Source organism: Glycine max, chromosome 2, assembly GCF_000004515.6.
Source record: "Glycine max cultivar Williams 82 chromosome 2, Glycine_max_v4.0, whole genome shotgun sequence".
Taxonomy (NCBI): Eukaryota; Viridiplantae; Streptophyta; class Magnoliopsida; order Fabales; family Fabaceae; genus Glycine; species Glycine max.
Window position 1 is genome coordinate 5201386 of NC_016089.4, and position 72089 is coordinate 5273474.

The following is a 72089-nucleotide window of genomic DNA, read 5'->3' on the forward strand; positions in this document are numbered from 1 at the left end:
ATTCAATTTGAATCGAGTAGAATAATTTATTAACGCACTTAAAATCTCTCCTTTACAATATTCATCGCAACTGCATATACAATGCACTAGTTATATTGCAATAGTCTCGTATCACATTACTATTTTTAAGTATAATATATTAAAAGTTAAAATTACATAGTTATTGGCAAACTTAGCAAAAGGAAATTAAACACGCGAAATCAACAATAAAGCTCATTAACTAACAACTGATTACTAAGCTTATGTATTTCTGTAGGGTGGCAAAGGAGAACCACAAAGACAATCATCTCCAACAAAAGCATTTGCCGGAAACTTATTCGTTGGAATAGATGGTTATAACTAACATTCAACTTCTCAGGCCTAACAACATTGTTCTAACAACATTGTTCGGAACCTTCCCAAACACCCAATGGAATTGCTTTGTGCACTCACTAAATTACTTGTGCACGATTTCACAATCCGTGTGGACCCGTACAGATTGTTCTACAATTTTTTTAAAAAAATATGTTTTACAAATTAATTTAAAATTAATAATCCATGTATAATTTAAATTTGTGACTTTCAGATTATTAACATAAAATTTTAACTAATAGGTCAATTATATTATAAAATAATTCATATCATTATATATAATACTGAAACTTTTAATTTATATTTAAGGCATATCTAAATTTACATCATAAATTTTGTCACAATTGCCCAAACCTTAACTTCCCCAAATCAAACTTTAATTTGTTCCCGGAAGCCCAACACCCCACCAAGCCAATCGCACTCCCTGAAAGATCTCTAAAATCAGAGAACTGAGTCCTTAGGAAACTTGACACCTTAGGAAGAGGCTTTGGACCCGGTTGCTGTTATAGTGACAGTTCGTACCCGATATCCAATCCTTCAACAAAAAACTTGGAAATTGAATTTTTTATGAAACTTGGGAATGTTAGAGAATAGGGTGAGTGGGAAATGGAAATATAGTGATGCTGCATAGATAAAAGGTTTGTGAAAGTTTGGTGCATTAGATGGCAGATCCGGTGACCAAGTTTGCCTAGACATAAATTGCATTGGACCCCTTTAGGATAACTAGAGAATGAAATTTTTTGTTTGTTTGTGTGTATAAGAAATTTAATATGTCTACGTCTTTTAAATATACAATCAATCAACTAAACTTTAAGATAACATCAATGAAATAATTTGAATGCGTGTAAGTATTGGATTCTGCTGAAATAGTATTGGACATTTTGATACACTATGGTCAATATTTAGTCATTAAAGCACTTTAAATAACGTTTTGAATAGTAGAAAAAAATATTATCTAAAGCGAATAAGGGACAAAAAGTGAAATAAACATATTTTTATAAGGACAAAACTCAATCTATGTTTTTCTTTGATTTTCAACATCACGCATGATTTTAACACCACGTCCATTTGGTGTTGTCCTTGTTCACTGTTAGTTAATGTAGTGTATGGAGAGTGAAACTAGGGACAAAAGTATTCTTTAAATTGCATCTCCATGATCAAGCTTTAAAGAGTCTTTTTGCTTCTTTTTGCTTTTACTTTTGTGAATGAGTATTTCATCCAATGCAAAAGATATTTGAAATAACGGGATCTTAACAAGTTCATATCACCAAGATTATGGGTGAATCAATATAAATTGTGTGTGCTTTATCCATCTTTATTGCTTCTAATTTGTTTCTAATTTGTTGCTTATTTACTTTATATTTTGGAAAACATATTTTACAAAGGCATATCATTGATATAATTCATAAGTAGTTTTCTCAAAACGATTTTCAAATATCAAAAGCAACATATAGTTTTCTAAAGACGAGACAAAACCAGAATCTACATTAGCTAGAATCAAATATTTTCAAGTACCTTATGAAGTAGTATTTTATAAGAAAATTTGAAGTACTTTATCAGGTAATTATTTTCATTCAAAGTACTATCGAAGAATAAGCCTTGCTCCTAACAAAACTTTTAAAATTCAAGCTGAAAGGTAAATCAGAAACTTTTGAAGTTGCATACTCTTTTGTAGAAAAAATCATAATCAATCAAGTATCGCTATTTAAGCCCTCTTGTAATGACCTTTTGGTCCACGTCATTGTCATTTGAGGGGTCCTCCTCTTGTGTCCTCATTCTCTACAACAGCAGTCACTAGCCTCGATCAAACATGCGACCAAGAAAAAGGAAATTAGACATGGTAGCAATATCAAAATAAATAAAAATATTCATAATGATAAATAATTAATAAGAAATTTTATATTAATCATAAAAATTTGATCACTAAAAAAATATATTTCTTGTAATGATAATACTTTGTGGCGATCAACATGTTATTGGTTCAAGTAGGTTTAGGCTAAAATCCTTTAAGCAAAATCCTGGATTTGAGTTTCATGAATGAAAAAAAAAATGATTTGAAAGAAAGATTCTACTAAGGATTTGTTTGGTACACATGAAAGAGAATGATAAAGAAACGGAAAGGAGGTGGATGGAAAGTGGAAATGAAATAATTAAGAATGTGAGTTGTTTGGTTGAGAAAAAATGCAAGGAAAGTTTTTAAAAAATCGACGGGACTCACAACAAAAATTTTCAACAAAAACAAGCAAAGAGATGCATAGAAATTAATTTCTAGAGTGCAACATAATTGATTATTTTGTGCAATGTAATTGATATGTTGCTCAAAGAACAATTTTGTTCTAAAGCATGCCTTCATAATCCATTATAGGACCTCCCATAATCGATTATGGAGGCTCCTCCTTCACCATTTTTTTTTCATTTGTTTTATCTATTTTGCTTCACACCCCTCCCTTGTGTTGTTATATAATATAACATTTGGTCCTATATACAAGAAACAAATACCTAATTTATCAAGACTAATAAAAGTGGTTAAATTGGTTATTTTTAATTGATAATGTCATATTTTTTTGTTTCAAAACTATCCATGACATTAAATGATCTAAGTGATGATTATAATTAAAAAGATAATTTTTCTAATGATGAATATATCTTCTTTTTTTGTTAATAACTCAATAAATGCATATATTTTCATTTAATTATAGTTAACTCAATTATTAAAAAATTCAATTGATACCCCCAACTATTAATAAGTTCTATCAAATCCTCTAATTGTTTTAAAACAAACACTTTAGAATTAGAACTTCATACATTTTATCTATTGAGTCTTTGCAAAGACATTTGAGAAATAAATAGGTAAGATAAATTTGTCATCGTGAGACATGAAGGACAAATATTCTAAATAGGTCCTAACATTCTTATCCCATTGAATTTCCTATTATATCTTTTGTCTCTTATTAATATCTATTATTTTAGTTAGTGTTTCTTTTAGCTCATTTTTTCCTCCTATAAATTGAAAATCATCCAACGCAAGTATAAAATAAAGTCCCTCTGGAAATCGACACTAGAATCTTTTGAGTATTACTACTTGGACATTTTGATACATTTATCAAACGGTCAACATTTAGTCATTAAAGCACTTTGAATAATGCTTTGAATAGTGGAAAAAAAACATTATCTAAATCGAATAAGGACAAAAAATAAAACACATATTTTTGTAAAGACTAAAAACAAGAAAACAGTAAATTGAAAGGAATAAAAGCATGAAAACACTAAATTAGAAGAACTAAAAAACATTAAATTAGTTTTAATTTTATACGATAGAAACCACAAATACCATTCATGAAAAGATAATTCTACTTCAGATCATTTTGCAACAAAATTTTCACACTTAGTTAAAATACTTCTAGTAATGATAAAGACCGAAAATATTTTTTCACATAAGGCAATGCTACTCAATCATTGTGGGCGTTCTCACATAACACAACGGCTTATAGTGATATTTATTTTTACTTAAAAGTCCTATAAAAATCACAGTTTTAGTGTGGAGGTGGTGCTCCATGTTGGACCCACGACAACGACCGGAAAGAACGTGAATAAATAAGCTCAAATGGGGAAATGGGGAACGTGAAATGGTTCGACTCAGCTTACAATGGAAGGAAAACCGTGAGGACAAACCACATTGCAACTTTACTTTTGGAGAAGAAATCGGGTTGAATGAGAGAGAAGCTACGGAATTTCAATAATATTGTAATCACTTTAAAGAGAAGCACTTTATTAACTTTGTACATCCTCACAATCTACACCATTAAATTTTTGATGGTGTTGGTGATTTGTTTCACTACGGCGAAAAGTGTGAAAACTGAGAAGTGTTTCCGGTGGCTCGTGGCTGTTAGGGTGTGAACTTGCGAACAGAGAAGGGAAGAGGAGTTTGTTTAGTAAGGATTATCGTTGGTGGCATTATTGGAGCTGGTAGGTAGGTGGGGCTAGGGTAAATAAATGAGAGAAACGAGGTTAAATAAATAAATAAATAAAAGGAAGAAAAAACTCTGGAGGTTGACCGGTGGATATTAGAGTAGAAGAAGAAGAAGAAGAATCCCAAAAAGAGAAACCAACTCAAACTTGTTTTATCCATGGGTTGATCATCCCAAAAAAGTTTGCTTTGTTTGGGTAAATGACCCTTAACCCTGTTTGTGAATAATAATAGAGTTAGGAGGTTCCGATGACGGTCGATTTGGACAACGCTTCCACCGCTTCAGGTGAAGCAGCCAGTGTCTCTTCCTCCGGCAATCAGACAAAACCCGCCGCTCCAAAGAAAAAACGAAACCTCCCGGGCATGCCAGGTAGTTGTAGTAAAAGTAAAACAAACTAACAAACACGCACCAATTTCAATTAAATCTCTTCTTTATTCCTTTTTTCTTATCAGATCCGGAGGCAGAGGTGATCGCTCTCTCGCCCAAGACTCTCTTAGCGACGAACCGTTTCGTGTGCGAGATATGCAACAAAGGATTCCAGAGAGACCAGAATCTGCAGCTCCACCGCCGGGGTCACAACCTGCCGTGGAAGCTGCGGCAGAGGTCTAGCAAGGAGGTCAGAAAGAGAGTGTACGTGTGCCCCGAGCCCACGTGCGTGCACCACGACCCTTCCAGAGCGTTGGGGGACTTGACGGGGATTAAGAAGCACTTCTGCAGAAAGCACGGCGAGAAGAAGTGGAAATGCGATAAGTGCTCCAAGAAGTACGCGGTTCAGTCCGATTGGAAGGCGCACTCTAAAGTCTGCGGCACAAGAGAGTATAAGTGCGACTGCGGAACCGTTTTCTCCAGGTTCGTTTCCCTTTCTCTCTCTTGCTTGATTGTCTAATTTCTTTTGTTTTGTTTCGCTCCACTCTAAAAAAAGCCTTTGCTTGGTTGTTGGGATTTGAAGGAGGGATAGCTTCATCACGCATAGGGCGTTTTGCGATGCTTTGGCGGAGGAGAACGCCAGATCTCACACTGTTGTAAAAGATATTTCGGAGAATGATTCCAAGGTTTTAATCGGTGATTCGCCACCCCCGCAGCCTGTTGCAGCCACGGTGGCTGCTACTACTGCTGCTGCTACCACCACCACCACCACTACTACTATTACTTCTACTACGCAGGCAAATAGTGTTATGTCCTCTTGTTTGCAGACGCATAACCTAGGTTAGGTTGGATAATTAATACCTTAATTAGGAAATCATGTGATTTATTTTCTTGTCGCCTGTGATGTGGTTAAAAGTAGACAACAACATGAAAGTTTTGTTTTTTTTGTTTGTTTATGTGACTTTGGAGGCTAGTAGTTTTTTTGTCCGGTATTGTTTTTTGGTGGGACTTGAGAGTGATCTGAGATTCCAGGGGCTAATTAAGTAATGGCAATATCCAACTTAAAAGGCTATCTGAATTATGCAATTGATGACAAGTGAGGTTCAAAGATTCAAAGCTAAAAAGAGGGAAAAGATTTGTTTGTTTTATTGGGGGTGGGGGGAAAGGAAAGAGGAAAAACTATTATTTTGTTGTTTTCTTTTGAGCTTTTAACTTAAAGAGAAAGTCACCAACTTTCCGACTCCGAGTCTGTGTTTTCAAGTGGCTGCTTTTGATCTTCTTTCTTTCTCCTATTTAATTAACAATAGTAGTTCATTATAATAATGTTGTTGCCTTTTCTTGATTTTTGTTTGTGGTGTTCCAGATTTGCCAGAAAACAATCCCCCACAAGTCATTGAGGAGCCACAGGCTGCTACTGCTACTGCTATAAGTGGGAGCTGTGGCAGCAGCAGCTCCTGCTCAACTAGCAATGGTGGTGCTACTTGTAATAGTAACAGTAGTAGTAGTGTGTTTGCGAGTTTGTTTGCTTCTTCAACAGCATCTGTGACCCTACAATCTCAAACACCAGCATTCAGTGACTTGATTAGAGCCATGGGGCCTCCGGAACACCCTGCGGATCAAATCTCGGGTCCTTCATCCGAGGCGATCTCTCTTTGCCTCTCCACCACTAGTGCCTCACCAATCTTCGCAACAGGTGGCCGGCAGTATGCGTCGTCTTCACCGCACCCGGCCATGTCAGCCACTGCATTGCTGCAGAAGGCAGCACAAATGGGTGCTGCTGCCACAAACGCCTCCCTTCTTCGCGGGCTTGGCATTGTGTCATCGTCACCTTTAGATTCCACCTCGTCGGGACAGCAAAATGTCCTGCAATGGGGCCACCAACAGCAGTTGGAACCCGAGAGTGGCTCGGTCGCTGCAGCAGGGCTAGGACTTGGTCTTCCATGTGAAGATGGTGGTTCTGGACTAAAGGAATTGATGATGGGAACTTCCTCAATGTTTGGTCCTAAACACACCACTCTTGATTTTCTAGGATTGGGGATGGCTGCCGGTGGCACTGCTGGTGGAGGCTTATCTGCACTTATCACATCTATTGGGGGTGGTTTGGATGTAACTGCAGCCTTTGGCAATGGAGATTTTTCTGGCAAAGATATTGGAAGTAGCTCTTGATATGATATCTTTTGGTAGTAAGCAAGAACTGCACTTATCAGGGCAAAAGTATATGATGGGGGCCTTTCTGGATTGTGTTGCCCCCTTTAATTGCCAGGGAAAGAAACTGTGATTTACTGTGTTAGAAAACGGAAGGTGGTACAAGTTACAATACGCTTGCTCTGGATGAAGGGTAGTTGTTGAATTAAGGTTGTTTGCAACAAAAGGGTTTGAACTTTGGTATGGTTGTCGTAGGTTTTGGCGACAGTGACACGTTTGAAGATAGTATCATCTTGTTTCGGCTCCTTTGGTCTCCACAGTTTTGATTAAATTTAAATTACGGCATTGGATGCTTTGGTTCGTAGTTGTTGGCATAATTCAGGAAACTTTGATGAGGTAGTAGTTTTCTTCAATTGTCGATTTATTGTAACAAGGTAGTTTTCCGCGTATGCCCCATTGTTTTGTACCAGTGAATGGTTGATTGAATTCTTCTAGCAAGTAGTGTTTTTATGTAAATGTCATAAAGTATTGTAGTATTCCTTTGTAGATAAAAATCCTCTTCTAAGAAGCTTTATTTAATTGCCAAGTATAGCATTATGATAGTTGGAGTATCATATTTTTAGAAAGCATTTACTATTGAATGAAAGTTTTATCGAACATTAGGAGGAGGGTACATGTTTTTTTGGCAGTATGAGGAGGATGCATTGCTCACATTAAACTATACTGACACGTTTTTATAATTTTACGAATTAAGTTAGTGTATTACTTTATTTTAATATAATGCTATCAATTTATTTCTCATTTAGTGTTTCTTAGTAGTAATTTTATAGGTTAGTTTATTGCTAATCAATTCCTTAGATGTTTGGGTTCAGCATTAAATGCACTTTGTTGAATGTTTCTAATTAAATCTTACTTAGTAAATGTTTTTTTAAATAATAATCTTTCTGTTTTTGAAAGGTTTTTTTTTTAATAAAATCTTATAATCATTAACTCGAGTTATTATTTTTAAGCTATTTTTTTTTATCTCTGTTTGGCATTTAGAATTGAAATTATAGTTCATAATTGTGAATTCAACGATGACAAAATTATAATTAATTTAGAAAAATAATATAGAGATCTTGTCTTTTGGTTATATAGAGAAATAAAGTATGTACTTATAATTCTAAATTAGTTTGATGTATCAAAATAATTCTATATTAGTTTTCAATTTTAGTTTAACACTTCAAGTTAATGATGTTAGAAGTAGTGTTAGGTTAAATTTTGATAAAAAATTATTCAAAGGCATTAATAATGAATTATAATTAGAAAAGACATATTGTTTCAATATTTCTGATTTTCATATTTTTATGTTGTCTATGGTTATTTAATTGAGATTCAAACGCTTTTCTTCATGGATTCAAGGCGTTCCATGCAATTTGTTAAGCAAAATGTTGAATGCATTGAGTTAATAGAAGAAATTGTCAAACAATTGCATCCCTTAAACTAAACTATTTTTGGTTGGAATTGAAACAACTTAACCACGTATATTAGTACTCAAATATTATTATACACAACAAGTTTAATGTCATTCTTCTAACATTAAATTTGTTGCACTACAATAGCAACAGATGTTCTGCTTTAAGGTGATATGTAGTTAAGTTGCTTCAAATCCAACTAAAAATAACTTCTCATATGAGAGTTTAAGGCATGCAAAAGTTTGACAATTGCCGTTGAATCAATAACATAGATCATGAATTAGAAAAATTGAAGAGAGATAGAGAGAAGTCAAACTTTAATTATCAAGAATTCGAAAAATTGAAGAGAGATATAGAGACTATAATTTTTCTCTTCAATTATTCTAATTCCTGTCAAGATCCTCCAGAAATTGTCAAACTTTTGCATGCCTTAAGCTCTTATCTGAGAAGTTATTTTTGGTTGGCCACTCTCATCCATTGTTGGGAATTAAAACTCATTGCGCTTTGCTGCAACCAAGCGTTGGCCCATGTCGTCCATTGTTGCAACCAACTGAAAACTAGACATGTTCTTCTTTAATAGAGGATGAAGGCAGGTGCGATGCGGTGCGAGGTGCCGTGCAATGCAAAAACACACCTGAGCGTTCTACTTGCAAGTGAGAGTTCTGAGTGGACTTCCTTCCTTTGCACGCTTAAAACTATTGAGTTCCCTTCCAATTAAAAACTCATGTATACAAAGTTAACCGTGTTTAACAATTTTAACGATAGAGACTTATTGGGAATTAAAAGGGAAACTACAGGGACTTAAAAAACCACTTATTAACTATAGGGAATAAATTGGATGAGTTTGGAAATTGTAGGAACTAAATGGGTAATTAAACTTTAATAAAATCTTATAATCATTAACTCGAGTTATTATTTTTAAGTTATTTTTTTTTATCTCTGTTTGGCATTTAGAATTGAAATTACAGTTCATAATTGTGAATTCAACATTGACAAAATTATAATTAATTTAGAAAAATAATATAGAGATCTTGTCTTTTGGTTGTATAGAGAAATAAAGTATGTACTTATAATTCTAAATTAGTTTGATGTATCAAAATAATTCTATATTAGTTTTCAATTTTAGTTTAACACTTCAAGTTAATGATGTTAGAAGTAATGTTAGGTTAAATTTTAATAAAAAGTTATTCAAAGGCATTAATAATGAACTATAATTAGAAAAGACATACCGTTTCAATACTTCTTATTTTTATGTCATATCAAGTTGTCTATGGTTATCTAATTTAGATTTAAACGCTTTTCTTCATGGATTTAAGGCGTTCCATGCAATTGCTTATGCAAAATGTTGAATGCATTGAGTTAATAGAAGAAATTGTCAAACAAATTGCATGCCTTAAGCTAAACTATTTTTGGTTGGAATTGAAACAACTTAACCACCTATATTGCTTCAAGACAAAAGAATACTCAAATATTATTATACACAACAAGTTTAATGTCATTCTTCTAACATTAAATTTGTTGCACTGCAATAGCAATAGATGAGTATTGTTCTGTTTTAAGGTGATATATGTAGTTATGTTGCTTCAAATCCAACCAAAAATAACTTCTCAAATGAGAGCTTAAGGCATGCAAAAGTTTGACAATTTGTTTTATGAACCCCTTGCATTCAACATCTTGCTCATGCAATAAAACACACCTTAAAGCCATATAGAAAAATGCTTGAATCTCAATTGGATAACCATAAACAGCTTGATATTTTAAATATTGAACTGAATGTGTTTTCACTGATGGAAACACAAAATTGGATCGTTGTTGATTTATAAATAGGATTGAACTCTTCACAATTTTATTTAGGTAAGAAACTGGTGAAACCTAGACCTAAAACAATAATCTTTTCATACAACGAGTGGCTCATATATTCTCTAAGTAATGTAAAACAATAAATAAATTCAACAACAAGTGGACATCTAATCATAACTAACTTTCTCTTCAAAACTATCCAAATAGCTTGTCAGATGGTAGCACCACGCTCCCTCTGAACCCTAGTGAATAATTCATATACAAATTCAATGAAGAAATCCATATCCTTCATATCCATTGGTTATTTGGTACGAATCTTTTCTGTGAAAACTAACATATTTAATAAAGTATATCAATTACTTTATTGCATAACCATATATACACACATGCAAGGACAAGAAAATAGATCTAAAAGGAAAAAGTTATAACAATGACAAATAAATTACGTATATATCATTTGTGCATATCAAGAGGAAAAGAAAGTGATAAAGAAAGAATAAAAGAAAATGAAAAAGCTAAAGAAAGAAAATTATTAATTATGTGATTGATGGTTCATGGCGTTAAAGGTTCTTACTGATTTAACAGTGTCGATGTAGGATTTTAAGGCTGATTCTGGAGACCAAATGAGCTTCATGGTGTTAAAGGTTCTTAATTTCTCATTGCGTTTAATAGTCTTCACTTTCAGTTTTTGGAAGAAGGATGCATATTCCCGGAAAACGAATTTAAATTACATAGATTCCTGATTATCTAGAAAGATTAATTCTTGATTGTAGAACACAAATACACATAGTTAGAGTATGTAACACACACAATGTAAATTTTTCCTCACCTGGGATTATACACATAAATTTTCCCACCCTTACTAAATGTCCTTGAGAAATTAAAAGATTACAACGTGTGTAGTGTATACCTGAGAAAAGTTTACGTGATATCCTCAACTCAACTGGCTCCTCTTCCTACGTACGCATTTGATACTTCTAAGTCTCCCATGGTCATATATAAAAAGAAACAAATATAGCTTGAGAACTAATACAATATATAAAGCTAAGATAGTCCTATAATTTATTATGATATATATAAAAGCAGCATATATAATTTATTAATCTTCAAACTTAAGAACCTTATAAACAAAATAAATTACTCTCGAAACCAAGGTGCTATTCTCCTGATTCTTGATTCAACGGCTAGGACTCTCAGAAGCACTTGATGCTACATGTTGTACCACTCCTCTCTGTTAGCATTAATTAGCAATATCCTCAAAAGTCCTAGACTTGGTTAAGAAATTCATGATCATTAATAATAAAAGTTAGATTCAAGTCATTTACCTGATTCTTGATCTATGCGCTTAAGAACATGTGAAGCAGTTGAGATGTTGCACCACTCCTTCTCTCTGTGTAAGCAATATCCAGAGTTCAAACCATTCCTACAAGAAATAAGAACATTGATTAAACCATAGTAATGAAGCCGCGACACCGCCGTCTCCACCTCCTCTGCTGCCACCACCCTTTTGGCGTCAACACCTCCATCTATCATCTCGGATTATACACACGTACATCTCACTTCAGACAAAAATTAATCAAGTTAAACAATAGAGCAAAAGAGAAAAACTCTAATACCATGAAAATTATTAATTAAAATGTATACCAATTGTTTCTTTGGGCTTAATGTACACCTACAGCTTTAAAAGCTTACATGGACAACGTCATATCAGTAATTAAACACCCTAATTAACATCAAGAACCATACAAAGAAGAAAAGAAAGATGGTTCCTTGAGAAGTTAAATGTTCTTACTGATTTCACTGTTGACGGTGTCCATCTAGGCTTTTCAAAGTTGTTTCTTGATGGTGTATGTGTCCTCTTTCTCTCGATTTGTGACTCTAGCTATCTTCAGTTGCTGGGTCGTGATATGGATATCATGTAAGGGTTATTGAGGGAGCAATTGAGGTACATATATATTAACATTTCACGGTAAAAAAAGAAAAAAGAAGAGATCCTTACGAAGGAGAGAGGGAGAGACAGAGTATTAATATCTAATGAAATTTGCTGAAGCTAATCAACGCAATATAAGAAAAGATCAACTAAAAATAGAAAAAAAGACACAGCCTAGGGTTCTTATGACTTCAAAAACCCTGGACAATTCTTAGGACTTAGTTTTCAAGCATCATGTCATCCTTGCCAAGTCCCTCCAGAAACATGATACATCATGGTAAAAATCTGTCTTCTCATCTATCTCACTTTAATTTTATTCCATTTTTCTCTCTATCTCTCTTCAATTTTTCTAATTCTTGATCTATGTTATTGATTCAACGGCTGGACCCTCAGAATCAGTTAATGTTTCTTGCTTCACCTCACTCACACCCCTCTCAAGAATAGTTTCTCTGCCTTGCATGCCAAGACTAACCCTCTTGGACTCACCTTGGCCACCCTCAGAACCCCAGCAATTCATCACCATAAAATCCAATACAATGATCGAGGCCGTGATACGTACCTTGTAACCGCACCCAACGACCATGAATCGATTATCAACTTTTCCTTTCACACCATGCAGCCGTGAGGAAATTCTTCTGTCCCTCACACTGCATGCATAACAAACAAACCCAAATTAATCATATCAAAATTCAACCCAGAGATCCATTTCCTACTAGTACAGTTTTTTTCTCTAAATTAATTGATAAATTTTGAAAGAAAGAAGTATTTTAATTACAAAGATTCTTGATCTATGAAAGAAAGATTCTTGATCTTAGCATATAACTAATGATGGGTAATTAGTGTAACACACACGTTGGTTTTTTTTTTCACACAATTTAATTAGAAAAGTTTTATCATGTGTACCTGCATGAATCCACGTCCACGACGTTCTTTTGCCTAACCATGGAAAATAAGAATATTGAACTATGCGTGATTGCAATCTTTGTCAAAATCAGTAGAAAAGAAAATAATTAGGTGATCTCCTCCATTCTCTAGGGCGTCCTACTCAGTTGACACTTCTTGAGGAATGCAAGTCTCTCGCCGTCGATACATCAAAAGATTCAAAGAGAATGGGTTGCCCGGACTCCTTGAATTGATGAAGATACAAAAGATAGCTTTAGCAACACACGTTCTTTTCTGCTTCTCTTTTCAATTAATAATAATCAGAAAATATAGAAAGTAGTTTTGAGACACATTCTTCATTTTATAACTAACTCTAGTACTCTGCCCCGTAATACGTCAAAGTGCACCGTTATATATTGCTCCCTTGATTAATTATTCACCCTTTCACGATATCCAAATTAAGACCTACCTAAACAACAGAGAAAGAAACAAAGTCACAAACCACAAGCTCGTTTGATCTCAATAAAATTTCTTGAAAGTCTACATCGACACTTAAATCACTAAGAACCTTTAACTTCAAAAAAAAAAAAAAAATCGGTTCTGATTGAATCAGATTGTAATCAAACCTAAATCGAATTGATTTTTTTTCGAACTAGTTCAACAAAAAATAAGTGTATTATCTTATAAAACCAATTTTGTTAATCAAATTGTTTCTATAAAACCAGTTCGGTTCATCGAATTGGTTCTCATTTAAATATTATTTTTTATTTAAAAAAAATAATTCAAAAACTAATTCAAAACTGTTTTGGTTCTTGCAGGAATCCACTTAAAATGGGTTAAAAATTAATTCAGTTCAGAACTAGTTTTTTAAAATCACTTCGATTTTAAATCAATTTGACTATTTAAATATAAAATCAAACCTGTTAAAGCAGTTCGAAATCAATTCGGTTAAGTTACGGTTCTGGTTTTTTATCGAGGTAGTTTATACATACCCCTACACGGACCTTGTAACTGTGTTGCGAGTTGCACCCAACCAGCATATGAATCGACTACCAAGTTTTCCTTCCACACCATGCAGTCGTGAGGAAATTCTTGTGCCCCTCATTCCTTAAGTTTCTCATACTTCATGCATAGCAAACAAACCCAAATTAATCATATCGAAATTCAAACTAGAGATCCATTTGCTACTAGTACAATTTTTTCTGAGTTAATTGATAAATTTTTAAAGAAAGAAACATTCATATAATCTTGGAACATATTTTAGTTACAAAAGATTCTAGATCTATGAAAGAAAGATTCTTGATCTTAGCATATAACTAATGATGCATAATTAGTGTAACACACACATTGTTTTTTCACACAATTTAATTAGAAAAGTTTTATCATGTGTCCCTGTTGGACCTAGATATGCATGAATCCATGTACACGACGTTCATTTGCCTAACCAAGGAAAATAAGAGTATTGAAATGTAGGTAACAAAAAAAAGAATATTAAACTAAAAGTTATTTAAAAGAAAACGTATTTATTGAACCGTTAAATAAACTTATTCAGATAATAAAAAGAAACTAAAAATCATCTGAAGTGACTTGTCGAGTATAATCAACTAATTAAACACACGCCTAGTGTTCTTATGACTTCAAAATAAACATTTTCTTTAAATATTTGGTGTTGCATTTTTTTTTTAATTTTGAATAACTGCCTTGCATACTCTGAGAAGTCATGGCACATTAATCCTTGGTTATATTTTCATGTTTAATTAGCACAAATTCTATTTAAGATAGTTTTGGTGAGAAAGTTAATTATGATAAAGATGCCAACATCTTGTTGCATTCATTTATTGTTTTATATTTGCTTAGATAACATAATAAGACATCGGAAAAGATTATTATTTTAATTTTAGGTTTCTCCGGTTTCATAGATTATTATTTTGAAAGTTCAATCCAATTTATAAATCAAGAAAAATCCAATTTTGTGATTCCAGAAACATATTGTTTCAATACTTCTTATTTTCATATTTTTATGTCATATCAAGTTGTCTATGGTTATATAATTGAGATTCAAACACTTTTTTTCATGGATTTAAGGCGTTCAATGCAATTGCTTCAGCAAAATGTTGAATGTATTGAGTTAATAGAAGAAATTGTCAAACAATTGCATGCTCTAAGCTAAACTATTTTTGGTTGGATTTGAAACAACTTAATCACGTATATTGCTTCAAGACAGAAGAGTACTCAAATATTATACACAATAAGTTTAATGTCATTCTTCTAACATTAAATTTGTTGCACTGCAATAGCAATAGATGAGTATTGTTCTGTTTTAAGGTGATATATGTAGTTAAGTTGCTTCAAATCCAACCAAAAATAACTTCTCAGATGAGAGCTTAAGGCATGCAAAAGTTTGACAATTTCTGGAGGGACTTGGCAGGGATTAGAATAATTGAAGAGAAAAATTAGAAAAATTATAGTCTCTATATCTCTCTTCAATTTTTCGAATTCTTGATAATTAAAGTTTGACTTCTCTCTATCTCTCTTCAATTTTTCTAATTCATGATCTATGTTATTGATTCAACGGCAATTGTCAAACTTTTGCATGCCTTAACTCTCATATGAGAAGTTATTTTTAGTTGGATTTGAAGCAACTTAACTACATATCACCTTAAAGCAGAACATCTGTTGCTATTGTAGTGCAACAAATTTAATGTTAGAAGAATGACATTAAACTTGTTGTGTATAATAATATTTGAGTACTAATATACGTGGTTAAGTTGTTTCAATTCCAACCAAAAATAGTTTAGTTTAAGGGATGCAATTGTTTGACAATTTCTTCTATTAACTCAATGCATTCAACATTTTGCTTAACAAATTGCATGGAACGCCTTGAATCCATGAAAAAAAGCGTTTGAATCTCAATTAAATAACCATAGACAACATAAAAATATGAAAATCAGAAATATTGAAACAATATGTCTTTTCTAATTATAATTCATTATTAATGCCTTTGAATAATTTTTTATCAAAATTTAACCTAACACTACTTCTAACATCATTAACTTGAAGTGTTAAACTAAAATTGAAAACTAATATAGAATTATTTTGATACATCAAACTAATTTAGAATTATAAGTACATACTTTATTTCTCTATATAACCAAAAGACAAGATCTCTATATTATTTTTCTAAATTAATTATAATTTTGTCATCGTTGAATTCACAATTATGAACTATAATTTCAATTCTAAATGCCAAACAGAGATAAAAAAAAATAGCTTAAAAATAATAACTCGAGTTAATGATTATAAGATTTTATTAAAAAAAAAACCTTTCAAAAACAGAAAGATTATTATTTAAAAAAACATTTACTAAGTAAGATTTAATTAGAAACATTCAACAAAGTGCATTTAATGCTGAACCCAAACATCTAAGGAATTGATTAGCAATAAACTAACCTATAAAATTACTACTAAGAAACACTAAATGAGAAATAAATTGATAGCATTATATTAAAATAAAGTAATACACTAACTTAATTCGTAAAATTATAAAAACGTGTCAGTATAGTTTAATGTGAGCAATGCATCCTCCTCATACTGCCAAAAAAACATGTACCCTCCTCCTAATGTTCGATAAAACTTTCATTCAATAGTAAATGCTTTCTAAAAATATGATACTCCAACTATCATAATGCTATACTTGGCAATTAAATAAAGCTTCTTAGAAGAGGATTTTTATCTACAAAGGAATACTACAATACTTTATGACATTTACATAAAAACACTACTTGCTAGAAGAATTCAATCAACCATTCACTGGTACAAAACAATGGGGCATACGCGGAAAACTACCTTGTTACAATAAATCGACAATTGAAGAAAACTACTACCTCATCAAAGTTTCCTGAATTATGCCAACAACTACGAACCAAAGCATCCAATGCCGTAATTTAAATTTAATCAAAACTGTGGAGACCAAAGGAGCCGAAACAAGATGATACTATCTTCAAACGTGTCACTGTCGCCAAAACCTACGACAACCATACCAAAGTTCAAACCCTTTTGTTGCAAACAACCTTAATTCAACAACTACCCTTCATCCAGAGCAAGCGTATTGTAACTTGTACCACCTTCCGTTTTCTAACACAGTAAATCACAGTTTCTTTCCCTGGCAATTAAAGGGGGCAACACAATCCAGAAAGGCCCCCATCATATACTTTTGCCCTGATAAGTGCAGTTCTTGCTTACTACCAAAAGATATCATATCAAGAGCTACTTCCAATATCTTTGCCAGAAAAATCTCCATTGCCAAAGGCTGCAGTTACATCCAAACCACCCCCAATAGATGTGATAAGTGCAGATAAGCCTCCACCAGCAGTGCCACCGGCAGCCATCCCCAATCCTAGAAAATCAAGAGTGGTGTGTTTAGGACCAAACATTGAGGAAGTTCCCATCATCAATTCCTTTAGTCCAGAACCACCATCTTCACATGGAAGACCAAGTCCTAGCCCTGCTGCAGCGACCGAGCCACTCTCGGGTTCCAACTGCTGTTGGTGGCCCCATTGCAGGACATTTTGCTGTCCCGACGAGGTGGAATCTAAAGGTGACGATGACACAATGCCAAGCCCGCGAAGAAGGGAGGCGTTTGTGGCAGCAGCACCCATTTGTGCTGCCTTCTGCAGCAATGCAGTGGCTGACATGGCCGGGTGCGGTGAAGACGACGCATACTGCCGGCCACCTGTTGCGAAGATTGGTGAGGCACTAGTGGTGGAGAGGCAAAGAGAGATCGCCTCGGATGAAGGACCCGAGATTTGATCCGCAGGGTGTTCCGGAGGCCCCATGGCTCTAATCAAGTCACTGAATGCTGGTGTTTGAGATTGTAGGGTCACAGATGCTGTTGAAGAAGCAAACAAACTCGCAAACACACTACTACTACTGTTACTATTACAAGTAGCACCACCATTGCTAGTTGAGCAGGAGCTGCTGCTGCCACAGCTCCCACTTATAGCAGTAGCAGTAGCAGCCTGTGGCTCCTCAATGACTTGTGGGGGATTGTTTTCTGGCAAATCTGGAACACCACAAACAAAAATCAAGAAAAGGCAACAACATTATTATAATGAACTACTATTGTTAATTAAATAGGAGAAAGAAAGAAGATCAAAAGCAGCCACTTGAAAACACAGACTCGGAGTCGGAAAGTTGGTGACTTTCTCTTTAAGTTAAAAGCTCAAAAGAAAACAACAAAATAATAGTTTTTCCTCTTTCCTTTCCCCCCACCCCCAATAAAACAAACAAATCTTTTCCCTCTTTTTAGCTTTGAATCTTTGAACCTCACTTGTCATCAATTGCATAATTCAGATAGCCTTTTAAGTTGGATATTGCCATTACTTAATTAGCCCCTGGAATCTCAGATCACTCTCAAGTCCCACCAAAAAACAATACCGGACAAAAAAACTACTAGCCTCCAAAGTCACATAAACAAACAAAAAAAACAAAACTTTCATGTTGTTGTCTACTTTTAACCACATCACAGGCGACAAGAAAATAAATCACATGATTTCCTAATTAAGGTATTAATTATCCAACCTAACCTAGGTTATGCGTCTGCAAACAAGAGGACATAACACTATTTGCCTGCGTAGTAGAAGTAATAGTAGTAGTGGTGGTGGTGGTGGTAGCAGCAGCAGTAGTAGCAGCCACCGTGGCTGCAACAGGCTGCGGGGGTGGCGAATCACCGATTAAAACCTTGGAATCATTCTCCGAAATATCTTTTACAACAGTGTGAGATCTGGCGTTCTCCTCCGCCAAAGCATCGCAAAACGCCCTATGCGTGATGAAGCTATCCCTCCTTCAAATCCCAACAACCAAGCAAAGGCTTTTTTTAGAGTGGAGCGAAACAAAACAAAAGAAATTAGACAATCAAGCAAGAGAGAGAAAGGGAAACGAACCTGGAGAAAACGGTTCCGCAGTCGCACTTATACTCTCTTGTGCCGCAGACTTTAGAGTGCGCCTTCCAATCGGACTGAACCGCGTACTTCTTGGAGCACTTATCGCATTTCCACTTCTTCTCGCCGTGCTTTCTGCAGAAGTGCTTCTTAATCCCCGTCAAGTCCCCCAACGCTCTGGAAGGGTCGTGGTGCACGCACGTGGGCTCGGGGCACACGTACACTCTCTTTCTGACCTCCTTGCTAGACCTCTGCCGCAGCTTCCACGGCAGGTTGTGACCCCGGCGGTGGAGCTGCAGATTCTGGTCTCTCTGGAATCCTTTGTTGCATATCTCGCACACGAAACGGTTCGTCGCTAAGAGAGTCTTGGGCGAGAGAGCGATCACCTCTGCCTCCGGATCTGATAAGAAAAAAGGAATAAAGAAGAGATTTAATTGAAATTGGTGCGTGTTTGTTAGTTTGTTTTACTTTTACTACAACTACCTGGCATGCCCGGGAGGTTTCGTTTTTTCTTTGGAGCGGCGGGTTTTGTCTGATTGCCGGAGGAAGAGACACTGGCTGCTTCACCTGAAGCGGTGGAAGCGTTGTCCAAATCGACCGTCATCGGAACCTCCTAACTCTATTATTATTCACAAACAGGGTTAAGGGTCATTTACCCAAACAAAGCAAACTTTTTTGGGATGATCAACCCATGGATAAAACAAGTTTGAGTTGGTTTCTCTTTTTGGGATTCTTCTTCTTCTTCTTCTACTCTAATATCCACCGGTCAACCTCCAGAGTTTTTTCTTCCTTTTATTTATTTATTTATTTAACCTCGTTTCTCTCATTTATTTACCCTAGCCCCACCTACCTACCAGCTCCAATAATGCCACCAACGATAATCCTTACTAAACAAACTCCTCTTCCCTTCTCTGTTCGCAAGTTCACACCCTAACAGCCACGAGCCACCGGAAACACTTCTCAGTTTTCACACTTTTCGCCGTAGTGAAACAAATCACCAACACCATCAAAAATTTAATGGTGTAGATTGTGAGGATGTACAAAGTTAATAAAGTGCTTCTCTTTAAAGTGATTACAATATTATTGAAATTCCGTAGCTTCTCTCTCATTCAACCCGATTTCTTCTCCAAAAGTAAAGTTGCAATGTGGTTTGTCCTCACGGTTTTCCTTCCATTGTAAGCTGAGTCGAACCATTTCACGTTCCCCATTTCCCCATTTGAGCTTATTTATTCACGTTCTTTCCGGTCGTTGTCGTGGGTCCAACATGGAGCACCACCTCCACACTAAAACTGTGATTTTTATAGGATTTTTAAGTAAAAATAAATATCACTATAAGCCGTTGTGTTATGTGAGAACGCCCACAATGATTGAGTAGCATTGCCTTATGTGAAAAAATATTTTCGGTCTTTATCATTACTAGAAGTATTTTAACTAAGTGTGAAAATTTTGTTGCAAAATGATCTGAAGTAGAATTATCTTTTCATGAATGGTATTTGTGGTTTCTATCGTATAAAATTAAAACTAATTTAATGTTTTTTAGTTCTTCTAATTTAGTGTTTTCATGCTTTTATTCCTTTCAATTTACTGTTTTCTTGTTTTTAGTCTTTACAAAAATATGTGTTTTATTTTTTGTCCTTATTCGATTTAGATAATGTTTTTTTTTTCCACTATTCAAAGCATTATTCAAAGTGCTTTAATGACTAAATCAAAATGTCCAAGTAGTAATACTCAAAAGGTTCTAGTGTCGATTTCCAGAGGGACTTTATTTTATACTTGCGTTGGATTATTTTCAATTTATAGGAGGAAAAAATGAGCTAAAAGAAACACTAACTAAAATAATAGATATTAATAAGAGACAAAAGATATAATAGGAAATTCAATGGGATAAAAATGATTTTCATGTCTGACTTCCTTTTTCTTGGTCGCATGTTTGATCGGGGCTAGTGACGGCTGTTGTAGAGGATGAAGACTCAAGAGGAGGACCCCTCAAATGACAATGACGTGGACCAAAAGGTCATTACAAGAGGGCTTAAATAGCGATACTTGATTGATTATGATTTTTTCTACAAAAGAGTATGCAACTTCAAAAGTTTCTGATTTACCTTTCAGCTTGAATTTTAAAAGTTTTGTTAGGAGCAAGGCTTATTCTTCGATAGTACTTTGAATGAAAATAATTACCTGATAAAGTACTTCAAATTTTCTTATAAAATACTACTTCATAAGGTACTTGAAAATATTTGATTCTAGCTAATGTAGATTCTGGTTTTGTCTCGTCTTTAGAAAACTATGTGTTGCTTTTGATATTTGAAAATCGTTTTGAGAAAACTACTTATGAATTATATCAATGATATGCCTTTGTAAAATATGTTTTCCAAAATATAAAGTAAATAAGCAACAAATTAGAAGCAATAAAGATGGATAAAGCACACACAATTTATATTGGTTCACCTGGTGATATGAACTTGTTAAGATCCAGTTATTTCAAATATCTTTTGCATTGGATGAAATACTCATTGACAAAAGTAAAAGCAAAAAGACTCTTCAAAGCTTGATCATGGAGGTGCAATCTAAAGAATACTTTTGTCCCTAGTTTCACTCTCCATACACTACATTAACTAACAGTGAACAAGGATGACACCAAATGGACGTGGTGTTCAAATCATGCGTGATGTTGAAAATCAAAGAAAAACATAGGTTGAGTTTTGTCGTAAATCTATCCGAGAACCTCTTTGTCTGGGCTTTAGGCGAGATTCATCGTCATTGGAATACTCTGCTATATAGTCTTCATTATTAGACATTTTTATTGCATAATGGTAAACACAAATACAAAGATGGCGGCGTTGGCGACAACGAGGGAGCATAATGACAAAGGAGGTAAGATCTATGACAGATGGGTTAGATCCATCAAAGTGTCATTCTGCACAGATTATGATGAGGCTGCCAAAGCTCCTTTTCATCCTAAAATTTAGTGTTATTTTGGTTTCGTGCTTGTAATTTTTTGTTTTGCTTTAATCGTTAGAAAATGTATTTATTTAATTTTTTTTATTGTTTCAATTGTTTTATAAGGATAAAAATAAAAAAAAACATTAAATAATATGTAGGTGAAAGATGTATATAAGTCTTTAATTAATTTAATTTTACTGCAAGTTCATTCAATTTTTATCCAACTTTACTCTTCCCAAATCACTAGGCGGAACTTACAATATTAATACAGCCATAAACAAATAATAATAATTGAATTGAATAAAACAGAGATAGTGCATGTAATGTATCTCCCTCCCTAGTTTGATGAGGCTCTAGTGGAACAGAACAGAACAGAGACAAGAACAACAACCGCCCAAGATTCCATTTCCTCTATACTCGCTCGGTGCTTCTGCTTCTGACCCCTCTCTCGGATCTCAGATTCATTCATTCATTCATTCCACTACCTCAATGGCTGCTCCCGCTTCCAACGCCGTGCTTCTCGGGGACGTTCACTTCGACGACGTCTCCACCAAGCCTTGCGGCGTTCACTTCCGCGAAAGAACGCGCAGAGTGGCGCTACGAGCCAACGTGAATCTCCGAAAGCCGAAACCGTTGAACGGTGGTATTCTGAATTTCGGGTGTTCCACGTCGGATGCAAGTTGGAGGAGTTGGAATCCGAGTTCGCTCTACAAGAATTCGTCCTTCTTTGCTCGCTGCTCCGCCGAGACAACGCCGCATGTTCAGCACCTCGCAACCTCCACCTTCTCGATTGACCAGTACGTGTCATATGTTGTGTCTTTATGTTTTTTTCCTCTGAAATTACCTTCTAGTCCCTAACTTTGTTAAAATGTGTTTGATTTTGGGACAAAATTGGTCTTAGCCACTGACTCACTGTACTTAGAGCGTGTTTGGCACCGCTTTATGAGCTGTTTTTCATGTTAACGTAAGAAAATAAATTAAAATGTGATAGCTAGTCTCTCAGTAGCTTTGAACTTGATGTGCCTCTAGTGGTGGAGAATGAGGAACCAAACACACACTTAAAAGATTAGAATTATAGTCCATATACTTAAAATGGATGAATTTGGTTCTCGTATTTTGATAGTTGGTGAATTTCGTGCTTCTTTATTGTTTTACTCTTTTGATTTATCTTTCCCATAATTACAAGGTTGTTTCCCATAATATGTTGAACAATGTTGTTTTTCAGGACTAATTTTGGTGGCGAGAGGTTGAAGCTGTTTTCCGGGTCATGTTACCTTCCACATCCGGATAAGGAGGACACCGGTGGAGAGGATGCACATTTTATTTGCACAGATGAACAAGCAATTGGTGTTGCAGATGGTGTAGGTGGCTGGGCAGATGTTGGTGTTAATGCTGGACTGTTTGCTCAAGAACTCATGTCCCATTCGGTTAGAGCAATTCAAGAAGAACCCAAAGATTCTATTAATCCGGCAAGGGTTTTAGAGAAGGCTCACTCATGTACAAAGGCCAAGGGTTCATCAACAGCTTGTATCATTGCCCTTACTAATATGGTATACGTATAATATTATTTTTACACTCAAAATAGTTTTCTTCTTTTTCTGTAGGACTGCACTAGATGTGGAGGAGGGGGGGCTTTTATTGCATTTTTAATGCTATATATTAAATTTGCGTATCTTGCTCTCTTGAGTATAAAAGAAGACTAAATCAAATGATTAGTTTACTTACTATGTGTTTGGTTTCTTGGTCCAGGGACTACATGCCATTAATTTGGGTGACAGTGGGTTCATCGTGGTTAGAGATGGATGCACCATTTTCAGGTCCCCAGTTCAACAGCATGACTTCAATTTTACGTATCAACTGGAGAGCGGCAATGGAGGTGATCTACCTAGCTCTGGTGAGGTAAGTTCTCACATAAAATTGCTCACAGGATTTACTTCTAAGGATATTTTATTAGCAATATGGCAATCTCAATATTAAGGCTCTACTTTGTTGAGACAGTACATTTTTACCTGTTTTTGATGGCATGCATGCCAGGGACTTCTTGTTCTTGTTGAGACAGTATACTGATAGTACTGTGAAGCAACTGAAAAAAATAGATTGACATTTGGAATTTGTTTTTTAACCTATTTTGTGATTGATTTTGTGAAACTTGGGGCGTGATTGGTAAAGGTGATAAAAAAAGACAGAAGGTTTTAATTTTAGTTGGAAAAAAAGGACAGGGAGAGGGGAGTGAAAATGGGGAGGTTTTAATTTTGCCTTGTTGGTACATTGTAGAGGGTAAAAGGTGTATCTCATTTTCAATATTCCTTTAATTTTTGTATATTAAACACATGCAAGATGATTTGCAGATCAAATTTTTATTTTCTCCAGTTTCGTCTCTTCCCCTTTAGCGTATACGAATCTAATACTATGGAATTATCCAGCAGTGTATTATTTGTTTTTCGGTCTTGCCACAGTCATCATCCTAGAATTATTCCCTAGGAAGCCACATAGCAGATGAAGTTTGTGTGTTTCTAAACAAGTTCATACATATTTCTTGAAAATAAACAGACTAACACATGTGTCACAATCACATATTCAGGTCTTTACAATACCTGTTGCCCCGGGAGATGTTGTCGTTGTTGGAACAGATGGATTGTTTGACAATCTGTACAATGAAGAGGTTGCTGAAATTGTTTTAGATGCAGTTAGAGCCGGACTAGAACCCCTAGTAACTGCTCAGAGGATAGCAGTACTGGCTCGTCAGCGAGCACTGGACAGGAATAGGCAGACACCATTTTCTACTGCTGCTCAAGAGGCTGGGTTCCGTTACTATGGTGGCAAGCTTGATGACATAACAGTTGTTGTGTCATACATAACCGGTTCAACACGTGTGAGTTTTTTGCCATCTTAGCTTTGCTACATTTTGTATATTCATATTTGTCTACGGGGGCTGGGTTGCTAGCCTTGTCTGTCATTTTTTACCTGAATGCATACTGCTTCAAAATTTTATCTCAAACTTGAGGTGCTTACTTCCTATAGTGATATATTATATACAAAATCCAGGGCCACAATGCCTTCATCTTCTTCTCACTTTGCATTTTATACACCAGCAATTATTTTGGTTATCTGTAATTCTTTTTCATGGATATGAAGAACTCTAGTATAATGACCATTGATCATCAAAGTCAACTATCCCCTTACAAACAAAAGCTGCAAAACCAAATTCGATTATTTCTTGTGGGACATATGATTTTATTTACAGGCTATCCCTTTGGCTGAGCTAGGATCTTTAAAAAAGATAGGGGTAAATGGGTCGTGCCATTTATTTTTGGGTAAATAACAGAAATCACCCTTGGGTATGGCTAATTGAAATGTGTGACTTACACAAAAATTGCACTCCACCCTACTGAATGGATGTCATTAATTATGCTGTTGGTTAACTCACCACAGTTAGCCATGGTTGAGTTACACACCTACACTCACAAGCATGAGCATGCTTATGCCACTATGTGAGGCTGCAGAAAGGGAATAATAATAAATATAATTATAAATTCAATAAGGTGATTTAAATTGGATATGAAAATGGTAGATATTTATTTTTGAAGAAAGTTTATGGCCGCATATTTTAAATGGAACTATTGAAACATGGAATTAGATAAATGGCATATATGATAATAATAATAATAATAATAATAAACAAATATAATGTTTCAAGTAAATGTAAAAAAATAAAATTACAACTATCTATGAAGTATATGAACTATCAGTGTGACAGTGTCAAGTCACTAGTCTACAGAACATGGACTTGACTCATTTAAATAATAGTCTGTCTACTTTTAAGCTTTAGCTTGTTTGTTTAGCTAAATAAACAAGCTTGATCAAGTATTTGTTGAGTTGGACTTGAATAATTCACGAATGACTTAGTTCATTTACACTCAGTTGGATAGTGGTTCTGGGGCATGATGTGGGTTTGTGCTGTGGCTGATAATGGCTTGATGGTTTTGTTCCACGTGTGATGCGGTTTAGGTGTTGTGCAATTGTTCAAGTTGGTCCATGTCTAGGATGGTTGGAGTCAGGCTAGTGTGTTCGTGGAATGGGATTTCAGTCAATGAGGGCTTTGGAATGGTGACAATGGTGTAATGGAGGTTGGTTACTGAGGGTCGTCTTTTTGTTGAGGTTGATGACGTTCTTTTCTGATTAACTTTATTGCAAATGGTGTTGTTTCCTGGAAATAGGTGGTTTGAGTTTGGTGAGGTGAATGGTGGCTCACAATGGAGAGACTTGGCAGTGTGCAAAGAGATGCAATTGTCTATATTTTAGTTTAGTTTCTGCTGTTTGAGGTTTAGGTTTTTAAAGGTTCTGATTTCTGATTTTGGATGGGACAACATAAGATGGTGTGAGTTGAACAGGGAGGATGGGATTGTGAATTTTTCATGGGTTTTGATATGTAGCTTCTATCTGTGGAGCTTGCTTGCGATGCTGTTTGTGTTCAGTCAGAGGTTTAATTGCTGGTGCAATATGTAGATGGAGTTTCGGTGAGTATGCTGGCTCTGTTTTAGTATACTTTGTGTGTTTATGGCTGAGGGGTTGTGTTCATTTTCTGGTTCTGTTTCAGTGAGGTCTCAAAATCAGGGGATTGTAGTGTATGTTGAGAAGCTCTCATCTCAGCAGGGGGAGTGCAAGTTTTGGGTGAGAATGGAATAATGCGTTAATTAGCCAAACTTGTAGTTCTAGGATAGTTTGTATTATTTATCCTTTGTCTATTTATTAACAAACTAACTAGACAAAAGGAATGCATTAAAGGAAGCTGCTGAATGCTGATGTTGCTGGTTCAATGCAAAACTGTTGCTTTTATTACTTCTATTTTCCTCTCTGATATCGTGGTTGAGGCAGATCATGTTTCCTCCAAACTCGAAGTCCGCATCTCTGTATAGCAGTGCGTGTACAACCTATATCATTTGGATTGGTGGACTCAAGGCTATGGATGGGAGGTCAAAGGGAGACTTTATTTTTGTGTGTTGGGGGGGGCGGCGAAGATTAGTGTTTTTTTTTTATTCTTAGAAGATAGTAATCAGTGTATTTAAGTAAAATGAATCTTAATAATATTTTTTTTACCATAAATCTTAATCATATTAAACAAGATTGATTCCTATCATATTACACAATAATAGTTTTTCTAAAGTGAAAAGTTATATGTTAGATTGAAAAAATTCAAAAAAATATAACAATAATAGAGATTATATTTAAGAAAACTCACTGAAAAGTTAGTTGAAAGCATTTAAGATAACTTAGGTTATGTTCGACAAAACTAACTAGAAGTTAAATAGTTAGCTGAAAACTAAAAAATTGGTGGGTAATTGGTAATTGGAAGTTAAACAACTAATTTATTAAATTATAAGTTTTTAGTAAAATTAGTTGTTAAAATAGCAAAAAAATATAAAATGACATAAAAATAATAAAATCATGATTTATTTAAAAAGATAATAAAAAATTTAATAAATATATTAAAGATAAAAAATTAGAAATTAACATTTTAAAAAATGTTACTTCAAGTGATGTTTCATACAACTCTAAAAGTTAATAAAAATAATTTGTTTATCTAGTAAAATAACGTGTAATACTTTAATTAAATTAATTAATCATATCTGAGTATAAAAACACTTCAAGGATTTGTTAGAATCTTCTTTTTAACGTAACGGGGTGCATGGGGTTTGTGTGGTATGTCATTGAGTGTGAATGAGTACGAGAGCAGAGGCAATGTGAGATGAATATGCTAATATCATAACTAGAGTTCTGTAAAAACTCTTTGTTGCTTCAAGCGTGTCTGGCTATTTAGGTATTGCCTTAACCTTTTTGTTTTTTTTTTTTATGTTTTTACAAAAAAATTTAAAATATAAATAATATTTAAGTGAAAGGAAACACAAAGTAAACCAAAAACTTTTTTATGCTTCCCAATTTCTTCAAACTCATAAGCTAAATATTTAGATTGGACATTTAAAAGTGCATCTTTCGTGCTAGGTGGAAGAGGGCATAAATTAAAGTTTTTGTTTAGTCATTGCCATCTATCAAACATGTCTTTCTGTTTTTTTTGTCCTATCCTCAAACTTATTGTGGGATACAACCCATGGACCCATCTTACAACACATTTTAAAACCACCAGACTGATGGGCATCTTATATCAAAGGCCCAAGTTTCAAACTTTAAGCTCGCACTTTCACTTTTAATTTGTTGTCTCTAAATTACACTATTTTTTTTAACTGTGACATAATCAAATTATAATTTTATTTTTTATTTTGAAGGAATATGGCATACATCATGAATAATTTTTTTTATTTGGATATGTATTATTATTATGGCCTACAAAAATGTTTAATAGATACTTATAGGAAATAAGGTTTTCGGGCCTACAAAAAATAAATTTATCGAATCATATAATCAATCAACTTTACTAAGTAAATGCTAACCACATCTTTCTATTTTTAATACCAATACTTGCAATTGTTTCAAGTCAACCAAAAAGGGTTACCTGGGTTGATAATTAAATCACGTTATTAAGTAGTGGGCAAATTTTTTGGATCCTCCCAAGAAAATAATTGTAACAAGTATCTAGTAAGGAAAATGCTAATAGGGACGAATTCGTTCATGTACGAAATATTTATCACACAGCACCATCCCTTAATTTTCATCAAAGATTGAACCTTTTGTTTTTAATTTAGAATTCTGCCAAAAACATATAAACACATGCATTCGTAGTCTTTTGTGCAAATGGTATTCATACCATGTAGCACTGCTCATCTCGTTACTGCATTAATGTTGGACTAATTTCTCATCAAACACACACTCCTTTCTTTTTTTACAGTAAACACATACTCCCTCTAAATGCGAATATAAGCAAAAACGAATCATATGTTTCTTAATTTTAAATATAATTAAATTTTAACTGATTTTATCTTATTTAATTATACTATATCTTAAATACCTTTCACTTAATTGATATTGTGTTTCCAATAACACTTTTCTATTCTTAATATATCAAGTTTTAATCAATGACAATTTAAGAAAAAAATATTTTTTTAACTGAGATTGATATAATTAAATGATGTTTAACTATATTTATTAATAAATTTAAAATTAGTTTTTTTTCTTATATTCGAAACTAGAAGGTGTAAGAAATTTACAATAAATATTGACACAGGTCTTGCTCACTAGTGTTTAAGTGTACAAATTAAGGGACCAATAAATATATATTTTATTAAAATTCCTATCAATATTACATTAAAAAAATAGTATTTTAATTTTTTAATCATGACACGGGTTAGTATTTGTTTAATTATTATTAGTAAAGATAGATCATAGTTGACTCGAACGAAATTGAAGGGTTAAATTACAATAACTAAAAATTGAAGTTTATACAAATTCTTTGTAGTTCATGAATCATGATGTTTTATAATGAAAATATAATCTGCATATTAATTTTACACGTATATATATATATATATTCTAAAAAATTGCATGTATTTTAGAATTTTTTATTTAAGTTCCGTACTAAATTCAAGTATAAGAAATGTACCAAAAAATCAAATATAAGGAATTGCACATATGCATCAAGATTGACTACTAGTTACTTAAACGGCTTTGTTTGTTCAGCTCAGGCTTTTGTACTAAAATAGTGTAATTTTTTTCGCAAATTATAAAAATGAGTAAATTTAAAAAAAAATTATAAAAATAAATAAATAAATTATATTTCAAAAGACGATTTCACTTTTTCAATTTTTTAAAATTGTGACAGTGAAAAACCTATCACAAAATGAATATTTGTCTGTTTCTTATGTAGCAAAGTAATTTGTGACTGTTTTAGAAGCAATGATGATTTTTGAATTCCCACAATTTTTTTATTGAAAAAACAAAAACTGCAAAAGTGAAACCATTTTTGGAAGTCTGGTTTCTTTATGTTAAAATTGTTTTTCAAAAAATGTTTACTCATTTCCATAATTTTCTTAAAATCTATCCATTTTGCTAATTTATGGGAAAAATTACATCATTTTTGTACAAAAGTCTTGTTCAGCTTATTTACGAAAATTCATAAAGGAAAATGATGGAGGAATCCAATATGTGGACGAAATTTCGCGGAACACAAGAAAAGGAGCACACTATATGCTTTCCTTATTACTCACATTTTCGGAATAATCAAAGTGCTGACATTATTTTTTTTACAGAAAGACATTATCTATTATTAAATAACCAATTTAATAAAATATAAAATAATTAATTAATTTAATATGGTTTAAATATATTCTTAAAATAAGTCTATCAAAATCGATTTGGATGATTCATAATTCAATATGACTAATATATTTTAAAAAACAATGTTATTTAAGATGAATAAAATTGCATATGAAATTTGGGAAAAAAAAATTATACACCATCAATATATTCTATATATCAGCAAATTGTATAATTTCATTTACAATGTCTTTTCCAAATATGATGAAAATAAATATTTATGTTAACTATTAATAGTAGAGATAAAATACAAATTTTATAAGAAAAAAAAAAAGACAGAAAAGAAAATCATCATCCACGCATGGCTGTCTAATCTCCGATCAAACACATCTATTTTTGATACGGACGACAAAAATTCCTTTTTGAAGTGAACCATTCGAGTTGATAACGTCATCAATCCATTGAAGTGGCAGAAAATAGTATAAGTACCACAAATCTTTCTGACCACAAAGTTGTGTCATAACATCTCACGTCAACTAGTTTCAAGTTAAAGAAGAAGATTACGTACATAAAAATGGGAAGGAATAAAATTCGGGAAATTAATAAACAGTTGTGGTAACCAGTAAAAATAGTACACTAAATTACCAACATATCTTAAGATATGATTGAGATAATCACACTCTTTAAATATATGTTGTTAAAAATTCAATTTTTATATCTATATGTGCATTGAAGAATATTTATTCGAAAAATGTCAACTCAAACAAATATTTGTTTTAACTACTGGATGGATAATTACATGAAATATTTAGTTGGTTGTCCATAGTACTTGTATTCGATTCCAATAAAATTAATTCAAACACATAAATCGATTAGTATGAAATTATTTTAGTTTAATTAATAATGATTTTAAGTTTGAGTTTGTATTAAATATCTAGAAAAAAAATTATCACTTAGTGATCCTAATTGACTAAAAAACTTTAGGATCGAATGTTTTAAGTTTAGTATAATATGATAAAATGTATTTCTCAAAATGACAACATGTCCTTAAGGATCCTCCCCTATGGAAGTGGCATTATAGCATAGAGAAAGATAGAAGATCCTCCACTATTATTCCCACAAATGAAAAATCACATCCTCCAATTCCTCAACACCCTTTAGCCTTTTTCTTTCTCTTTCTTTGGGAAGTGGGTGAATGGAGACCTCTTTATATGACCCATGATAGAAACCAGAATCTCTTACTCTTACACTCCCATCTCTCTCATCTTTTGTACTCTTCAAGCTTCCCTCTGGTTTTCCCTAACGCGTCACTCCCGTGTCCTTCATCCCTTCCTTGGAACCTTAGTGGTTAAGTATATTTAGCCGAGGATATATGATACTTGAATTAATAATTGTTCCGTATATTTTATGTTACTATTTTATGCATGCATGCGTTTTGGGAACCAGTTATTAAACAATGAATTTCATCAGCTTTACACCACCTTTAAAAATTTCATAATTCTAATGATTAGCTTTGATTTCAATCAATTGTGAATCACGCAATCGGTACTGAGCTATTCCTTTTTTTTTTGGAAATTGAAGTTGTTTCCTTTTCTTGTTATTTTATCTATTAGTACACTTTTGATATGTTTGGAAGGATTTATTTAAATTTATAAAAATAATTTATACTGAAAAAAATAAAAATAATTTATAATTTTTTTACTTTATTTTAATAAATTTTATCATAGACATTACATTTTTTTTATAAACTCTTCATTTTATTGTATTTTAATAAATTTTACTGTCGACTTTATGAATAAACTCTCAACATTTAATAAAAAAATTATAAATACTTAATTAATTTTATATATTGTAACTGTTTTTTTTTTTTTAAAGTTTGATATCACATGGATAATAAAATTGTTCTACCTTAATTAAATTTCTCATGTTCAAGTTTTGGACATTTGTGTGTGGTTACTATTCTCATCCGTTGATCATTAATTTTATTACACACGTTCCAACACATGTGAAGCATTCTTAATTTGATTCTTATATAGAGATCAAATTAAGAATGCATAAGGAAGTTAACATGCAGTGACATGAAACCAAATTTGGGTTGTTAAAACAAATTGAACTGAACTAGTGTCAAACTGATCGAACAGCTCCCAAACCTAACTTATAGAACCAAATTCAATTGTATTATGAGAAAGATGTAAGAAAAATATGTTTATTGAGAACAATTCAAATAATTTGGAGTATTCCAAAACAGTTTGGTTTAGTTCAATTAACCCGAACTGTTATGCAATGTAGTTCAATTCGTCTCAACTATTGTGCAATTCAGTTCGTCCCAATTAATTTTACAGTTCAATTCAGTTTTATAATAGTTCAATTTAATTCTTCTATTTTGCCCACCCTTAAACCAAACTCGTAACATTAAACATGTAAGAATGCGTAAAGAAGTAACAGTAACAGAACCAAACTTGTAACTTTTAACCGTAAAATGAGTGATGCTAGCCAGAGAAATATAATTTTGAAATGTTTATTAGCAAAAACTTTTTCAAAACAATGAATGAAATTGTTTTCTTTGGCTGCTATCGAATATACAAGATCGAATGACATATATATATATATATATATATATATTTTTTTTCTTTTATAAAAATAATTCGGCTAACTACCATTGAACCCCCCCCCCCCCCCCCCAAAAAAAAAAAAAAAAAACTAGTGGCATTGGGATGATTCGAGCTATTAACCGTTTAGACCATATGCAATTTACTTAAACATTAAAATATGTGATTAAAATATTCGAATAGACTGATAAATAACATAATTCTGAAAGGCTTATTATCAAACGCGTTTATCTAAGTAAATGACAAGTGTGCTACACGACTACATCTACATGAATAAAAAAGTATGCATACATCGTGTTACGTTTCGAATAGCAAATTGGCATAAAGATACTTTATTTTTTAGGTGGCCTAACTTTCTGTTAAAGTGGTCATTCCATTAACAATCTTAGCCGAAAAAAAAAAGTCCAACATTATTAACAATAATGGAGGTGGTAGATAAAGATATGTGCGGTGTGTCTTGAGTATGTAAATGAAGGGACGTATTTCTATCTTAGAAAATATTGATGCTCTATCTGTCACGTAACATATAATATATATGTTCATACTTACGAATATATTCCTTTTGAGAAATTATTTTTTATAATAAAAAAACTGTAGAAATTTTGTACAACCATAAGAATTAATCAATATAATGAAAAATAGAAACAAATATTGAAATATATTATGTAAATAATAAATAATATGACTTCCTTTATACTCACACGAAGTTATAAATTAAAAAATTATAAATATTTTTTTTCTTTCATCTCATTTTCACTTCACTTTATATCTTTTTTATTTTTTATTATATCACTTGTTATATTTATCAATTTCCTTTTTTTTTCTTATCTCTTTTTACTTGATTTAACTAAGTTTTGAAGGGTGTTTATGATTCATTTTGTTCCATCAACTCTGCCTGGTACGAAAGAACTTTGGATGGATTTGAATTTAAGAAATTACACCTAATGTATTTTGAAGACGAATTTAAGTTATCCTTTGAGTCGTTTCAATCAATGTGATATATGATTTTAAAAAGGATAATTTTTAAACAATTACATAACTTTTTAACTTAATAAATTATTATTATTACTATAGATATTATCATTTATCTTAAAATAAATACTGTACAATATTATAATCGATATAAAAAAATCATCACTTTTTAGAATGTCCATATAATCCATTTAAAAAGTTATTTTTAATCGTTTTAAATTTTTTTATGCAGTAGTGTAATCATATACTTCTTTAATTCTATATATAATTTAATTATATATAGTGCTATGATTAATCTATCAACAAATCGTGTTGAATCAATCTCATCAAATACTCTGAGGTTGAGCTTGAGTTTACAAATTTGATCCTATGATTTTTTTAAAAATAAAATAAAATAAAATAAAGTAAATCCATCTTAACTCGTTCCATGAAAAAACCTTAATTTTGAGTAAACATTTATTATCGGTCTTATAAATTTTAATCAACGGCCCCACGCGTTCGTTTGTTTAACAATAGCGGCATTCATGCTCGTAGAAATATACCACAGGTGGGCCCACGAGGAGTTACCTGTCCCCAAATGCATCATCATAGCACGTCACTTGCTGGGCTCACCTATGAGAAAAAAAATATTAATTACAGCCATCCAATAACATTGTAAAAATATGAATAAAAACCAAATTATTATATTTTACTATTTTTTAGGAAAAAAATTATATATTCATAGTGTAATAAAGTTTTATAGTCATTTATTATCATATGATAAATTTATTAACTTTTAATATAAGTTATAATAATTTTTGTATTTTTTAAGAAAATAAAATTAAATATTTATAAAAGAATATGTTGTAATATATAATTATATAAATGAACTCACTAAACAATATATATCATATATTAAAAACTTATCGTTGAATTAGTATCTATTGAAAAAAAAAGTTTATCTAATAAAAATTGTATAATTTGCATAAAGATTTAGATTAATAATATAATATATAATACTAAAAAATAATTTAATTAATATACGATTTAATATGAGTATAAAATATTAATATACAATGCATCGTATTATTAATATGGGTTTAACATATTTATATTAATAATTTATTTTTTATTGAGAAAAAATATATTAACACTAATAATTCTTACACTTGACATTTTTTATTCGTTAAATATTTTTAAGTAAAATTTAAAATCCTTCCTTCGTTTATTATTTACAATTAACAATAGTGCCACTCGTAATTAAATTTTGCAGGTAATTTGTGCTATATTATATAATATTATAAATATGCGTGTTAAATTAGTTACATTTGTTTTTAATAAAATAAAATCAAAATGATATTTATGTTAATTAATATATAATATATCTAATCAATATAAGTACACTTTGACTTTTTTTTTCCTTATGACATACCAGGACACAAGAAAAATATATAAATATTAGGTTTTTGTAATTAATTAAAAAAAATACTAAAGTAGTCTTCTTTTTATCAAAAGTGAGTGTAATATTTGCATCTTGTAAGTTTGTAGTACTATTTGCATCATTTTAGTGAAAAATCTCACTTGTTCCATTCTATATTTTAAAACTTTGTTTGTCGCAAGTCTTTTAGTTTCTTTTATTGTAGAATTTGCAGAATACATAAATTCTCTAAGACTCCAAAACATTTGAAGTAGATCAATTACATGTTTATGTTATTTAGAAGTAATGACGGTAAAAATGTTTGATAGTGAGGTTAGCCATTTGTATATCATCGGCTAATAACTAATGCAATTCAACCTAAATGAATTTTAGCTTGATTCGGTGTTAAAAAAGATCGATGAGTAAAATAGTCATTTTATGACAGCTAACAACTAAAATTACCGTTTTAACAACCAATTAACAGCTATTTCTGATTATCGGCAGCTAATAATTATTTATGACACTTAGCGCAACAAAATTGGACTAAGAAGCGATTGAGAATCTGACCTACTTTAGGGAAGACCAAGTTGGAGGAAAGTTTTACACATGGAAGCTGCAGGCAGTTTTTGAAGGCTAAATACATTTGGAGATAGTGGAAATTAACTGTTATTTGTCTGCACATTGCAAGGTTTAATGGCAATGAATTGGTGAGGGTGAAATGAAAGTAGTGGTGGAGGGAAAGGCACGAATGGTTTCTCAAATTTGCTATGAATTTCAAGATGAACATGAACAGACTGGTAGAATTTTGAATTGACTAAAACAAACACAAACTCATTCAAACTTTCAAACTTACAACAATTGGACGAACCAATTCCAGCAATTGACACACAAATTTCAACTCAAATACAAACAAAATAGGGAGCTACCATTAACGAACCTCGAATCGGCAATAGGGGCATGTATATAAACTAGTTCGAACCAAATTGAACTGGTTCCGTTAAATAAAATCGAACTAATTTTTTAAATAAGTCTAATTTGAATCGAATAGGTTTTAGAATTGATTTGGTTCATTTAATAACGGGATTGTTTTCTCAAAAAATGAAATTGTTTTTTAAAGAAAAAAATAATTTATAAATTAGTTTAAAATTGATTCTAAAAAATTAATTCTAAAATTTAATTTAAAAATCAAACCAGTTAAATCAGTTCTGTTTGATTTTTTCCTAAATCGATTCTTGCACAACGACAATAATGCACCATAGCAGGGGTTTTTCCCCCAAATTTGGTTTAAAAATCAAACCGTTTAAATAGGCTCACTCACAACACCAAATATTGATATGCAATTAGCAGGGGACACACAAATTGACGCAAAGCATGAACAAATCTTGAATTAAATGACACGAGGAACAAGATGAATCAATAAGGAATGCACAAAAATTGATCAAAATCAAATGAAAAAAGGTTGATCAATGTGTGACAGAGGGACAACGGACACACGAGGCAATGGTGCTAGGGGATGTGGGAGAGGTCGTGGAGTTTGAAACATATATATGTTTTGCTGCTCCTTAACGATGGTAATTCAACTGTCTTGCAAAAAAAAATTGATCCATCAGTACAGATCCAAATCATATGAAAACTGAGCTATTAAAAATTAGTTTTCATATGATATGAAAATTTCGAATTGACTAGTTTGTCTAGTTATATACATATTTATATAGCGAAATTATTTATTATTAAATTGGTAAAATTCCATTTGTTATTTATATAGCTGCATATTAAGCTTATTACTTCATATTAAGAAAACCCTCGTTTTATAAGTCGAACTGTAGTTTTTTTTTTTCGTGTACAAGTCAAATGTAATTTATGGGACACTGAGTTCTCTAATAATAAGATGAAATACTATTATAAAATTCCACGCAAAAGATGCAACTTATTAAGCTTTAGACGAAAAGGATCGTTGAATTAGAATGTCAAACAAGGCCATAAACAAGCAAAGCTTTAGTAATAGTAATTCAACAGGGATATGAAAACCTGCCACATGACTCATGCATCTATTTCCACAAAAGAATAAAGCTAAAGTACTTTCTTTCTTTGTACGGACAATTTAGTCGATGATGAGCATGTAAATCTTACATGCTCGCTGGTTAAACTTGATGATGATACCAATTCCCAACAATTTTTACTGCTCAACTTTAGTAAAAATGTGTAAGTCAAAAGTACCTTGATTCGTTTAAGAGCAGTGTTTGCCCAACTTGAACCATTTTCACATTGAACATCGGTAGTTTTTTTGCACTGAGACTCAATTTGATTTTCATTTAAAGGCTAATTATGTACGCATATATATACTTTTAAAAAAAATATTCGAATGCCAATTCTATAATAATAATTCTCACTTAATATTTTTAAACTCTTGTATTGATTCTGTAGAAAGTGATAGAATATTTTAATTTATCAGTGAATAATATAAAATTAATTTCATTAAATCAAATACAATTTTAATTTTTTAAACTTAAGCATTATTTTTTTAACATTGATACTTTTAAAGTTTTCTAGTTAACACATTTCATTTATAGTTATTGCAGGTTGCAATGGAAAATTTTTCCATGCAAGATAAAGCCTCTAAACCCTCCCATGCAAAATTAGTTAATGATGAACCTTTCCCTTAACTTCTTTCCAGGGGTATGTATAAAGATGGGTGGTGCTAGTACTTGTCTAGGGGGGTCCATTGAGAACCTTTGAGGGTCTATTTTCAAGAAAGAACGGCTTAACTTGGAGCTTTAATAATGCCACTATTTGACTCTTTAAGAGTTTCATAATCAAAAGATACATATATCCTTTTCGAAAGTATAGCTTAAACTTGCCTTTAGTTCTCAAACAAATATACAGTAACTATTATAAGGTAAGAAAGTTTTTGTTGTGAATTATATAGTAGATGTTTACTGTTTAGGTTAAACATGTCATCTCCCTTTATCTAGGCAAGAAAAGCAAAATCAAAAGGTAAGCCATGTTTAGGGCACCTTCACGTAGAAGCTTCACAACACGATCACAGGTTTTTCTCTCTCCGCGCGTGTTTCTTGTCGTGCATGCATGGTGATCACAGAACATGCATGGCACCATTCATATATGTTATCAATAATCCATATCCATACATGGCATACAACAAGGTCATACCAATAAATATTAAGTCGACTTAATAAAAAGGTGAGACATAAAATAAAAAATAATAATATTTTTTTATTTAAAAAAATAGTTATAACTGTTATATATAGAATCTTTTAAACTAGAATGTGTGACATTTTTATTTTAAAAATAATAATAAACAATTTTATGTTGATAAACTTAAAGTTTTAAGTTAAGATTTTAATTGGTTTAGGAGAAGGAGATATATTAAGTGTAACCGAGGGGGGTCTCTTTACATGCACACACGCAAAGATAAAAAGGCAACGATCATAGCAAACAAAAGCCCCCCTCTCAGTCTCCTCATCCACTTTCCCGAAGGAAATTAAAGAACAGAACAAACAACTCTATTCGGAAAGAAAGCCAAAAACAAAGGCATCCCACCACACCAGAGCTTTTAATTTTCATTCCTAGCGATGAGAGTTCCCTCATCCCCACAAGCTAGCAACAACCATGTCCTCCACACAAACAACAACCCTAACACCTTCACCTACGAACCCACCTCGGTCCTCGACCTATGCCGGAGCCCAAGCCCCGAAAAGAAGCTCACTGTTCCCAAGCCAGAACCACAACACAACAACCAGCTAGACCTGGATGATCATGTTTTGCCTAATTCTGATTGGTGGGAGTCCATCATGAAGGACTTAACCCTACCCGAAGACTCTCCCACTCCCCTTTTGAAAACCAATCCATCATGCATCCCTGATTTCCCACCTTCTTCTCAAGACCCATCCTTTGATCACCCCACTCCTGACTTCACCTCTCTCTCCGAAATCTACAACCAAAACATCCCCTTCAATTACCCCTCCAACACTTTAGAACCTTCCTTTCATGACCTTAACCATAGCCTCCACCCCCACAACAACAACTGGGACTTCATCGAAGAGTTTATCCGCGCCGCCGATTGCTACGACAGCAGCCACTTCCAGCTGGCTCAAGCCATACTTGAGCGGCTCAACAACCGGCTTCTTCGCTCGCCCATGGGTAAGCCGCTCCACCGAGCCGCGTTTCACTTCAAAGACGCCCTTCAGTCCATTCTATCCGGTTCGAACCGGAACGGAAACGGTTCGAACCTCCTTTCCTCCATGGCGGAGATTGTTCAGACAATTAAAACGTACAAGGCCTTTTCGGGAATTTCACCCATCCCAATGTTCTCCATCTTCACCACCAATCAAGCCCTACTTGAAACCCTAAATGGATCTTCATTTGTCCACGTTATCGATTTCGAGATTGGGCTTGGAATTCAATACGCTTCTCTTATGAAAGAGATTGCTGAGAAGGCCGGTCCCGGAACCGCGCCGCTCCTTCGCATCACCGCCGTCGTGCCGGAGGAGTACGCCGTCGAGAGCCGCCTGGTCCGCCAGAATCTCAACCAGTTCGCGCAGGATCTAGGGATCAGCGCGCAGGTGGACTTCGTGCCGCTTCGGACCTTTGAGACGGTGTCGTTCAAGGCCGTGAGGTTCATCGACGGCGAGAAGATCGCCGTGTTGTTGTCGCCAACGATTTTCAGCCGCCTCGGAGGCAACGGAGGCAGTGTCGGCGCGTTCCTCGCCGACGTGAGGAGGATGGCTCCAGGAGTGGTGGTGTTCGTGGACGGTGAGGGGTGGACGGAGGCGGCGGCGGCGGCTTCGTTCCGGCGTGGCGTGGTGAGCAGTCTGGAGTTTTATTCCATGATGCTGGAGTCGCTGGACGCGTCAGTGGCTTCTGGGGGAGGCGGCGAGTGGGTGAGGAGGATCGAGATGCTGCTGCTGCGGCCGAAGATCTTCGCCGCGGTGGAAGGCGCACGGCGGAGGACTCCGCCGTGGAGGGAGGCGTTTTACGGCGCCGGAATGAGGCCGGTGCAGTTGAGCCAGTTCGCGGATTATCAGGCAGAGTGTTTGCTTGCCAAGGTGCAAATCAGAGGCTTCCACGTGGACAAACGACATGCTGAGCTGGTGCTCTGCTGGCACGAACGAGCCATGGTTTCCACGTCAGCATGGCGGTGTTAGCATATTATATAGAAGAGAAGACAAGAGAAGTGATGTATTAATCTAATGACACCTTAAACCTGCTTATGTGAACTTTATTATCAAGTTCACTTTTGACAAAGAATGTAGTTTAACTTTAATTTAGTTTTTTTTTTAATTATTATGGAAAATTACAAAAAGAAAAAAACTGGAAAGTACATAAAAACTTGTATTTTTTCCAGACTTTTTTGTTTTATGTAATGTAGATAAATTGTGGGGGTGTCTGTATTTAATTTGTTTGAGAAGAGTTACCATGTAATGCTGGATATATACATCTGGCTTTTCAATCAAAGTATTTGGGAAATGAATACTTCTATATATCTTTATGGCTTATGGTGTGGAATATTTTGCTTTATAGTCAGAGATCAATATATAGCACCACATGTATACGATGATAGGCATATTCATTGTATTGTAGAATAACAGTTTTTAATATCCACTTGATAAATTATAGGTTTTTTCTGCAGTTCTTGGATTGTTTATGCTTTTGTTATATATTAACGGTATGTGATATATATGTTCTGAAAAGCAAACTGCAACGGTTGTTCGACGTGACATGATCACATGAAGATGTAATGTGTATGTTTGTGGATAAGAACATTCTTTGGCACATCCTGCTGTTAACTCGACCATCAAAGGAATGCAAAAAGGAAGTAAAACAAGCACCAACGATTTGTGATAGACCGATGATATACAGTTAGCCTATGCCTTCTGATTATGTGAACAGCATCACTTCAAGAATTATCCCCTTTTTTTTTTGTTTTTTGAAATTCATTTTCTGTGGTGTTGATAGCAAAATCAAATTAAACTTGTTTTCGATCGACCGGGTTATCATGCTTTTGAAAACCTGAGATACTACTAGTTTGGACTTCACAAAGATTACAATACGTGCGATCTGGAAGAAGCATGAAGTAGAAAAAGAGTTGGAGTTGACACTAATATTGGGAGATCGAACAATTCGAGCAAGAACTCGCATATGAGCATATCTAACATTTGTCAAATTTTGTGAAGAGTAATGATTCATAAATAATTTTAATTTTAAATTTTTTATTAATATCTTTTATTTTTCTTTATCTTTATCTTTCTCTTAATGTCACATTATAAATTTTATTCACTTTTTTTCACTTTTTGTTTCTTATTCTTTGAATTTTATTTTAATTGTATAATACTATTTTTTAAATTCTTAAAATTACATGTATGTAATTTGAAAAAATATTTTATATTTTTATATTTTAAAAAATAAAAATGTACAACCCGACGTCCCAAAATCAACCCAACCTGAATTTCATCAGGTTGGATCAAATAGTTTTTATGTTGAGAAAAAATTGACAAAAGGGTATGTAGATCATATATATACAGTGCAGATTTTTTCACAAATTTCATTGAGTAGGATTTCCTTGATGCATGCGTTGGACTCACATGCAAGGGTAGAGCTTCAAATTATCTATCATGCATATAACTCGCCTCCTAGAATTTTATTTTTGGAAATGATTGTATATACAAATCCAAATGTTTTTAATTAATTATACTCCCATTCATTTCATTTTTGTGGTTCATACCTTGTCCGAAACTGTGACTAGGATTACACCAGAGAAAATTACACTTACAAGATAGAGAACCGTATTTGTTTCAGTGACCTTGCCGACAATGTACATCAAGAGCACCATGACCCTCATGGGTATCTGTGTTCACTATTCGAATTGAATATCATATTTTTTTTTCTTGTGGTTTCCAAGTTGAACTCACGAACCTCTGATGCAACATTGTGTATCGCGCGCCCTCATGCCTAAAGTTAGCTACAACTTAAAATGTCTTGATGTTTTGCTCAAAACAACTCGCAGATCTCTTCACCAACGCGTTGAATAATTGAAGATGCCCAAAGAATTTCACTTAAAAAATGAGGGAGTGGAAAATACATTTTCTAAACTATTATTTGGTACCAAGAACAATTATCACAAATTGTACGGAATAATTTTAAAAAGAAATAATAAGTTCTTATATGTCACATTTGAAAGGAAAAAAAATCTCAAAATAAGTGTTATCTTAATTTTTTAATATTATATTAATTGTTTTTTCACCAATTTTCTTAATAAGTATCATTTTAGCCTTTTAATATAATATTAATTAATAATAAGATTAATTTTATAAAATTATTACTTTTTCCATTTATATATTAGTTTTTTAAAAAAACAACCTTAAACATACTTATTTTAAGATAGTTGACGAATATCGAAGTAATTAAATGTACTTTTGAATTAAAGTTGAAAGAACTTTTTTTTTTTTTTACAAAAAGTTGAAAGAACTTAACAATACTTTACAAATCTTTTTTTAGGTATTAGGACATGTAATTTTGCACTAAAACAGGCAAAATATTTGCGTAACTTTAAATCAAACATAACTTAAATAGATAATACCGATCAACTTTGGTACAATTGATCAATATATTTTCGTAAATTTAGCATTTTCCTTACCTTTTTTTAAGACAAGGTTATGTATATTGTCTCTAACTGAGAAGCAATTATGTTATTATTACAGTAAGCAAACCACTAGACGAGGTTGCGGTGAAAACAACCATTTATTTACTAAACAAACTTTGCAAGTCACCAACACTCATAGAACTTGACATCAACACAAAGCCGGAAGTAAACTTCACCTTCAAAAGCATCGGTCATAATGGTGGCAATTCCTCTGTGCATGAAGAAATCTCCGGTGCCACCTATCACCGAGACATCCCTAGTCTTCTTCAAGGTGGGGTCGGCTCCGGCAAAGGTGATGGTTCCATGATGGTACGTGCTGTTGAGAACAAACGTGAATCCGAGCCACGCAGTGAAGATGTTCTTGGTGTCGTAAATGTCAAGAGCGTGAAGAAGACAACCAGGCCAACTTTGAAACCCATTTGGACTATTCCCTAGCTATGTCAAGAGAAGAAGAAAAGAAAAAAAAAGAGGGAGAGAAACACAAGAGGACTTTGAAATCGGAATGGATTACAAGTACAACCAATACTTTAGTGTTATGGACTTGCCTTATTTCCTGTCCTATTTATAATGATTGATGATCACTGAAGATTACAATGATATTATCTTACGTAAGGCTTTTTGGTCCAGGTTACATCCATTAAACTTTAGTCAACTCTTGGAGTGTTATTTTTCTGTGGTTACCTAATATACGAGGTGGGGTTAAAGCAAGATTTTAACCGAATATTTCTATATAATTATGAGACTAATATATAGATTTAGAAGATTTAAACTTTCTATTGTAAGTAAAGTTTACTTAAGCTGTGCGCAACCAACCAACAACGTCTAGTTGAACTCATCCAATTAGTTAATGCTCGAAAAGTTATTCTATTTATGTATTTTAGTCTATATTAATAAATAACGCAAACAAAAACTAATACAAATGTCCTAATTATCAGTACCCTTATTTTCCTTTTCACGTCCCGTTCGGTTTTACTTTTGCCTTTTCATTTTTTTATTAAGTATTTTACTCCGTATTAAGTATTACCAAACTCTATGCATTTTAAAAAAAACAGTCATATTTGCTTGTAAGAAAATAAGTCATATTTAGATACATGATGGTGGCAAATCCTCATTGCAATTTTTATAAATTTCATGTTTAAGTACCAAATTAATCTTATAACTCTTCTATATTATTAGTTCATGCTTGTGCAGAATTTAAACTGACAATTTTAATATTCAAAATGCATGGCTTTTGAATGTTTCTCGTTAAACTTTCAAGTTTAAATAATCAGAATTACAATGACAAGATCATTTTAATTTGAATGAATATAAATGATCAGCCTTAAACTTCACTCTACACTAAAGTCTTCATTTTTACTTTAGCCTTGTGAACTCAGTCCTTAATGACTCATTAAATATCGAATCCTTAAAATTTAATAATACATACATATACAAGTTTAATTAACCTAATAATAAAAATGTGTGTTGAAAAGAGTTTATTAAAGAATATGAGTTTCCATTTTTCATATATATATATATATATATATATATATATATATATATATATATATATATATATATATATATATATATATATATATACATATGACTCTTATCTTTATCCAAAAATCAAATCAAAAGCATTTTATTGATATGGTTAGTGTTAAGTCAAGGAGAATTGGAAAAAGGTGTATTTATTTTTGTTTTTTTTTTTTTTTTTATATATATATATGTATATATTTTTTTTTGTATAGGGGCGCGGGTGTGTGCGCGAGTGTGTGAAAAGTGTATGTGTGTCTCTTTTCATATATTTATCACAACAATTACAATCATAAGTATATTATATAAGAAACTTTACACACACATGTAAATATATTGAACTCCCTCAGAGAAGTCATTATATATATATATATATATATATATATATATATATATATAATAGTTATTGATTCATATGACTCTTATCTTTATCCAAAAATCAAATCAAAAGCATTTTATTGACATTGTTAGTGTTAAGTCAAGGAGAACTGGAAAAAAGGTGTCTACATTAATTAGCCAAGTAACAACCTTAAGTATAAAAGTGACACTGCATTTTTACCTAAAGTTTCAAAACATTATATGAGTCTCTTTTCTTACATTTTTCTCATCAATTCCAATCTTAAGTATATTATATATGAAACTTTAAACTCACACGTAAATAAATTGAAATCCCTCAATGAAGTCATTGACCCAAACGGTTGACAAACTTGATATATTTATCGTATCATCAGCGGCCTTGGGCAATCAAGAGTGACATATAGGTGTGGAAAATAAATGAATGGTTGAATTAATAAACGACATTTGTTATAGTCTAAAGACAGACCATTTTATTCAAAACGTAGTTGGAATTGAAAACAAAATTCTACATTTTTTTAGGCTTGCAAAGTTTACCATTAAATTTTCATTATTTTACGAATTTTATTATTTAAATTTTATTTTTATAAATTTTATCATTCATCTTTCATAATTTTATAAATTTTATCATTCAAGTTTTTTTTCTATGAATTTTACCACTTAACTTTTAATTTTTCTTAAATTTTCAGTTTGTGCATTTTACCTTTGGTAACAAAACAATATAAAACTTCGTTTTTATATATTTTTGTATATTGGTCATAGTTATAATCAATGTAGAAAAATAATTTTTTACATTGGTTATAATTATAACTGATGTTAAAAGTCACTTCTCTACAGTGGTATATATGCAATTTATGTCAAAATTCAAAATCATTAATTTTTTGTCCACGGTAGTAAAATGTGCAAAATTTAAAAATTTAAAAAATAAAATTTATAAAAATAAAACTTGAATGATAAAATTTACGAAATAATAAAAGTTGAATGGTATAATTTGCAATTAAGTCTTTTTTATTTGTAAATATTAGTTGTTTTGTTAAAAATATTATTTGAGAGGAATCCGAACTTATAACTTCACCCTCTCCCTTCCTTCATCCTTCTCCAACCCCTGGAAATCCACATCCCTTCCCTCTTCTCTCTTCATTTTTCAGTCACTTGGTTAATCTTATATTTAAGTTGTCATTAATCTTATATACGTGAACTAGATGAAAGATTATCTTTCTTTTTTTGACACAGCTCCGTGAGATTATTGTTCATGAACCATTGTATTTGGTAGCGGTATTGCTTACACCATCCCAGCACTGCTCTAGAGGTAATAAATACCCGATATTTATTTTGCACAAAATAAATTCCGTTGTGAAAGTGTTTGGACTCATAAGAATGACATTCAAATTGTACTTTCCAATACACAAACGAATAAGTAATATAAGTGTAAGAATTGAGTTTAAAAAGGATTCCATTGGTTGACACTAAAACTCAAACTCAAACACACTAAACAATCAGCAACTTTGTTTTATCCTCATTTAAAAAGGCTATTGTCTTTGTCTTTGGAGGGAAAAAAGAAAAGGTTATTGTCATCGTAAAAGTTTTGCCACAGGATAATGAAAAAAAAAATCTAAGATTATATTAATCTAAAAGATGCACCCTCACAAAAATATGCAAATCACTCACCAACGGGTAACTTTCAAAACTTCCACGAATGTGTCCAATCGTATGCAAACATGAGATCGAATGCACATTTGACAAGAGTTATACCTTTGATTCATCAATCAGCTCAAGCACACGTAAAGTAGAACAAAAATGATTCCATAGTCAACTAGTGAAAGATTTGAAAAGTTGAAGCAGGATTCTTAACATCACTTGCAAAACTAAGTTCTGAACAAAAGTGCTCAAGTAGCCTACGTTTTCTATTCTAAGGTACTGGTTAATATTACAAACAAATGACATGTAAAATCACAAGGGCAATTACAATTGAGGGTTAATGACATAGAGTTAGTATAACAAAGAAAAAAACTTTATATCCTATTCTCAATTAAGAGACCTGGCCATTGATAAGAAAATTCTAGCTGCAGATTCGTCTTAATTAAGAATCTATCAAATTTTGCCGTTACCATCAAACACTAAACTGAGGAACTGAAATGCGTTGCTTTCTCATCCAAGGTTAGCAACTGCTTCTGGACCACACAACCGCTCCAACTCTTCCTGTTTAAAGCAATTATGTTCAGAAGATAAAATTTGAGGTCATGAGTTGAGACATGTCAACATATAAATTGCTCACAACAAAAAGAAATAAAGGGCCAATGCTTGTGAAGGCAGAATGGTAAGAGAAATCTACCTTGATAGAATTATTTTCTGATGTAAGCTTCTCGCATTCTTCAGAAAGTCTCTGAAGCTCATCTCTGAGAGTTTGATTCTCACCTCCCAGCGACTCCACCCTCTTTTGTAACTCTTCACACTCAGCCTGGTTGGTACAAGAAATGTAAAACACATCATTTTTTTCTCTTTTGTAAATTGGTAGTATGAATATGCATAGTCAAATAATATATCTTCTAGGCTCTATCCTCCAAATATGACAATTAAAGGATACTTCTAGTCTCTTTACTAACAAGGGTGCATGAAATAGATATTAGAAAGTCACCTGCTTGCGTAATCTTGACCTCCTAGCTGACTCTCGGTTCGACTGTTTCCTTTTCTGTCTTTTCAGCTCACGTTCATCCTACCAAAATCAAGCATAGCCATTACACTAGGTTCAAATGAGGGGAGGGGAAGGGAAGGGAAGGGAGACAATAACTAATTTTACAGTAGTTAGTAGACTAATAAAACCAAGACTTAATTTTAATTACACTTTTAGTCTCCTTCAGAATTTGATTTTGGTCCTCATACTCAAGTATTTAAACAAAAGATAATTTAGTCAATAGAGTCTATTAACTCAAGTATTTAAGCTCCCTTGTTTCCCTCCAATCCCCCTCCAACCAAGGCTTGGTCAGGTATAGGCAGCTAACATAAAATGCAATGATGGAAACATGATAATGGATGTCCATATGTGGGAACAAGATGTATTGTATCAACAAAAGCATTTCTTTTAAAATATATTAGTATACGTAATTACACATAAGGATGTAAAATAATCATCACACAAAGCAAAACATGCTAAGAACAATTTCTTCAAAAAACAACTGGAGGACTCATACTTGTACCCATTGATCACCAAGGGCAACTCCCGGGGCACCAGATTGATTATGTCTCATTTTTGCAGCTTCAGCACCACCAGAAGATGCATTCCATAAGTCCATTCCGATGTTAAGATTAGTTGCTGGCATTGGGACAACAGGCTTTCCAGGCACAGAAGATTGAGAAATGGCACCAGCAGAATTGTTTTGTGCATTGGCTCCTGAAAAGTTGATGGAAATGTCAACTCACCTCAGCAATTGAGAAGGGAAAAAAAAAAAAGATAATCATGAATGGATGTGATGCATACCATCAACAAGCATCAGGTCAAAGCTTCCCTTCTTTTTTGCAGCTGATTCCTATGGAGAAGTCATCAGACCAAAGCCAAAAACAGTTTAGAAAAAGATTGAGACGTTTTTAATTAAACCATTTCAATTCAGACTTAAGCTGCGAACATCAAAAAACAAAGACAGATAATTGTAAAAGGAAAAAGAGGCCCCATTTAGATTTCAACAAGGTTATTATTTTCAAAAGCGAGTGAAAGCACATGCATTAATAATAATCTATTACGTACCTGTTGGTTAGTATTCTCATCACTAGCATTTGATGAACCCTCTGAACCACTTTCTCCACTGTTTAATAATTTTTTAATGGAAATCCATATTAGAAATGCAAATTGAAGAGAAACTCAGAAAGAAACGACAAAAGATCTAAAATTAACCAGATATTTGCCAAACCTTTGCGATATGCCATCATTGCCTGAACCTGAGCCTGCCTTTCCACTTTCTCCTGCTTTGGAACCTGTATTTGCAGAAGTTCCTTTCAATTTTTTGGACAAGTCCCGATCTTTTCCATCAGCTCCCTTCCCTTCAATCTCTGTACTTTGCTGGACAATACTTGGATTCTAGCATAATGATTAAAAAAAGGAAAGATTGTGAATTAAAATGCCCAATTATGGTAAAGGTAGTGAACATACATAGTCGCCTACAAGCAGATGAGAAATTCATCCTTTTCTGCTCAGGCTTAAGAGGCTTTCCAGGGATTAGAGAGTGAGCAAGTGGCCTACCACTGCCATGCTAGGATGAGCATAGATACTCCCAGGAGGATATATAGCTGGATATGGGACTGGAGTCCCATATGGCGGCATCAAAGGATGCTGGGAAAATTAACAAAATTGTAAATAAGAAGATTCACTTCTATAAAGTATAATAGCATATAATATCCCAAATTATGTACTACATTTACCTGGCTTCCCCATAAATAGGGATGGGGAGTTGGGGAAGCAACAGTTGAGGCAAAAAAGGGAGGTGGAGTGCCTCCAGGAGCATAATAGGCCTAAATAAGAAGCACATGCATTAGTTATCAACATATATTCCCAATGAACCAATATCATATATTACACTACCTGCATGGAGCTTGACCAGTCAGGATATGCAAGTGCTGTTGGTGTCTCCTGCTAAAGTAAACAGAGAAGATAATGAGACGGGAGAGAAAGGACAAGGAAAAGAGAAAAGAGCAGGAAGATAGTAGGGAAAAAACCTGAGCTGCCGAAGATACTTTAGAAGATTTAGCTGTACTCTCTTCCCCAGCCCCCATATATTTTAGTTTAGAATCACTCCCCTCTCAGAGCCACAAAAACAAAATGACCTTTGATCAATTGCTGATATCTGTGGAGGTCATAAGATCAGGTTGAATAGATTCACATGTCAGAAAACACAAGGAATACAAAAATATATATTACATGCCAATACACTTGTTAGACTAAATAGTAGCAACTATCAAATCTACTGCAAAATTATAAAGTAAATGAGTTTAAAATATTATTCCATGTGCTTCATTCACCAAAGAAATAAGTAATTAAGCATTGCTTTTACAAATGGAAGAAATTTACATCAAGGGGTTGACCAGCCTAGTCTTCAATTGATGAAATTTGGATTTTATTTATTTATTTCCATCTACTTGTTTACCAGTTCTCTCTTCTAGCCAAACCCAAGCAGCCATTTCTAAGTTGGAAAATTGATGCTCTTGTAACTTAGCTGAATATCTTGAGATGATGATAACTTAGATGGATTCAACCATTAACTAGCAAAAAAATTGTTACACTGGATAAATAGTAAAGAACAAATCTTATTTAACATTTTTCTTTGGTGGTAACAAAAGGGGTGTTTGGGGAGGGGAACGGTAAGCCAAAGTGAGGTAGAGTGACCTAGGGGTCAGGGATTCAATCTTAGGATCAAGCATCTTCAAAAATACAAGAGCAGTTGAGCCATCGAGTTATGCTCTTGAGTAAATAGTACATACTGCATAATATTTTTTGACTACAAACAGTATAGAGGAAGCTTAACTTCAAAATTCAAGAAACAAAGCTCCACATTTTTGCTTTAATAAAAAGAAGACTTTAATACATTTCCTGCAATACTGAGTCCTTAATGCATAACCATACTTTAACCAATGGACAAGAGATAATGAACTTGTATCCTTGCATGCAATACATTTGATGATTTCGGTTCCAGTTCACATGAAAGAAAGCACAAAAGACGAGACAAGATAAATATGTCCAGATGCCCACGATTAATACCTTGAATGCAGCAGAAAGCAATAGACAGAAGGATAACATTATTCTGTTATGCATATATTTATATATTTATGTGTGTTTGTATATTCATAAGTGCAATCTTCAGTTATGTGAATCTAGAATCATAGTTATCTTTATCAATCCTGGATAGCGATGCGTAGTGGCCAACACTGGAAATATCAGAATGACCTCTATTTTAAATGTTATAATACGAACTACAAATATATATACTACACACATAAATAATCAAAACAAAACTAAATACCCAAAATTAAACAAATGCATGATAAATAATAAGTCAGTTTACACACACACCATCAACCTAGGAGCAATAAGAACATAGTAATTAAGTCAAAAAATAAAATATTTTTGTGAAATTAATAGAAAAAGAATAAAATTAGATAGAAATGAGCAGAATGCAATCTAGGAAGTCTAAAAAGAAAAGTTTCAATGTGAGAAGGAACAAAGGACAAAAGGAGGTAACATGCGGAATATGTACCCAACAAAACCCTGAACAACAGTACTCCACGGGTAAAAATGGTTTTTGAAAATTATATCATGATAGCACCTCTATAGCACACGAAAAGCCACTATTGTGGCCACAATGGCTACTATTGAATACCACTCCACTATCGGAATCTCACAGCAGTCCAGGGCCACTCCATTCCAAATCTCTGCTATAGCACACTATAGACTACTGTGTCCAGAATTATAATATAAGGTTATTATGTATCAAGTGACAATCGTGTTTTAGGTCACTTAATGAGTCTTATTCAAATCCAATATGTGCAATTGCAATTCTTGGCTACAGCTTTGTTAGATGGCACAAATTAAAACCAGTATTTTATTATATTATATTATCACCCATCCACCTTGACATCATCGCAATGCTCTTCGTTTTTCTGGATCAATCTATTATTCTTTTCAGAACAGAGTGAAATGGAAACAGCACAGTTCAGGACAAATATATATATATGAAATGTCCCTCTCAGCTATATAATTATTTATTTTTTAAAAGTCATATTTTAATCTTCACTAAACCTACTCAAACAAAGGCAAAAATTCCCCTTTACGCCTAGGATCTTATCCATGAGATGATGTTATATTTTTACACTACATGGTAATTCCCTTCCACTTTTAGATCCACAAACCAAACTAAATCAAACCAAAACTTTTAACCCCATATATCAAAGATAAGTCTTGGTAAAATTGGTGAAAATCGCAGAAAGCATAATAAGCATTAGCACCAAGCAAGTCCTTTTAATAACCTTGATTTTCTTTTAGAGAATGCCACAGACACACAGACATACACAAAAAAGTTGCTTTCCTCAGCAAGCAATAATTATAAACAAAACAATTCAGATTCCATCGAAATATTTTATCATTCACCAAAGGATTTTATCTAGTATTTATTTTCTATTTACCAGCTAGCTCTTAAGAACGAAAGAATAAACTAATTAAAGAATAAAAACAAAAGCAAACGAAGTACTAGAAGCAGAAAGAGCAAGAAATCACGCTACGGAAAATTGGAAGAGTAAGAGATACATAAATAGAAGAATAGTATACTAATTAAGCAAAGCACAAATTTCAAACACGGATCTTGGAGCAATTGGTATTTAGTAAATTCACAGAAGAAGAAAAAAAGTAGAGAGAGAGAGAGAGAGAGAGAGAGAGGAGAAAGAAAGAGCCTGACCTATTTTCATGGCGTTGAGAAAAAGGGGTGAGGTGGAAGTCCAAGTGGGATGGGACAAAGTGGTTTTCAAATTTCTTAAGTCAATAATTCCACACTATGCTTCTTAAGTAACTCTTTTTGTGTTGTGTATTAGTTTGAGATTGTTCTTCTTAGGTAGAACGGTAACAACAGTAAAATGTTGTTTTCTTATTTTCCACAAACTTATTTCTGTGGCTGGTGTGGTGTTGGAAACTCTACCAGCGTGGAAGGAACTTAGTTGGAAGTTTTGTTGTTGAGTTGAGGAGTTGAAAATTGAAATTGAAACTGAAACGAAGCACGAGAGAGAGAGAAAAAAGCAACACGAGGAAGCTTGGGTGAGTTGGATTGGGTTTAGGGCTTCGGGCGTGACACGTGCGAAGAAGAGGGTTACAGCTGTGGGCTGTCCATGTCTCTCACTGGATTAGGTTTCGGGATGACTCATCTCACAATTATGTGCTTTTCTGGATAACCTTATTTAATTCAATGCACCATATTACTAGTTTACTAGTAACATTTATTCTTTTTTTTACAGTTGAATCAATACGAAAATTTTCCATAACAAATTATAACTAATCTTTATGCTAAATATTGAGTACACTCTCTTGAGATAAAATTTATTTTATATTATGAATTAATTAGGATTTGAATCTTCGAATAATTTTTTGTCTTGAATAAAAAATTGAAGATGTTTTTTTAATTTATTGGATCACATGTTAATCTCATTCACAATACACGCTGCTAGTCCAAAAAAATTTATACACAATAAAAATTAAAAACCCTGAATAAATCAATCTCACTCATAAATTACTTGCACCACTTTAATTATTCTATATGCACTAATATTTACCATTTTAATTCTCCGGCTTCCGCATCCCCTTTCTGTTTGGTTCCTTGCCTCCTGTTTTTATCTCACTATGTAAATTATACGGAATAAATATTTATTTTATACTACTAAGATTTATAATTTATCCTCTGAAAAAAGGATTTATAATTTATAGGAAATAAACAATTCTAAATATATGAATTATATTTTAATTAAAAAATTATAAATGAATATTTTTAACTAGTAAATTATATTTTAAATTTATGATAAATCATTTATATTGTAATATATTATTGTTTTTAATTATTTCTTTTAAAAAATATTATAATTCAAGTTATAACTAAAAAATTGAATGTGATAGATTGGAAAAGATAAAAAAAACTATGGTTTCGAAAAGAGGTGGGTTGGGAAGTGGGATGAGCAGGTTGGTTGAGAACCGGGGTCCTTGGTTCCGATAGTAATTTCCCTATGACAAATGGTCATAAGGTACTGGGTTTGAATTTGGTAAATATCTATATATCAAGAGAATACAAAAAAAAACAGGTTGGTTGAGAAGGGTAATTTTTAATTTGACACACTTTATCGTTAACTTTTTAAAAACTTTCAAATTTTGCATTAATTATTTTTTCATTCATAAATACAAAAATTGGGAATAAAATTTGTCAAAAATAAAAAATTAGAGATAAATACAATGAAGCCATATATATATATATATATAAAAAGTATCAAACTACACCAAAAATATCTTAATAAAAAATGCTTCCTAAAACTAAAAACTGAACACCAATCAAATGCTCTTATATTCTCATAAGATTTATTGATAAAAAAATATTCTCAAAAGATTTTTTTTTCAATCATTTCAAATAAAAACATAAAAAATAGAAATATTTAATATTTTAATAACTTAAAAATATTTAATCCGTACTTTCTCTTCAATAATTAAAACTGTTATTACTTATTACAACATCAGGAGATTTTGATGTTAAATTAATAAGAAGGCATGTTACGAGTAAAATACTATATATATATATATATATAAAGGGTTAATTGTTTTTTTCTCCGTAATCAGTTTTTATTTATTTATTTTGTACTTGATGATGCCTGACGGTAAGTATTTTTCATTGTTAAAAATTAAATAAAAATTAGAAAACCTCTTCAAATATGTAACTTAATTTAACCCAAAAAATCTACAAAATAATGCTTTATTTGGCAATAAGGCCCATCATTTTCAAGAAAAGGCTCTCTGAAAAAGAACACAAACTCAATAAGGAATTTCTTCATTATTACATTCCGGGAAAAAATTGAACAATCCATTGTTATCTTGGAAAGATAAAGTTACCCGTTGAAGTTCGAATTCAATGTACTGATTAGCTACATGACTAACCCGGTGGCATATATATCAAACGAATAATTTTTTTCTTTGACTTTTATACGTTTATTTTTCCCCCCTAAAGTAAGGGTCCTATCATATTAGGATATAGGGTATTTGTTCACAAAACACAAAGCATTATTGAAGATCAAATCCCTATATAATAACTATATTATTTATATAATCCCCTGGCTCTATGAGAAGTGTGATAAGTTATGGAAAAAAGAAGGCACATTTATAATATATATTAAAAATTATATCGTAAAAAAAGTTTGAATTTCCTACATGTCGAAGGTGAGACTAATTTTTCTCCAATAAACTAAATGATACTATTTATTAAGTGAAGTCAAAATGCAAATTATATATGACCATGGCATATTTACACTACTAACTTGTAAGCTTGCAGAGGAAACAATTTAATTAGATGATTAAAATTCAAATTATTTACAAAATGCTAATTAAGCTTTCTTGAGGTTTCAATTGTACAGATTAATCCATTCCATCCCATTGATGTGATGAGTCTCTGGAATGTAGAACACATCACCATCATCATATTCTTCCACCCTAAACTCTCCAAGAAATGGTGGGTTCACAGCTTCTTCCATTGACTGTGAGGAACTGGAGTTGTTGCTTGGGGCTTTTTCACCACGCTCTAGTAGCTGCTCAATCTCCTTCTTTGTTTCCAAAAGCTGCTCCTTGAGCTTCAACACCTACCAGAAAAAAAATGAAGACATTATATTTTTCATTTTTTGATGAATTGTGATGCCATTATATAAAAAGATTAATTTCCTTATTGATAAAGGTTTCGGCAATTTTTTTTGGGGGGTTCATTAATTAAGATGCAGCGTATTTAAACATGTAATGTGCATTCTTAGAAGTGCGCATTAAGCAATGTCGAATGTCGGCTCACAAAATATAGTACATACTTTATCCAAGGCCGAAAGACAGAGGCTTTAGTACATACATACACTAAGGATATGATGCTTTTTTGTGTTTCATGTCAAATCATTTGCCAATGTCTTCTTCAGAAAAACTTTCCATTTAGCATACAATAATCTTTTTCTAAGACAATTTTTCGAAAATGCTTTTCTTAGATTTTTTTTTAATATATTAAGTAATACATGAAGATAATAATATAATTATAGACTATTAGTTAATTAGTATCCCATACTTGACTAATATATGATGTTCAGATTTTACTGTCCAAATATTTGAGTACTCTTTAACTTATCATATATTGTCAACAACTTAGCAAATTTTGTTCTTGGGTTTATATTTTAAATAATCTTCATAAAGAAACGACTTTTAGCCTTTTAGAACTAAAGGCACTAAACTATAAAACATAAAAAAACACACAAGAAGAAACATGAATAAACTTGCCCAAAATTGGCATTATTGTTGTGAGAAAGAAAATAACACAGCTTAGACCGTGTTCGACTACCAAAGCCATCAGATGGAAATGAGTCTTACTCAAACTCATGGTTTTCACAAACTATCCCCCCCAACAACAACACATTGTTTCAAGTACAAGAATGTTATAGGCCAATAATAATTATAATAATAATGAAAAGCTATATAGAAAGAAATTAATTAGGTGAACCTACCTCATTCTCAAGATGACATTTGTCGAGCATAGTGGTTTCATGAACATTCTTAAGATTGGAGTACTCTTCCTCCAATTTTTGAGTCTTCCAACGAGAACGTCTATTTTGAAACCACACCGCAACTTGTCGAGGGTCCAAACTAAGCTCCAATGCGAGCTGGTCCTTCCTTTCAGACTCAAGTTTATGTTCATTGCTAAAATTTCGCTCAAGAAGACTAATTTGCTCTACGGTGAGCTTTCTCTTCTTGGTGATGATGGTGCCATTTTCTCCTCCTCTATTCTTTCTATTTCGCTTGTGCCTTGGCTTATTATTTTCCCCTATAGCATAGACATGAACAAATTAATTGAAATTAAATTAAGAAGGGTGTTCAATTTCATGTCAAAGATACAAATGAATCGAATCAATATATACCCAAAAAAATGTTAAAACTTTCCAAAAGTATATGGATGAAGACCTTGTTGAGGAGTTACTTCAGTGAATGCACCACCAGGGCATAGCCAAGGGAAGAGCATCATATGGTCTTCGATAAGTTGATGATTCATGGTGTGGTGTAGATGTATTATGTATAACTCTCTCAAGATAAGTGAGATGTTCTACATGAAAGAGTGAAATGTCTTTGGAGAGACAACATACAATACTACCATATATTTATAAGGAAAAAGATAGGAGTATCCACTTAATCACTCAATTTGTGTAGTTGAAGACAATATGATGCCCCCCAGTTGAGTTAAAATTGCAAGTGCCATTGCATGTAGTTTTTTCTTTTAATTAATTATGATAATTTAATTTGTATTTATAAATTTCTTGTATACGTAAATTTAAAATAGAAAGAAAAATGAAAATACATGTAATAGGATTATTCATGTATAATAATAGGAAACCCACTCATACTGAGTCCTTCTGATTTAATAATTTGCAAAATGAACGACCATAATGAATACAAAATGGATTAATATTGTAAGATATGCTAGTAGATAATGCTGCGGTGTTTGTATATAAGTGGTAGCCATCCCTGTGTCATAAGACTTCCTCGAATATGCAATTCAAAAAGAAAGAGATTACAACATCACGAAAAGAAGATTAGCCATACAGATATTATATTTCCTTCTTTTGTAGAAATGGATGATGGGGTTGGGATCCCAAAGCTGACCTAGACCTTAATAAACAATGAGATACAGTTACCCTTTGGATTTTTTTAATATATATTTGAGAATTTGTATTCATATAATTTCTTTAACAAAATGTCCAGCACAGGAAAAAAATTAAAGATAAAAATGTGTGTAGTAAATTATTGTTGCAATGAAAAAAAATAGTGGCTGTAAAATATATTATATAAAATATGGTGCAAAAAATAACTATTTTTAAATAACTTTTATTGTCCAATTACATGATGTTCACTTTTGAGTTATATTATTTAGATTTAATTATTGATTTAATTTTTATAATTTCTAAATTTATCTCTTTTAATTTGTATAATTAATAAGTGAATTTTTTAATTCTTGAAGTTTAATAAATAAATTTTTTAGTTCTTAAAATTTATATTTTAATTTTCAATGTGAGAATTAAAATGTAAACTTCAGAGTTTAAAATTTTTACTAATTAATTATAAAAATTAAAATGGATAAGTTTAGATAATTAAACCTATTATTTATATAATAATATATAATATATACAATTTTGGCTATCATACAACACTTTGTATAACTATATTTTCTCTCTCTATATCAGTGTATCTTATTATAAATTAATCCTCTTATTTCACCTTCTCTCTTTTCTCTTTCTATTTTTCTTTTTATACAGATACAATATCTCTTCACTTTTATATGTTCGATCCCCTAAAAAAGCTCCATATCTTGCAGCTAAGCCAACCTCATATACAGCTTAGCTCTATGGCGGCTTTGTGGTTTAGGCTATGCATGGCTCGAGAAGAGTGAATGTAATTTTAGATTAATGTTTGAAAAATATTGGAGAAATTTTTTGAGAGATACTGTTTAGTTTACTCATATTTATATTTTTTTTCTTCAATAAAAGGAGATAGGAAACCCTAAAAAAAAGAGATATGAAAAGAAATAGAAAAAAGTGTGAAGTAAGATAAATGATTTTGATTCTAAAATTATATTAATAAAATAGAATAATTTTGATTGTATCTGTGTTTGCCTTGGAAAAAGAAAGAAATAATTGGAGGCAAGGAACATGAAAAGAAGACGACAAGCTAAAAAGAGAGATAGTGGATCCCACGCAAATTTTATTCTCAACGCATTTGAAAAGAAAGCAGAAGAGTTAACTTTTTTTTTTTTCTTCATAAAAGGCAACATGCACAGTATGATAGAGTAGTACCATGGCCAAAACGTGATAAAACTAAGGTTGATTTTATTTTAATTAATAAAATATACTTAAAAATAAGAATGAAATAATTAATGATGATAATATAGTAATATAAATTTCTTACTCTTTTAAGGGAAATATTTATTTATTTATTATTTTTCATTTTTTGCATAACCAAAACGGTGAAAAGATAATTTATTCTTTTTTCTCTTTCATTTTCTTTTATATCACGTAACTTAAAATTTTCTGATTTTTTTTTCATTTCGTTTCCTTTTTCTCTTGTCTTCACCGCATCCCTCCCTCCAACCCGTGTCAACTAGTATTAGATAAAGATATTTGGAATGTCATCATTGCTGACGTGGCACCTACCTCGTGAATACCTTCATTGAAAAATGAAAATGCAGGAAATTAAATAAATCAAATTAATTTAATTAAAGAGGATGCAATAATGTAAATGAAAAGTAATTGGATAATACAAAGAACTATAAATAGAAGTAGTTAATTCAAAGACAGAAAATTGACAAGAATATAAAAAAAAAATGTATTCAAATTGCGTGAGAACAAACACGTTACGTATTGAACCAATAGTCATAGTTGAGCATAGTGTAGGCATTACATAAATTTTATGTAAGCGTTTCAATTAAGAAAAAAAATGGATACCTTGATTCTTTATTTATAGATTTTTTTCCACTAACGACCGAGAAATGGTTAAAAAAAATGAAAAATAAGAAAAATTAGGGGTTGAATTCCCTCGATTAACTAAACTAATATTGTAACGTATTAACGTATATAAAAAAATGTGTACCTTAATGAATATATTTTTAGTTATCTACTAATTATATTAAACTTTACAATGATAAGTAATTTTTTGGGTAAAGTCCAATATTCATTAATGATTAATCATTCAAGATATTAAAATTATTTAATCAACTTCCAATGTATATTTTTCATTTGCACAAATCAATGATTGAACACTTAATCACATAATTAAGAAACACAATTCTCTATTATGCAACTGTGGGAAGCATGCCATACCAACAATAATAAGCAATCTACTCTTACTAAAGTTAATTTTATTTTCTCTTTTTTTTTAAACTATGGTGCAAAACAACCAAACAACAATTTGATCAACCGGGTGGGTCATCCATGATCACCAACTTGTATTTTCTTTTACATTTGTTTTTCTGATATTTACCATAGTCTTGACCTCTATCTGCAAAACAAAACTGAGTAAGACGTGGCCACAATCTAGTCAACCTTTTATGGAATATTTGAAAATCAATGCTCAATGCTAGACAAGAAATGAAAGCATGTCCGCTTTGTCTGTCCTTACTTATGTTAGTGTTATCCATCTCTATCCTAATATGTCGCGATATACGGGTGAGCTAGATAGTGGGATTGAACTGGATTTGCGAGAAATATGTAAAGTTTGTCTCACATTCTCTTGCTTTCCAATATCATATCCATGACCATTTCTTCATGATACATTTTCTTTAGGTTCTAATTAAGGTCATATCGATCATTTGCTCTAATAAATGCAAGGATCCAAACTAGCTTATCTTTCAAGTTTGAAGCATATTAGTACTAGCTCTATCCATCATCACCTTTCTATCCTTAGGCATTAGCGGCCAAAAGATTAAACATTCAAACAAAAAATATCAAACAAAACAAAGAATGAAACAAAAGGCTCTATCCTACTATACCACTTATAAGTACTGAATATCTGAGCTTTCCAACGTTTCTTTCTTTGATGGAGAGAGTTTTTCGTGTTCTTTAGAAATAAGCTTTCTATGAATAATTATTTTCCATTTACTAAAGAAATTGATTCCGCTTTTTTTGGCCAAGTTTGCTTGTAATTTCAATGAAAATAGGTTTTTTTTTCTTCTTCAAAGAAAACATAGTCCACTTCTTAGTCTATTCTCTGTAGTCTATACTTCTTTCTCCTTGTATTAAATTTTAAACATTTTCTTCTTTCAATATAAACTTTTTTAGACTTTACATGGGCTAATGTTACATTTTTTTTATTCTTAAATTTGATCTTTTTGTACAAAAGCTTACCTTTTATTATAAAAAAATAAATCAGTATCCTTAAAACATTGTTAAGAAATTCAATAAAATATTTATTATTTATTAAAATATAAAAACAAAAAGTACTAACTTTTAAGTGTAGTTAAAAAATAATTAATTTAAAGAAAACTAGTAATTTGTGAAAATCGAAAAGTTGTGGACAGGGAATTGAGGCCGCACAATCAGTGTCCTATACAAAAAACATTACTATGCCCTTTCTTTACTTATTAGGATCTTATTCCAAGTTTCACCAAACAAGTTTTTATTAATTTGAAATATCTTTTATAATAGGCCTAAAAATAATCTTTTTATTTATTCTAATTCACTAAATCAATGTCTTTATAATTTAATTCATCAATTGAGTTTTTCATTTTTTTTAAATTTGATTATTTGAGTTTCTAATCCTGAAATTGAATATTGAGAGTCAATGAGTAAATCATATGTCATAATTCTATTAGATATTGACGGTCATGTGTGATAATTCTAATTTTATTGGACGTCGACAGTCAAGGGTCATAATCTTATTGCAAGGATACCAATTTAATGAATTGAAATAAATAAAAGTGATTATTTTTACAATTATTGAAACATCTTTTCTTCAAAATACAAGAAAAAATCAATTTCAAGTCCATGCATAACAGAGGCACATGGGTGTAACCTAAAGACCTAAAATGCGTGTCATTGTCCCATGTGGACTTGCAGGAACCACTTATTCTATCCACATCCCACGCGTAAGCTTGCTATTGATTCATACCATATTGTCTGTTGAGATTTGAGAAGCCTTCACATTAGTTCCAACCACTTAGACATGCCCTAACCATTCAAAGGAATATCACTTTTTTTTAACAACAAAAACAAAATACTATAGCAAGCACTTTCTTTATTTTTTTAAAAACATATTAAAATAAAGTACATAATATGATGCATGCGCTCGCAAAGAACAAAATGCTTAACAATTATTACGTTTGTTTTGTCAATTTTCTATAATGCTTAAATCTATGTGTCAATGTTGTCCATTAAACATTTAAGCTCAAATTCTTTTTAAGTCTTGAATTTTTTTTCTAATATTACTTTTTCAATTTATTGGATTAAAAATTATTTTCATTTGTAATTTTATTTATGACTATTATTAACCAAAAAAAATTTCACACTAACAATCGAACATGAAATTTTCTGCTTAATAGATCGTCTTCAAAGTATATAAACGAAAGATTTTTAACCATTATGTCAACCCGTCAAATTTTTAATTAAGTCTTTGAGTTTAATTTTGATAGTTCTGAGCCTAAATTTTTCTAGACGGTTAGCTAATTAGGAATGAGTTCAAATAGGAGTTTTGAATTAATTATTACAGCAGTCAATTATTTTACTACACAAAATTAAATGGCATCACTATATGTTCTACATTTATTCTTTATATATCACCAATGAATTTAAAATGGAAAGGAAAATTTGGAAATCCTAGCTATATCCATAAGCCATGTGATGATGTGAAAAACCAAAATCCACAAAATGCGTGTATAAGGAATTTGCAGTTTTTTCTGAAGAGGAGTTATATATACAAGATTGAAATTTACCTATTATGGTTAAAGTTCCTTCTTCAATAATCATCAAAGACAAAGATGCTTTAGTCAAAACAGGTGAAAAAATAATACTCTATTACTGGTAGAATGAGGCCGGGTTCAATGCACCATACGAAGAAAGATAGAAATTAAAATGATGAAGAAGGAGAATCTGTCAAAAGTGTCAGGAGGTAAGGAAAACTGATTAGGATAGACTTTTGTATACATTTTTCAAGCACCCAGTGCACGTATCGTTTTCAAACCAAAAGTAAATGTTTGGGCTTTTTATTTTTCCATTTTTAAGGGGAAAGGTGGCATTCTTTCTATGTACAATATCAGAGTGTTATTTTAAGTGAAATAATTAAGATAAGAGCTTGTAAAGTAATATATATATAGAAAGAGAAAGAAATCTATTTATTTCAAAAGAGTAATTTTTTTAGGATTATTTATTATTTTTATCATTTATTTTTTAAGATGTAATAATTAAGATTAATTACTTATTACAATCATCAAATCTTAAAAAAATAAATAATAATAATAAGAAATAACTTTATTCTTGGAGCACGTGAATCATATATATATATATATATATATATATATATATATATATATATATATATATATATATATATATATATCCAACTTTATTAGAGTTAATTATATTAAAATAAAGATAAATGTGGTCAATGTAATAAACTTGACAAATTAACAGATATTTTATACACATTTTTCAGTCACATAGCACACGTCATTTTCAAGCCAAAAGTAGTATGGTGTTTTTGGCTTCTTTTTTTTCATTTCTATGTGGGAAAGCATGGGATTATTGTTATGGTAGTACAAGTAGACATGGTTGTTTTAAGTGCAATAAGATAAGATCATGAGAGCTTGCAAAACAATATATGCATTGTTAATCGTATTAAAGTATTAAACTATTAAAGTAAAGATAAAATTAGTGGTACATATATAGTGTTGAAAAATTAAGGATAAGGATGAAGACAATAGAGCCAGGGTGAAGTAACAAAATGAGGAGAGACAAAGAGATTTGCTCCAGTTATGTATGCTGGCAACAGAGGTTATTCCGTGCTTACTTTAAATTTGTTAAAATGGAAAGGATATACTAAAGAAGATACGCGTGGCACAGATGAGATTCATTGAGTGCAATCTATTAGCTTTGAGTAAACTAATCTTAACTTTAAATTTCAGTTAACGATTACAAAAGCTTTAAAAAAACTGTTTCATGTTTATCCCAACAGGCCAACACCTCTTTCACTTGTTTCCAATCTTCCAACTTTCATTTAGTTTGCTTAGTATTATTCCGATTGAGATTTTCAGCCATACATTACTAATCAAATTAAGTGCACTTCCTTGATTATGGAATACGTATGAAATATTGTTCTTAATTACCACATTCCAGAATCTGAATGCTTGTGTGAATAAATTAAATCTAACCTTAAATATGAGTTGCTTATTGTTGTGATTGATTTTTTCCTCTCTATTTTTGGCTGAGAAAATTATCAGCACTAATAGTGGTCCCGCACTTATTTAATTCCATTCTTGCATAAATTAAGAATAAAAATGTAATTTTTTTCTTCCTATTTTTTTAAATTTGTGATTTTAATTTTTTTATTTTTTAATTGAGACATTAATTCTTCTATTTTTTTAAATTCATAATTTTAGTTCCCTATTTTTTAATTGAGGTATTTTGTTTTCCATTTTTAAAAAATTTGAAAATTTAATCCCCTTGATTAATTTTAAACTTGTTAACCGTGTATTTTTTTAATTTTTTTAAAAAACATTTATCATTTATATAATAAACGAATAATTATCAATTAACTTTCACATAATACATACGCTTAAAATTGATCATAATAACTAAAATTATGACTTTTTAAAAATAAAAAATAAAATATTTCAATTAAAAAATAAGAAATTAAGATCACGAACTTTTTAAAAGTGATGATAAAATATATCAATTAAAAATATGAAAACTAAAAACAGTGAATTTAAAAAAATAGAATAACAAAAATTACATTTTAGCCTAACTTAAAACCCTTTGTCCATTTTCTGTAGATTTGGATTTGTGGTATAATATACAAGGGAACTAAATGCAACGGTATTTTACTATATGTTAGTTTGAATTAATAGAATTTCAATAGGATTTGAATATTTTCTAATTGCATGGACATCATTATTCTATCTAATCTTTTGTTTTTTTGTTCCTTCCCCCATTTAGGGAGTATGAGATGGAGTCAAATTCTGATTTAGCAATAAGAAAATTATATTAATAGGGAGATTAAATGGTATTTAATTTAATCCTTATATGCAAGGCAGTACAAGAAAGAAACAACCTCTCCCTAACTCTTCAGACCACTATTATGTCTTCAAACTAGATTCAAGCACCAACTAACGAAAGAATTTCTTGTCAAACACTCAAACGATAAAAACAATTCCCATGAGATCAGCTGATAAAAATTACCTTTCTAATGTCACTTTCATCCTAATTGCAGAATGGCTGTGCATAATAATTAGTTATTTATAATTATCGGCACTCCTCAAAGCTCAATGTGTTTGCATTTATCATCATTTTAATTAATTCAACATACATAATCTATAGGTTCTTTTTATGAAACACATTCTTGTATGCCTGAATAAATTGTACAATTGCATGAATATTGATCGTATAGTTCATAGCGGGGCATGTGATCATTGTCATAAGTTTGCGTTGTATATATGTCCCATACACATAAATAACTTCCAAGTTTCCCTCTCCTTCCATATTTGCTTTTATTTTAAGAAGAAAAAAGTGTGTTTTTAACTAAGCATAGATTTGAAAATTTTATGATAATTATAGAAAATTTTTACAGAAAAAAGAAAAAACTTGGGAAAAAGTGCCTGAATATTAATTTTAAAAGTTAAAACAAAACAACTTATAGAAACATATAAAAAGAAAATTATAATTGTCCTTTTGAAACTTAATTATCCAAACATACACGTTAAATGGAATTCATTAGTTCTTTTTTTCATATGTAATACCCCTATTTCCATTTTTATTAATTAAAAAACATATTACATTACACTTTGTATGATGCAAGTTTCAGTAAAATTAATACTTGTTGGAAATATAGGAGGGAAAAGTTATAAAAAGAAAGGAAATGTCGCGTCATGACCATTGTCTTGAAAGCAAAATTCCAGCAGATCTTGAGTGGAATCAGAAATTCGGTTTTGCTCCCAAAGTTAACACGTGTTTGAATGTGCACTCGAGACCAAAACACGATGGAGCCTCACAAAGCCTAAAAAATAAAGAGAAAATATGGAAGACGGAGAAAAGAAGTGTTGAATGTTTTCAATTTCGCGTTGCTTACTCCTTATATACTGTGAAATAGTTTTGTTCTGTTGCAATAGATTTGAAGAAGGCTTTTAAACCGAATAAAAACTGCTGAAGAATAATTGCTAACAATGTGGAATAAAAAGCTAATAATGTAAGTAACAAAGGATACAACATTTATTTTTTTAAAAAAAAAATTGCAATCTAATGTTAAACAACAACGTATCACTTAAATGCCATTATTCCAACAATACCTATAGAGATTTTGATATTCAAGTTAGTGGGTTACTAACAAAAAAATCATTTCACCAAAAAAAATTATAAAAAAATCCTTTGGAGTCAAGACGGAATCCCGTGTGCTACAATACATGAGATGAGAAAATTATTTAGCCCAATCCTTGATTTGCAGCATATGTCATTAACGAAGTGTGTTCAAGATTCAATGCTTTGGAGGAACACAATGGGGGAGGTTCTTTAGTCATTGGGAGTGTTGGGATAGTTAAGTAATAGATAATTTGGTTCGTAACATTGGACCAATGCATTTGCTGTTGTTTTACTTATATGGGTTTGAGTATGCTAGACATGGAGCAATAATGAGAGTACCGGAAGCAAAAATCTATATATGGTCTAGGGAACACTTCGTTGGTATGTATACACCCCCAAATAAATAAATAAAAATAGAGAAAAAAAAGTATGTATCAATAGTGTAAAAAAATTTATATAATCATCAAATTGTATTCTATCATGATAAGTTTATTAACTTTTAAAATGATTATTTTAAAGTAATTTAAATAATAATTTGTGATTGAATGACAGTGTAAAATTATTTTATAATATTAGCACATAGACATTAAACTCATAAAAATAAGAAGTAAAAGATATAATAAGTAATGTAAAAATAATAAAATGAAAATGAGCACAATAAAAAATGACAATAACAATCGAACACTTCTTCAATGTTATATTCCTCTCTATTTTTACTTTATTTCAAGGCTATCAAATGAATGGTAAGAGAGGAGAAACATAATTAAATATCATTCAAAATTTCATAGAGGAGCACCTCTTTGTATGAGATGTGAAAGTATTCAAGATTGATCCTAGAATTATATACAATAATTATGATTAAATTAAAAAATAGTTAAGACTTCTCACATTTATTGTATATGCATACTCATCCACACAAATAAACACTTAGGATGTATTTGATTCGTTAAAAAGATTAGAGACTTGACAACACAAAAATATTTATTCAATGTTTGATTTTAAAATGATTAATGGGACAGTACAAAATAAAAAATGATGGACTAAACAAATATTCAAAAACTTGTAACTCACTACACCTCGTACAACTTTTTGTCCAATGTCTAACAAAAGTAAAAATATAATATTATTTCTATTTTCTGACTTTTTATTATTTCACACTTTTTTTCTTTTTCCATATGGACTTCTTTCTCTAAACCTTCCTCTCCAAACATTAACAATCTCACCGCCCTCCTCTCCACCATGTCGAAGCTCTCCCAATTCATCTCCCTCCTCGCCTCTATCACCCACCTCGTCGTGGATCTCTCGAACCACTCTTCCTTTTCCATTCTTGTTGTCCCCAATGCTTACCTCGTTGTCGACGATCACCTCTTCCCCACTGCCCTCGCTAACGTCCTTCGCTATCACGTCCTCCTTTAGGTCCTCTCTTGGTCCGACCTCCACACCTCCCCCCCCCCCTCCAGCAAGCACATCACCACGCTTCTACAAATCATCAGTCGCGCCACCGACAATTTTGGCTTTGTGAACCTCACCCGTGACTCTCAATCTGACGTCATCTTGATTCGCTCTCCCGCAGCGCACTCCCCTCCAACGCCATCATCCTCTACTTCAATATTTAATAATTAAGAAAGTCTGAATTGTTTAATAATTAAGAAAGCTTGAATTGTATGATTATGAAATATTTTTAGTTATAACATTTTGTCAATTTATTTTGAATTGTTTTTTAATTTATAATATGATACTTATAAGATATAGTTAAAAATATATCAACATAATTAATAAATTATAATTTTTTATAACAACAAGTCTAAAATAACGCTTTAAAATATATCACAATATTAACAAATTATAAATATTACTAAAACATGATAATAAATTTTATGTTAAATAATAAAATAATTTTAAAAGTTTCAAAATCTTGTTTTGTATCTTTTCTTAGTGCAAACCAAATATTACACATTACAAATGATATTATAATAAAATTTATATTATTTTTTCAATGGATAAACACATCAAACAAGATACAACACAAAATCACTTATATTTTACATTGATCACCAAACAGCGTACAATACAAAAAAGTTATAATGTGACTCAACTACTTGTCCAGTGTTGTTCTGTCTATTTCTTTAGTAAATCAAACGCACTCTTAAAAGACTTTTGGTAAGGATTTTTTTTTTGGGAATATTAAATTGGAAATCTTGATTTTTCATATTTGATATTTATTTTTTAAAAAAGTTTTCCTAAATACCTCTATAATTAATTTCTCCAAAATAATAGAAAGAGTGAGAGTATTCAAGCGAGAAAAATATATTTGATTATAATTTTACACATATTTTTTTATTTTATTTAAAATATTTATAAAATTGTATGAAAACATGTGTAAAAATTAAATTGTAAATACCCAAAAGTTACTAATTTTATAAGTATTATAATTTATAATAATATCTTGAATAATTTAAAATGTAAAAATTAATAAAATTAGATGAATCTCTAATAGATAATTTATATTTCATTAGCCACTTATGTGAGTTGTAACTTATGTATTGTTATGGCATTATACGTGTTTGGTAAATATTAATGGTTAATATGGAAGAATTCAAACTCATGATTATTTTTTTTAGCTATCAAGTCAATCTTATAATTTTTCATTTATTAACATAATCATAAAATATTAAATAATTATCAAACAGAATATTAGTTGTAATAAATGCATAAAAGACTAATATTTTTGCCCAAATATTTTGATCAAATTTTCATTAAAGATTTATAATGATATTATATGTCATAACTATAATTAAAAACAAAATAAAATAAAGTTAATTTCAAAATAAAATATTTTAGTTTACAGTAAAATTATATACTTTAAAGAACACATTAGACTGAAACATCTTGGGGTTATCTCTCAACACTGTAGCAGCTTCATGATTCAGCGGATCCTCATAATTTGGTTCTTGCGCAATGATTCAGAGATTATAATCTGGAAATTCCAAAGATAATATCCAAAAATGTCTAAAACCAGAGTCATACAATGAAGAGATGATACAAGCCGTAGATGATAGAGTTTATATTGAGGACAGGTTTCCAATCTTCTCGTAGGATGTTAAGGCAAACATTTCCTTCCAAGTCTATATTTGGATGGTAGACCTACATATATGACATGACAAATTAATTAATGACTTTGAAACAGACAAGGAAAAACCACAAATATGACACAAGCAAGATTAAACACGTATGATGTACATAAAAAAGAATGAGTTAATAATACCAAAGATAACCAAGATCTCCTAGTTCCTACCTTTGTCTTGCACTTTAACCTTCGGCGCCTCATGTGGATAGATGGGGGACACTTGGAAGGTAAACAAAAATGTGCCACCTCTGTAACAACAAAAAGTAGTAAAGATAAGGAAGTTTTCTGTTTATTTTCCCTTTACTTTTTTGGGGGTGGAGGATGTAGTGTGTTTGTGTCTGGGTTTTCTTAAACGTAACGCAAAAGCAATTTTTTTCCTACTTTGTAATTTTTATATTGGAAAGTATATTTTTTCCATTCAACATGATTCTAACGCGTTTCCAAACATGCTATGGGGATTTAAATCCAACCAGATTATATATTTTTACTAAGCATTTCAAAAAACAAAAAAGGATAAGATGACAAGGACATGGGGAGTAGGGATATCTAATTCTTCAAATTAAAAATAAAAGAGATGGGCAGATAATCTGGAAAGCTTCATACTTGTAATATCCTTTATCAGGTCGGATTGAAACTTTAAAGTTCATCAGGTCATCTTTGCCATTGGGAAACTGCATGCTACAAGATTTTGGCAGATTCAACTCACTTATATCTGCAAGAAGTGACACTCCAATGTAACCAAAAACTTGTATAACAGAATAATATGGCAGAAACCACAGCCTCAAGTAATGTCTAAACAAGAACAACAAAAGCCTTATTATGACACTAGAAAAGAATCCTCATTCAGTTCGGTTATAGACAAATCTTAAAAGATGTTTATCATGAGATCCCTCTTAACGTCAACTTCCAATCCAATGTCCTTATTGGTTTCCCTTTCCCCCTTTTCATAGGACTAGAAAAAATACAATCTACTCTCCTCACTGGTGCTTCGAGTGGCATTTTTTTGTATTATGCCAATTTTTATGAACTTTATTTTTATTTGCATACAACTTAAATTTTTATCCATATATAATTTCAACTGTTATGTGACTTCCACTATATGCCTGTGATGCTATCCACTATATGATATAGATGATTATTGGCTTTCCACCATTTTCCGCAATCCCCAATTGATAACACTGTCAGTTTCCATTTCCCTCAGAGTTGGTGCAATTCTTACTTGAGAATTAACAACATCATGCATTCCTGACAAATGCATGTACCAAACTCTTACAACAAAAAACTAAGGTTCTTATAATGCATAATGCCTAAACACAATGAAGCCACTCACATAAAGAAAGTAATTAAGTTATCTAATAATGTAGGTTCTAACTTCTAACACCCTAAGCCAAAAACACCAAGAAAGTGGATAGCAACTCATCTTCTGAAACAAACTATAGACATCACAAAATGCTTCAAAATCTATAATAGGCAATATGCACTATGCACAACCTGTTGATGAGATCAAAGAATATTATGACTGTAGATATGTTTCAGCATGTGAAGGAGCTTGGAGAATTTTCGAGTTTGACCTTCATTACAAGTGGCTGCCAGTGCAGAGATTAATTTTTCACCTTCCAAATCAGCAAGCTGTTTATTTCAATGACTATGAAGAAATTGAGTCATTTGTTGAAAGACATGAACAGGTTCAAACAATGTTTCTTGCATGGTTTGAGGCAAACAAGAATTTTGTTGTGGGTAGGGATCTAACATATTCAGAATTTCCCACTAAATTTGTCTATTGCCAAAAAGAAAAAATGTGGCAACCAAGGAAGAAAGGACAAAGTATTGGCACGCTTCAGTACATTCCCCCTGGCATTGGGGAACTTTATTACATGAGGATTTTACTTACTATGCAGAGGGGTTGCACAGGCTACGATTGCCTGAAGACAGTTAGTGGTGAAAAGTATAATACTTTCCAGGAGGCATGTTATGAGTTGGGTTTCCTAGCAAATGATAGGGAGTTCATAGATGCAATCAATGAAGGAAGTGAATTGGCAACTGGTAATCAATTTCGAAGGCTATTTGTTACATTGTTAGCCATGAATACAATGACAAAACCATCTGATGTTTGGAACGAAACATGCGAGTTATATTGTGTGATGGAATATTATATGACAAGAGGAAGAAACTAACTATTCGAGGTACAATTTTTTTTGGCCATTTCTTTGTCATTTTGTTTATAAATAGTTAAACAAACGACTAACACATTTATAAATTGTCCAGATCTTCAAATTTCTGAAAGTGAATTGAAGAATCTTTGTCTTATTGAATTTGAGAATTTGCTTAAGTCAAATGGGAGATCCCTTATTGATTATCCTTCCATGACTTTGCCAGTGATGTCAGATATAGTTGACTTTCAGAAGAAGTTAATTGTAGATGAAATGAGCTATGATCGAGATGAGATGACAAAAAATCATTTTTCTCTCATGAAGATGTTGACAACTGAGCAAAAAGGTATATACCAAGAAATCATGAGCTCTGTCATGTCTGAATCAGGTAGATTTTTTTTCTTATATGAATATGGGGTACTAGCAAAACATTTTTATGGAAGACTTTATCTGCAGGCATGCGATCAAAGGGGTTAATTGTCCTCAATGTTGCCTTAAGCGGCTTTGCTTCTCTGCTTCTGCCTCGAGGATGAACTGCCCACTCAACCTTCTCTATTCCATTAGTTATCAAAGATGACTCAACTTGCAATATTAACCAAGGGAGTGCTAGATCAAAACTTGCAATATTGTTGGTTCTGCCATAAATGCTTCTAAGAAGGTCTTGAAGCTTAAAAAAACATGAGGCTAGGTACTACAAACAATAATGAAGACGGAGATGATATAAGAGAGTTTGTAGATTGGATTCTAATGATTAGAGATGGCAATCGCGATGAAGATGATGAGGGTGAAATAGATATTCCTAAAAACCTACTAAATCCGTTACTATCTTTGGTTGACTTTGCCTGTCCTAACCTGTTACAAAACATTAACCAATCAAAGTATTTTCAAGAGCGGGCAATAAAAACTGAAAATAAAATGCAATCTTAGTACATGAATTATCATCTCTGCCGCCCTCGCTATAGTACAGTCATGGTCACTGTACCTCGTCACTTTTATCACCTCCATTAGAAACAAGGTCGCCGATGCCTCCACAAATTACCAACACACAAATTTCTTTCCCCTTTATCTAAATTTGGAAGAATCATCCCATTGCCATCTTCAAATGGATATGAATATCTAGTCACAAAATATTTTCTCCTCTATTTCTGGTTCTGATTGAGGGCATTTAACACACATGAGTGGTTGTGGGAGGTGAGAGCAAAGTTGACTCGTTTATGGTATGCTATACATTATTTGGTGCCACTCATGAGAGTCAAGTGGGGAAGAGAATTCTGGATCATGAAGTTAATTGTAACTGATCTTCTATTGCAATTGAAACATAAGGCAATAAGGGATTCTATTGAAAATGAAATAGAAGAAAAAAAAGGCTTCATTGGAATTAAAGATAAATTTGTCACATCATTAGTGTGTTTGTACGATATTGGTTTGTAACATTAGGCATTTTCCTTATAAAAATAACAGTAATAGACTTTATGAAAATTCTTGGCACGAAAGTGTATGAACTCTCCTTTGTCGTGCACTATGAGTTTTTTTATT

The 72089-nt window shown here is 32.0% G+C and overlaps 6 protein-coding genes and 1 pseudogene across 13 annotated transcripts; 3 read left to right on the forward strand and 4 right to left on the reverse strand.

Annotated features, from left to right (window-relative positions):
* Positions 1-3961: 3961 nt before the first annotated feature.
* On the forward strand, positions 3962-7346 carry LOC100814444 (zinc finger protein GAI-ASSOCIATED FACTOR 1). Its single transcript, XM_003517989.5, has 4 exons — positions 3962-4688; positions 4772-5168; positions 5269-5525; positions 6049-7346. The coding sequence occupies exons 1-4, from the start codon at positions 4568-4570 to the stop codon at positions 6849-6851; spliced, it is 1578 nt and encodes a 525-aa protein (XP_003518037.1). The 5' UTR covers positions 3962-4567; the 3' UTR covers positions 6852-7346.
* A 9314-nt stretch (positions 7347-16660) lies between these two features.
* On the reverse strand, positions 16661-20043 carry LOC100818698 (zinc finger protein GAI-ASSOCIATED FACTOR 1). Its single transcript, XM_003517992.5, has 4 exons — positions 19319-20043; positions 18839-19235; positions 18482-18738; positions 16661-17958 (listed from the first exon to the last, which is right to left on the reverse strand). The coding sequence occupies exons 1-4, from the start codon at positions 19437-19439 to the stop codon at positions 17156-17158; spliced, it is 1578 nt and encodes a 525-aa protein (XP_003518040.1). The 5' UTR covers positions 19440-20043; the 3' UTR covers positions 16661-17155.
* A 1953-nt stretch (positions 20044-21996) lies between these two features.
* On the forward strand, positions 21997-26602 carry LOC100802359 (probable protein phosphatase 2C 55). The gene is made up of 4 exons (XM_006574642.4): positions 21997-22575; positions 23004-23328; positions 23528-23677; positions 24360-26602. The coding sequence occupies exons 1-4, from the start codon at positions 22268-22270 to the stop codon at positions 24669-24671; spliced, it is 1095 nt and encodes a 364-aa protein (XP_006574705.1). The 5' UTR covers positions 21997-22267; the 3' UTR covers positions 24672-26602.
* Positions 26603-38375: 11773 nt separating this feature from the next.
* LOC100802883 (scarecrow-like protein 15) lies at positions 38376-40450 on the forward strand. The gene has a single exon (XM_003519855.5). The coding sequence runs from the start codon at positions 38551-38553 to the stop codon at positions 40120-40122; it is 1572 nt and encodes a 523-aa protein (XP_003519903.1). The 5' UTR covers positions 38376-38550; the 3' UTR covers positions 40123-40450.
* A 5826-nt stretch (positions 40451-46276) lies between these two features.
* Positions 46277-52239, reverse strand: BZIP115 (bZIP transcription factor bZIP115). 8 transcript variants are annotated; one of them, XM_006574421.4, is made up of 12 exons: positions 51923-52239; positions 49194-49321; positions 49060-49110; positions 48900-48989; positions 48721-48810; positions 48392-48558; positions 48229-48286; positions 47965-48013; positions 47678-47877; positions 47125-47202; positions 46822-46947; positions 46277-46688 (listed from the first exon to the last, which is right to left on the reverse strand). In XM_006574421.4, the coding sequence occupies exons 2-12, from the start codon at positions 49248-49250 to the stop codon at positions 46638-46640; spliced, it is 1017 nt and encodes a 338-aa protein (XP_006574484.1). In that variant the 5' UTR covers positions 49251-49321; positions 51923-52239; the 3' UTR covers positions 46277-46637. The 8 variants fall into 8 exon arrangements, with proteins under 8 accessions (XP_006574484.1, XP_006574485.1, XP_014619400.1 ...); XM_006574422.4 differs by lacking the exon at positions 51923-52239 and adding an exon at positions 51796-51917; XM_014763914.3 differs by lacking the exon at positions 51923-52239 and adding an exon at positions 51796-51909 and having other exon boundaries at positions 49060-49107.
* A 2179-nt stretch (positions 52240-54418) lies between these two features.
* Positions 54419-56362, reverse strand: LOC100803948 (homeobox-leucine zipper protein ATHB-40). Its single transcript, XM_003519857.5, has 3 exons — positions 56191-56362; positions 55737-56053; positions 54419-54842 (listed from the first exon to the last, which is right to left on the reverse strand). The coding sequence occupies exons 1-3, from the start codon at positions 56276-56278 to the stop codon at positions 54609-54611; spliced, it is 639 nt and encodes a 212-aa protein (XP_003519905.1). The 5' UTR covers positions 56279-56362; the 3' UTR covers positions 54419-54608.
* A 10066-nt stretch (positions 56363-66428) lies between these two features.
* LOC113000383 (ubiquitin-conjugating enzyme E2 4-like) lies at positions 66429-69646 on the reverse strand (annotated as a pseudogene).
* Between the last annotated feature and the right edge of the window lie 2443 nt (positions 69647-72089).

Bases quoted from the DNA above. Each gene is read 5' to 3' on its own strand.
- LOC100814444 (XM_003517989.5), top strand. From the start codon at position 4,568: ATGACGGTCGATTTGGACAACGCTTCCACCGCTTCAGGTGAAGCAGCC. The intron at 4,689-4,771 runs GTAGTTGTAGTA...TTTTCTTATCAG, and splicing joins AAACCTCCCGGGCATGCCAG to ATCCGGAGGCAGAGGTGATC. The intron at 5,526-6,048 runs GTTAGGTTGGAT...GTGGTGTTCCAG, and splicing joins TTTGCAGACGCATAACCTAG to ATTTGCCAGAAAACAATCCC.
- LOC100818698 (XM_003517992.5), bottom strand. From the start codon at position 19,439: ATGACGGTCGATTTGGACAACGCTTCCACCGCTTCAGGTGAAGCAGCC. The intron at 19,236-19,318 runs GTAGTTGTAGTA...TTTTCTTATCAG, and splicing joins AAACCTCCCGGGCATGCCAG to ATCCGGAGGCAGAGGTGATC. The intron at 18,739-18,838 runs GTTCGTTTCCCT...TGGGATTTGAAG, and splicing joins TGCGGAACCGTTTTCTCCAG to GAGGGATAGCTTCATCACGC.
- LOC100802359 (XM_006574642.4), top strand. From the start codon at position 22,268: ATGGCTGCTCCCGCTTCCAACGCCGTGCTTCTCGGGGACGTTCACTTC. The intron at 23,329-23,527 runs GTATACGTATAA...TTCTTGGTCCAG, and splicing joins TCATTGCCCTTACTAATATG to GGACTACATGCCATTAATTT. The intron at 23,678-24,359 runs GTAAGTTCTCAC...TCACATATTCAG, and splicing joins ATCTACCTAGCTCTGGTGAG to GTCTTTACAATACCTGTTGC.
- LOC100802883 (XM_003519855.5), top strand. From the start codon at position 38,551: ATGAGAGTTCCCTCATCCCCACAAGCTAGCAACAACCATGTCCTCCAC.
- BZIP115 (XM_006574421.4), bottom strand. From the start codon at position 49,250: ATGGGGGCTGGGGAAGAGAGTACAGCTAAATCTTCTAAAGTATCTTCG. The intron at 48,990-49,059 runs GTAGTGTAATAT...CTTCTTATTTAG, and splicing joins ACTGGTCAAGCTCCATGCAG to GCCTATTATGCTCCTGGAGG. The intron at 48,014-48,228 runs GTACGTAATAGA...ACTTCTCCATAG, and splicing joins ATGAGAATACTAACCAACAG to GAATCAGCTGCAAAAAAGAA.
- LOC100803948 (XM_003519857.5), bottom strand. From the start codon at position 56,278: ATGAATCATCAACTTATCGAAGACCATATGATGCTCTTCCCTTGGCTA. The intron at 56,054-56,190 runs GTCTTCATCCAT...TCTATGCTATAG, and splicing joins TGAAGTAACTCCTCAACAAG to GGGAAAATAATAAGCCAAGG. The intron at 54,843-55,736 runs GTAGGTTCACCT...TTTTTCTGGTAG, and splicing joins AATGTCATCTTGAGAATGAG to GTGTTGAAGCTCAAGGAGCA.